This window comes from Bos indicus x Bos taurus, chromosome 11, assembly GCF_003369695.1.
Source record: "Bos indicus x Bos taurus breed Angus x Brahman F1 hybrid chromosome 11, Bos_hybrid_MaternalHap_v2.0, whole genome shotgun sequence".
NCBI classification, from domain to species: domain Eukaryota; kingdom Metazoa; phylum Chordata; class Mammalia; order Artiodactyla; family Bovidae; genus Bos; species Bos indicus x Bos taurus.
This window is the reverse complement of record NC_040086.1, coordinates 103275736-103335308: the sequence shown is the minus strand read 5'-3', so window position 1 is coordinate 103335308 and position 59573 is coordinate 103275736. Positions and strand designations below refer to the sequence as shown.

Sequence of the window (59573 nt, the reverse complement as noted above, 5' to 3'; positions counted from 1 at the left end):
CTGAAGCCTGGTTTGGAGAATTTTGAGCATTACTTTACTAGCATGTGAGATAAGTGCAATTGTGCAGTAGTTTGAGCATTCTTTGGCATTGCCTTTCTTTGGGATTGGAATGAAAACTGACCTTTTCCAGTCCTGTGGCCACTGCTGAATTTTCCAAATTTGCTGGCATATTGAGTGCAGCACTTTCACAGCATCACCTTTCAGGATTTGAAGTAGCTCCACTGGAATTCCATCACCTCCACTAGCTTTGTTCGTAGTGATGCTTTCTAAGGCCCACTTGACTTCACATTCCAGGATGTCTGGCTCTAGGTCAGTGATCACACCATCGTGATTATCTGGGTTGTGAAGATCTTTTTTGTTCAGTTCTTCTGTGTATTCTTGCCATCTCTTCTTAATATCTTCTGCTTCTGTTAGGTCCATACCATTTCTGTCCTTTATCGAGCCCATCTTTGCATGAAATGTTCCTTTGGTATCTCTGATTTTCTTGAAGAGATCCCTAGTCTTTCCCATTCTGTTGTTTTCCTCTATTTCTTTGCATTGATCGATGAAAAAGGCTTTCTTATCTCTTCTTGCTATTCTTTGGAACTTTGCATTCAGATGTTTATATCTTTCCTTTTCTCCTTTGCTTTTCACTTCTCTTCTTTTCACAGCTATTTGTAAGGCCTCGCCAGACAGCCATTTTGCTTTTTTGCATTTCTTTTCCATGGGGATGGTCTTGATTCCTGTCTCCTGTACAATGTCACGAACCTCATTCCATAGTTCATCAGGCACTCTATCTATCAGATCTAGGCCCTTAAATCTATTTCTCACTTCCACTGTATAATCATTAGGGATTTGATTTAGGTCATACCTGAATGGTCTAGTGGTTTTCCCTACTTTCTTCAATTTCAGTCTGAATTTGGCAATAAGGAGTTCATGGTCTGAGCCACAGTCAGCTTCTGGTCTTGTTTTTGCTGACTGTATAGAGCTTCTCCATCTTTGGCTGCAAAGAATATAACCAATCTGATTTCAATATTGACCATCTGGTGATGTCCATGTGTAGAGTCTTCTCTTGTGTTGTTGGGAGAGGATGTTTGTTATGACCAGTGCATTTTCTTGGCAAAACTCTATTAGTCTTTGCCCTGCTTCATTCCATATTCCAAGGCCAAATTTGCCTGTTACCCCAGGTGTTTCTTGACTTCCTACTTTTGCATTCCAGTCCCCTATAATGAAAAGGACATCTTTTTTGGGTGTTAGTTCTAAAAGGTCTCGTAGGTCTTCATAGAACTGTTCAGCTTCTTTAGCATTACTGGTTGGGGCATAGAATTGGATTACTGTGATATTGAATGGTTTGCCTTGGAAACGAACAGAGATCATTCTGTCGTTTTTGAGATTGCACCCAAGTACTGCATTTCGGACTCTTTTGTTGACCATGATGGCTACTCCATTTCTTCTGAGGGATTCCTGCCCGCAGTAGTAGATATAATGGTCATCTGAGTTAAATCCACCCATTCCAGTCCATTTCAGTTCTCTGATTCCTAGAATGTCGACATTCACTCTTGCCATCTCTTGTTTGAGCGCTTCCAATTTGCCTTGATTCATGGACCTGACATTCCAGGTTCCTATGCAATATTGCTCTTTACAGCATCGGACCTTGCTTCTATCACCAGTCACATCCACAGCTGGGTATTCTTTTTGCTTTGGCTCCATCCCTTCATTCTTTCTGGAGTTATTTCTCCACTGATCCCCAGTAGCATATTGGGCACCTACTGACCTTGGGGAGTTGTTCTTTCAGTATCCTATCATTTTGCTTTTCATACTGTTCATGGGGTTCTCAAGGCAAGAATACTGAAGTGGTTTGCCAGTCCCTTCTCCAGTGGACCACATTCTGTCAACAGAAAACCAGATTAAAGATTTACTGAGCATGGCCCGGCCCATTAGAACAAGACCCAGTTTCCCCCTCAGTCAGTCTCTCCCATCAGGAAGCTTCCATAAGCCTCTTATCCTTCTCCATCAGAGGGCAGACAGACTGAAAACCACAATCACAGAAAACTAACCAAACTGATCACATGAACCACAGCCTTGTGATTTCATTGAAACTGGGCCATGCCGTGTAGGGCCACCCAAGACAGACGGGTCACAGTGGAGAATTCTGACAAAATATGGTCCATTGGAGAAGGGAATGGCAAACCACTCCACTATTCTTGCCTTGAGAACCCCATGAACAGTATGAAAAGGCGAAAAGACAGGACACTGAAAGATAAACTCGTCACATCGGGAGGTGCCCAATATGCTCCTGGAGATCAGTGGAGAAATAACTCCAGAAAGAATGAAGAGACAGAGCCAAAGCAAAAACAACACCCAGCTGTGGATGTGACTTGATGGAAGTAAAGTCTGATGCTGTAAAGAGCAATATTGCATAGGAACCTGGAATGTTAGATCCATGAATCAAGATAAATTGGAAGTGGTCAAACAAGAGATGGCAAGAGTGAATATCGACATTCTAGGAATCAGCAAACTAAAATGGACTGGAATGGGTGAATTTAACTCAAATGATCATTATATCTACTACTGTGGGCAAGAATCCCTTACAAGAAATGGAGTAGCCATCATAGTCAACAAAAGAGTCCAAAATGCAGTACTTGGATGCAATCTCAAAAACGACAGAATGATCTCTGTTCATTTCCAAGGCAAACCATTCAATATCACAGTAATCCAAGTCTGTGCCCTGACCAGTAATGCTGAAGAAGCTGAAGTCGAACAGTTCTATGAAGACCTACAAGACCTTCTAGAACTAACACCCCCCAAAAAATGTCCTTTTCATTATGGGGGACTGGAATGCAAAAGTAGGAAGTCAAGAGATACCTGGAGTAACAGGCAAATTTGACCTTGGAGTACAAAATGAAGCAGGGCAAAGGCTAACAGAGTTTTGCCAAGGAACGCACTGGTCATAGCAAACACCCTCTTCCAACAACACAAGAGAAGACTCTACACATGGACATCACCAGATGGTCAATATTGAAATCAGATTGATTATATTCTTTGCAGCCAAAGATGGAGAAGCTCTGTACAGTCAGCAAAAACAAGACCGAGAGCTGACTGTGGCTCAAATCATGAACCCCTTATTGACAAATTCAGACTTAAATTGAAGAAAGTAGGGAAAACCACCAGACCATTCAGGTATGATCTAAATCAAATCCCTTATGATTGTACAGTGGAAGTGACAAATAGATTCAAGGGATTACATCTGATAGTGCCTGAAGAACTATGGCCGGAGGTTTGTGACACTATACAGGAGGCAGTGATCAAGACCATCCCCAAGAAAAAGAAATGCAAAAAGGCAAAATGCTTGTCTGATGAGGCCTTACAAATAGCTGAGAAAAGAAGAGAAGCAAAGGCAAAGGAGAAAAGGAAAGATATAACCATCTGAATGCAGAGTTCCAAAGAAGAGCAAGGAGAGATAAGAAAGCGTTCCTCAGTGATCAGTGCAAAGATAATAGAGAAAAAAAATAGAATGGGAAAGACTAAAGATCTCTTCAAGAAAATTAAAGATACCAAGGGAACATTTCATGCATAGATGGGCATAATTAAGGACAGAAACGGTATGGACCCAACAGAAGCAGAAGATAGTAAGAAAAGGTGGCAAGAATACACAGAAGAACTATACAAAAAAAAGATCCAGATAACCACAATGGTGTGTGTGATCACTCACCTAGAGCCACACATCCTGGAGTGAGAAGTCAAGTGGGCCTTAGGAAGCATCACTACGAACAAAGCTAGTGGAGGTGATGGAATTCCAGTTGAGCTATTTCAAATCCTAAAAGATGATGCTGTGAAAGTGCTGCACTCAATATGCCAGCAAATTTGAAAAACAGCAGTGGCCACAGGACTGGAAAAGGTCAGTTTTCATTCCAATCCCAAAGAAAGGCAATGCCAAAGAATACTCAAACTACCACACAATTGCACTCATCTCACACGCTAGCAAAGTAATGCTCAAAATTCTCCAAGCCAGGCTTCAGCAGTACATAAACTGACAAGTCACAGATGTTCAAGCTGGATTTAGAAAAGGCAGAGGAACCAGAGATCAAATTGACAACATGGATCATAGAAAAAGCAAGAGAATTTCAGAAAAACATATACTTCTGCTTCATTGACTATACTAAAGTCTTTAACTGTGTGGATCACAACAAACTGTGGAAAATTCTGAAAGAGATGGGAATATCAGACCACCTGACCTGCCTTCTGAGAAATCTGTATGCACGTCAAGAAGCCACAATTAGAACTGGACATGGAACAACAGACTGGTTCCAAACTGGGAAAGGAGTTCAGCAAGGCTGCATATTGTCACCCTGCTTATTTAACTTCTATGCAGAGTACATCATGAGAAATGCTGGGCTGGATGAAGCACAAGCTGGAATCAAGATTGCTGGGAGAAATATCAATAACCTCAGATATGCAGATGACATCACCCTTATGGCAGAAAGAGAAGAGGAACTAAAGACCCTCCTGATGGAAGTCTATCCTAAAGGAAATCAGTCCTGAATATTCGTTGGAAGGACTGATGCTGAAACTGAAACTCCAATACTTTGGACCCCTGATGCGAAGAACTGACTCACTAGAAAAGACCCTGATGCTGGGAAAGATTGAAGGCAGAGGATTGATGGTTGGATGGCATCACAGACTTGATGCACATGAGTTTGAGTAAACCTCTGGAGTTGGTGATGGACAGGGCGGCCTGGCGTGCTGCAGTCCATGGGGTCACAAAGAGTCGGACACGACCGAGCGACTGCCGGAACTGATGCTGTAACTAGACTCATGGCGATCACTTTGAAACTCATAGAGATTCCAAAGCACTGTGTTGTGTAATAGGAACTAACTGCGCTGGACGTCGGTTATATGTCAAAAACAAAGAAGCTAATAGAAGGAGAGATCAGACTTGGGTTTGCCGAAGGAAGAGGATGGAGGGCGGCGGGGAAGTGGAGGAAGGCATTGAAAAGGTACAGAGTTCCAGTTCTAAGATAAATACTGGAGATCTGATGCACAACATAATAAATACAATTAACACGGCTGTACGTTATATATGAAAATTGTTACGAGTAAACCCTAATCGTTCTCATCACAAGGAACAATTTTTTCTACTTCTTTAATATTGTATTTATATAAGATGATGGACGTTCATGAAACTTACTGTAATGATCAGGTCATTATGCTGCACACCTTGGAGTTACACAGTGCTGTGTGTCGATTATATCTCCATTAAACTGGAAGAGAAAATAAAAAAACACCCCAAAATAGATTCATAAAGAAATACGTAGATGCAAGTTATTAAAATATGGATGCAAATTCCAGAAAAATCAGGAACAACATGGAAATGGCCTCTGGGGGGTGGGGGGCTTGGGGGTGGAGAACTTTGGAGCAGAATCTGACTATTATTGCTTCTTAACACCGTGAACCTGTTTCAGGCATTTCCCTTATTTAAAAAACATCGAGCAGATCACTAGGTGCAGGGGCGCACGGCGGAGAGCTTGTGTCCAGCCAAGGGAGGGGAGGGAGCGAGGCTCGGGCGGGACGTGGGCGGCAAGAGCGGGGGGCAGCGGAGCAGAGGGTGGGGGTCACTGGCTGGAGTGGAGGAGACAAGACAGGGAGTCATGGTGAGCCTGGGGTGCACCAGGAGAAGGGATCGTCCGCTGGGCACAAAGAGAGCGGCACAGATGAAGGCAGCTGGGGAGGGAGGCAGGGACAGGGACAGGCCTGTGAGCAGGCCCTGAGGCTCCTCGGAGGGCGGACGCCTGTGCTGAGGCCCCATGGTCCAAGCGGGTGATTCCACGTGCCCACAGCGCTCCTGGAGGCAGGGACGGAGGAGGCAGACATCTGGGGGGACCTAGCTTATGGTGGGGGGAACGGGTCGAGGCCACAACGCCGGGTGGAGGCTGCGGTGCTGGGGAGAGAGAGGGGTGGGGGTCCTTACCCTCCTTTCTCCACCAGGCCTCCGAACCTCCTCCCTCCAACAGCACCTGCCGTGCAGCCAGCTGCAACCCCAGTCGGCTACTACGTGAACCTTTATGCGACATCTTGTGGACACGGCGACAGAATGTGTGCCAGCCTGCCCTCAGGCTCGCATTCTGCAGGGGACACGAAGCGCTTCAGTGGTGTGGGCAGGCCTTCCATGGAGCAGTGCCCGATGCCCGCAGGCCTGGGGAGTCAGGGAGAACCCCGGGGGAGCTGTTCCTAAGGGTGGCCTGGAGGCCAGTCAGAGGGGAGGGGTGCCGGGGCAGGTGTGGAGGTAGGGGAGAGATGAAGGGTTTCTGGGGGGCCACAGGGAGTTTTCTCTGGTGGGCTTCAGGCAGCAGGGGAGCCAAGGTGGGTGAGTGGGGCACGTGGGCGGCACGCCGGATCTGTGGGCCTGTGTTCAAAGCCTTTTCCTCTAAGGTGACCTGGCCGCGTAGGTGCTGGGTGGCTGAGGGGTGTGGAGAGAAAGGAGCGAATGCTGTTTATTCGGCTGAGAAGGAAATGGTCCTGGGTATCGAGACTCTGGAAATAAGGTGCCAGGAGCCCTGGCCAGGGGAGATTGGATTGACCAGACCAGCTTGGGACAAGGCTGGGGCCAACCCCGGGGAGCACGGCCACAGAGCCCAGGGGCAGGGGCCCGGCAGGCCGGGCACAGAGGCAGAGAAGACCCGCAGGATGCCCCCTTTGGTAAGGCAAGGGCGGAAGAAAGTTTGAGGAAAGAGCCAGAGCTGTAGGGAGGTTGTAGCCTGTCTGGATGGGCTCCTTGCCAGCCGGGCTTGAGCAACATCAGCTTTATTTTTCCTTAATTTCCATTGAGTTAGGCTCTGCCCTAACTGCCCTAACCTGTGTGTTAGCATTTGGAACTTCGACCCAATTTGAGTCATTGCCCCATGAGCGTGCCTCGTTCCTATCTCTCCTGGCTGCGTGGTGACCACTGCTCCTTCAGCCACATGGTCGTCCTCGGCCCTGACCTCAGGCTGGGCCTCTGGGGTCCCACGCTCTGTTCCCCAGGCCTCGATCTCAGTGTCCAGCCCCACGGGTACTCTTGCACATGCCCCCAGCAGATGTCCAGCCATCCCAGGCTTGGCGAGCACTGGAGACCCTCCCTCTGCCTCTCCCCACATCCCCCGCCAGACCCATCAAAGCCCAAACTTCTCCTGGTAAGAAAAACCCAGTCCCAGGAACTGGGAGACGTGGTTTCTGGGAAAGCAAATATCCTTATTTATTCATCACGAGCCTGTGGTAGAAAATACAACACAGTCGATTTTTTTAAAAATGTTAAGAGGAAGTTCACATACAACATTAAAAATTTTAAAGTATGCAATTGAGTGGCGCCTAGTCGATTCACAATCCTATGGAGCCATCGTCTGAATTTTGTCCAGAACATTTTCATCGTGCCCTAAAAAGATCCAGGACCCAGCGAACAGTCACTCCCCGTTCCCTCCTAGTCCTCGCCCACCAACCACCAGTCTGGGTTCATCTCTACAGACTCCCCTCTTCTGAGTACTTCTTATAAGTGGAATTACGTGATTGATCTGGGCCCTTGTGTCTCCTTTCTTTAACTGATCACATTGTTTTTTGGGGTCCATCCACGAGGTGGCATGTATCAGTACTTCCTTCTTCTTTATGGCTGAATGACACTCCGTGGTGAGAGTAGACCATTCTGTGTTAACCGTTTATCTGTTGATGGACACTGGGGTTCTTTCTACCTTTTGGCTACTGTGAGCAGCGTTGCTGTGAACGTTTGGGTGCATGTACTGGTCTGTTTTCAATTCCTCTGGGTCTATACCGAGGAGTGGAGTTGCTGGGTCATAGGATAATCCCGCGTTTACATTTTGGGGGAACTGCCAAACTGTTTACCACGGCAACTGCACCACTTTCCATTCCCAGGCAAAGCGTGAGGGTTCTGATGTCTCCACACCTTCACATCACTTGTCATTTTCCTTTTTTTTTTTTTTTTGGATTTGGTGTGAAGGGTTGTCTGATTGTTGCTTTGATGTGTGTGCGTGTCCTTGATGGCTGGGGGGCTGAGCATCTCTTCACGTGCTTATTGGCGATGTGCATTTTGAGAATCGTCCATTCTGAAATTGAGTGGTGTTTGCTGCGTTCTAAAGGTTCCTATTTCTGCTTTATTGACTATGCCAAAGCCTTTGACTGTGTGGATCACAATAAACTGTGGAAAATTCTGAAAGAGATGGGAATACCAGACCACCTGATCTGCCTCTTGAGAAATGTGTATGCAGGTCAGGAAGCAACAGTTAGAACTGGACATGGAACAACAGCCTGGTTCCAAATAGGAAAAGGAGTACATCAAGGCTGTATATTGTCACCCTGTTTATTTAACTTATATGCAGAGTACATCATGAGAAACACTGGACTGGAAGAAACACAAGCTGGAATCAAGATTGCCGGGAGAAATATCAATAACCTCAGATATGCAGATGACACCACCCTTATGGCAGAGAGTGAAGAAGAACTCACAAGCCTCTTGATGAAAGTGAAAGTGGAGAGTGAAAAAGTTGGCTTAAAGCTCAACATTCAGAAAACGAAGATCATGGCATCCGGTCCCATCACTTCATGGGAAATAGATGGGGAAACAGTGGAAACAGTGTCAGACTTTATTTTTCTGGGCTCCAAAATCACTGCAGATGGTGACTGCAGCCATGAAATTAAAAGACGCTTACTCCTTGGCAGGAAAGTTATGACCAACCTAGATAGCATATTGAAAAGCAGAGACATTACTTTGCCAACAAAGGTCTGTCTAGTCAAGGCTATGGTTTTTCCTGTGGTCATGTATGGATGTGAGAGTTGGACTGTGAAGAAGGCTGAGCACCAAAGAATGGATGCTTTTGAAGTGTGGTGTTGGAGAAGACTCTTGAGAGTCCCTTGGACTGCAAGGAGATCCAACCAGTGCATTCGGAAGGAGATCAGCCCTGGGATTTATTTGGAAGGAATGATGCTAAAGCTGAAACTCCAGTCCTTTGGCCACCTCATGCGAAGAGTTGACTCATTGGAAAAGACTCTGATGCTGGGAGGGATTGGGGGCAGGAGGGGAAGGGGATGACAGAGGATGAAATGGCTGGATGGCATCACTGACTCGATGGACGTGAGTCTCAGTGAACTCCGGGAGTTGGTGATGGACAGGGAGGCCTGGCGAGCTGCGATTCATGGGGTCGCAAAGAGTCGGACACGACTGAACGACTGATCTGATCTGATCTGATCTGAAAGGTCCCTTACACATTCTAGACACTGGATCCTTATCAGATTTACAGTTTGCAAATACCCCCCTTCACTGCGTTGCTTTCCCTCTCTCAGTAGTGTTCTCTGATGCACAAGAGTTTCAAACTCAGATGAAGGCCCGCTGCCTTTTTTCCTTTTGTTCTTATGCTTCTGGAGTCGTATCTAAGGGTCCATCACTGAATCCAAGTCAAGAAACCTCTGTTTTCCCCTAAGAGCTTTTATTTATAAGTTCCTATATTTAGGCTCACAAAAATTAACTAAAAAGGGATTTAACTTTTGTGTATATGGTATGAGGTAAAGGTGACAGATGATTTTCATTCAACTTTTTTAAAAAATATTTTATTGAAATATAGTTTATTTACAATGTGTTAGTTTCAGGTATACAGGAAAGATTCATATATGCAGCCTTTGTGATTCATATATATATATACACTGAATCTTTAGGATTCGTATGTGTATGTTAGATTCTTTTCTATCGTAGGTTACTATAAGATACTGAGTCGTTCCCTGTGATATACAGTAAGCCCTTGTTGGTTATCTCTTTTATATACAGTAGTGTGTGTATGTTAGCCTCAGACTCCTAATTTATCCCTCTCCCATCCTTTCCCCTTTGGGAACCATAAATTTGTTTTCTATGTCTGTGAGTTTATTTCTGCTTTGTAAAGAACTTCATCTGTATCACTTTTTCAGATTCCACATATAAGTGAGGTCATATGATATTTGTTCTTCTCTGACTTACTTCGCTTAGTGTGACCACCTCTGGGTCCATCCATTTGCTGCAAATAGCATGACTTCATTGTTTTCCTGTGGCTCCCGCAGCCCCAGCTCGGCAAAGGCTAGGACCTGCCCTTGGGATGCTGGTGCAAGGACCCTCTCCTCCTTCCCCAGTGGCCGGCACCCAGGGATGGAAGCTGGAGAGGAGACAGCGTCCAGGTTGTAGGATGAGCCTGCGAGCCGCTACTCAGGAGGCTGCTCCCCATCCAGCCTGGTTCCCTCGTCCCCCTCCCTCGGCCGGGCGGGCAGGCGGGCAGGCGGGCACCGGCACACAAAGCGTGAGCTGGGGGAGGGGGCAGAGAGAGGGCTGCCGTCTCCTCTGCCCCTCTCTGAGCTGGTGAGCTGGGCCGTGTTGGACTTTTGAATGAGGCCCACCGGCCTGGGGTTCCCGCTCCCCAGATGGACCTCCCCAGGAGACACAGGGACAACTTCACTGAAGCTCCCCTTTACCCCCGAATGCTGGGATTCTCTGGGGCCAGAAGCTTCCCTCCAGAGAGGATGACGGAGCCCAGCGAGTGTCCAGGGCCTCCGGGCTGTTCAGCGTCAGGCGGGTGAGACAACAGGTGTTTGAGAAAAGCAGTCCCCAGGGTGGAGAGACGGCGAAGGGGGCGGGGGGGGGGAGAGGCAAGCGGGGGTCCACCACTAGCACCCCTCGCTGGGCTTGAGGGCCAGAGCGCGGGGCAGGGCTTGGCCCTGCGAGCAGGGGGAGCGGCCCCCGGGGCCCCTCTGTGATCTGAGGTGTGGGCAAGTCACTGCCCCCGAGCTACGGGGGCAGCCAGCTTTGGGCATCCAGCCAACAAGTCTGGTTTCCGTCGTGGGACTGACCTGGCTGGCGGCCCTGGGAAGATCTGGGCAAACAGGTGAGCTGCTGAGGTTCCTCCCACCCCGAACGGACAGGCAGGATTGGCCCTGGGGAAGGGGCTGGACCTAAGTCCTCAGCTCTGGCTCTGAGCCTGAGGTCCAAGCTGCCTTCAGCTTCTACTGCGCTGACCGCAGCCTCCCATCCCCGGCCTCTATCTCCAAGCACCTGGCTTGCAGGTCCTCCCAGGAGCCATGGATCCCAGAGGTGAGTGGGGAGGGCCAAGGGCTCCAGGATCAGGGGTGGGCACCTCTCAAGGGATCTGACCATCTGGCCAAGCGTGCCCAGCGGGGTTAGAGCCGGCGGTCCTGAACCAGGAGATGGGTGCAGAGAAGGCTTTATGTGTGTGGTGGGTGGTCGCGGGCAGGAATGGTGATGGCTCTCAGGGAAGTAGGGCTTCTCTGCTGGCTCAGACAGGTAGAGAATCCACCTGCCATGCAGGAGACCGGGGTTCAGTCCCTGGGCAGGAAAGATCCCCTGGAGAAGGGACTGGCTACCCACTCCAGTATTCTTGCCTGGGGAATTCCACGGACAGAGGAGCCTGGACGTGCCCAGGGTGGTGGAGGGTGGAGGGCAGACCCTTGAGGGCAGCTGTCCTGATTCGACAGCCAGGTCTCCCCCAGGTAGAAGCACCCCCAACAGGCGCATCTCCGGAGCTCTCTCTTTCCTCCACTTTGTCTGGGCCCCAGAGGAGGGAGCAGATGGTCACCGAAGGACTTCCTTCTGCTGTGAAGACTGCCCGGTCAAAGGCCCTCCCGGGTCAAAGTCTCTCGAAGTCCCAGTGTGGGAAGTTGGAACCCAGGACATCTGGGGAGTGGGGGGTTGGTGGGGGCGGGGACAGAGCAGGAAGCAGGGAGGGAGTGAGGGAGGGAAGGAGGAGCTGGCCAAGGGGCAAGGAAGCTCTGAAGGCACAGACTGTTTCCTGGATGGCAGAGCCCAGCCCAGCCCCAACCCGAAGCAACGAGCCAGCGTCAACCAAGGCCACCTGTGAGTCTGGGGGTCGAGAGGCAGAGGGGAATGGACCAGAGCGGGCGAGGAGGAGGAAGGGGCCGCGTGCTGCTAGGGTGCTCTATGCCCCCGGGGTGGGGGTGGAGGCTCAGCCTGGCCCTCTCCTGCCCCGCCCTGTGGCTTCCTGGCAACCACTCCTCTCTCTTCTGGGAACCGCCTGCTCTCATCCCCACCCTCCTAAGCCCTGGGTGGGCCCGCCCAGCCCCTGTGACTGCTCATGCAAAACCCAGTCTCTACGGGCAAGGGGACTGCCGGGCACCTGGACTCCTCAGGAACCCCGCACGGGGCCATTCATGTGCCCCCTTCACAGAGCCCAGCTCAGTGAGCACCCACAGTGCGAGGCAGGATAGTGGGGCGCTGGTGTGCAACCCAAGCTCCAGCTGGGGGTGGGGGGCGGGGCACCCTGTAGCCGGGGGCCACTCCTGGGGGCAGGCCAGGACACTGGGACCTGACTCTTGTATGCGTGTGTCCCGGGCCGACCCAGGCACTGTTCATTCACCTCATCTGGGGCCGGTTGCAATGAACCTGCCAGAGCAGCGGTCCGAGGCATGAATGGGAAAACCCGCTCTGTGGGTCCCCTTCTCCCGGGGACTAACCAGGGCTGCGGTCAAACCCCAGCTCCTGGAGTCTCCCCTTACTTGACCGGTGGAGGAAGGTAGGGAGGGACCTGGGGGCTCTGGGCTTTCCAGACGCCTAGGAAGTCTCCCCTGCCCTCCCGGCCACCCGCCAACCCAGAGCAGGAGGAGGCGGCCCTGGTGGGAAGCTGGGAGGGTCGGAGAGGCGACCAGGACCAACCTGGATCCCTCTCTCTGCGCCCTCCTGGCTCCAGGGACCGGAGGTCGGGGGGACTGGCCGTAGGGGATGCCTGCCACCACATGCGAGGAGGAGACAGTGGAGGGAGGCGGGACTCCCGCCGTCCTTCAGGGGTCAGTGGGAGCAAGACCCAGTCCTCTGCCTGCTCACGGGAGCCCCTGGGTGCCTGGGGGTCACACTCTCTCGGAAGACCAGGGTGCACGGCCGCCTCTTTTTTCTGACAGTTGACACGGAAGTTCTCTTTCACTGATGGAAGGAGGCAGACTGACTTGGCTGAGGCTGGGTTGCCGGGTAGAGCTCCTGGAAGAAATCCTTTTCCCAAACAGACTGGGAAGGACGCACTGGGTGTTCCCGGCTCAAGTGGCTCGAGTTTGTACTGATTCCCTGAAGCCATGTGTCCTCAGTCTGCTCTTCACGACCCAAGCAGAGAGGCCCTTGTGAGGGTGGTGCGTGGGAGCCGCGGGAACCAGGGCTCTCGGCCTTTCCCAGTCAACAGAAATTGACCAGAGGCCGGACAGTAGAGATTGACCAGAGGCCAGAGAAGTTCAGGCAAGGTTTTACTGGGGGGTCTGCGGCAGCAGAGGGTAGTGAGAAGTAACAGATTCCCTTGCTTGCTTGCTTACTGGGGGTGTGGGGGGTGGGCAGGCTTGTTCCTTTTGTGGGCTGAGGGTAGGGGTGTGTCCAGGCGTGGGACTGCAGGGCTGGTTCGCCCACCCCTCAGGTGCTATTGTGAGCAGGGTGCATGCGGGCTACCCTGCTTTTGCTCCCAATCCCCTGCTTTTGTTCCCAATCCCCTGCTTTTGTTCCTGGCTTTTCTGAGGTGATAACTAAGGGTTGGTTTGTTTTTTTTTTTTTTTTTGTATCTTTTGTCCAGAATTTACCCCAACTGTGCGTGCATGAAGTTATTTTTAGTGCCATAGAAATTCTTTGTGTCTTGTTGCTGGAGGAGAGGTGTGTCCAGGGGCAAGTATTGCAGAAAAGGGTCCCGCGTCGTCTCCCGCGTCCCAGCCTGTCTCACTTCCCACTGAGAGACTCTACACCCTTATTCGTAAGGGGTTAGGGACCGGCGGTCTCTCCTTCTGAAACTTCTTCCTGCTGGTCTTCCCGGAGACCCTAGGTTTCCCGAGAGGTGTAGAAGTCCCTTGCTGACTGTGCCAAGGGCCTGCAGGGACTTGAACCACCCTCCACAGGAATGGGTTGAACTCCTTGAGTCATCATGAGCCTTACTTGAAACTTTGGAGCCTAGTAGACACAAACTTCACTTTCACTTCTCACTTTCATGCATTGGAGAAGGAAATGGCAACCCACTCAGGGGCCACGGGGGGGACTGATAAGGACCACCTGCCTTGCACAGTTCTAAGGTCTTGTACTATTCGACATTCCCCCATTGACTGAACAACGGGCAGAATTAGGATATTGCACGGGGCTTCCCTGGTGGCTCAGACAGTGAAGAATCTGGGTTGGGAAGATCCACCGGAGAAGGGAGTGGCTACCCACTCCAGCATTCTTGCCTGGAGAATTCCACAGACAGAGGAGCCTGGCGGGCTACGGTCCATGGAGTTGCAGAGTCAGACACAACTGAGAGACTAACACTTGTTCACTGTGGAGACTGATGGGGTACTAAGAGGCCATGTTTTAAGAATTTATCTGTGAGGGGTTGCAAACTTTTTTTTGCTCCCAACTTTATGTCTTATTAGGATAAGTGGCTTCTGGCTTAAGGTTAATTTTTACAGGTTGGATATTTATGGACTTCCCAAGGATTCTTTTGCCCCAAACATCAGGGAATAGGATCTTGCTCTTGCGAGTGATCTTTCTTATTCAGAGTCAAGAACAAGGGCTGCCTGGGGTCTCCTAATTGTCATATGGCTGAGAGGCAGCCATATTATGGTCTCTCCCCAGTAGTGGGGAGAACTTCCCTGGTGGCTCAGACAGTAAAGTGTCTGCCTACGATGTGGGAGACCCGGGTTCAACCCCTGGGTCGGGAAAATCCTCTGGAAAAGGAAATGGCACCCCACTCCAGTACTCTTGCCTGGAAAATCCCGTGGACGGAGGAGCCTGGTGGGCTACAGTCCACGGGGTCGCAGAGTCGGACACTGAGCGACTTCCCTCTCCAGTAGTGGGTAGGAAGCTCAGGCACAGCTACAGAGTGTGTGTTCGATTGGCAAGTGAGAGGCCCAGGGGAGCAACTGCTTCAAGGTTTTCCATCAACAGCAGTTACTGTGCAGGTTTTAGAGGGAAGAGGTCCAGAGGGAGAAGTCAGGACAGAGTAAGTGGCTCCGTATTGATTTAAAAAGTCAGTCTTCTTACCTGCCGCGTCAAGGACCACCCACGGCTTCTTGATGGAGACAGACAGCTTGTTGAGGGGCGTCACCAGAAGCCCCAAGCGGCCTTAGTCGTCCAGCACAGCTGTCTGGGGAGTGGGAGTCCCTCCCGCTTTGGGAGGGGATAGTCCCACCTCCGAGGACCGTGTACAGACTGGGCAGGGACCAGGGGGGTCTTTTTTTTTTGCACTTTTGGCCCAGTGGCCAGTTGACCGATATTTGAAGCATAACCCCTGCTGGTTTTACCTCCAGGAGGACGGTTGGACTTCCGTGGCCCCCTTGGGTTGTCCTGAGGCTGCATGGCTAACAGCGTGGCCGTCAGTTTAGCTCGGGCCCTGGCCAGCCTGTTTGCACGCCAGGTTCTCTCTTCCTCCTCGGTTTGATCTGGATTATTAAATAGCCCAGAGGTCTCTCTAGGAGCTGGGGCATCGGGGTTTGTGGGCCGAATTGTAACTTTTGGAGTCTCCGCCTGCTATCAGGGGCAGGATGGCTGATAAAATGTTGTCCCAGCAGGGACTGACCCCTCAGGAGTGGATGGATCGAGGTCAGTAGATTTTTTTTTAAAAACCACAGGCCATCCCTGAAAGAGGGCTGAATTTTCTTTTTCCTTCTTGGGTTGCTCCTTTAGCCTTTTCATAGTTAACTGACTTTTTGATGCACTTTCTCATTCTTCTGTACACACCGTAGCAAGTGTTCGCCGGCTTCTGTCCGTTCCCAGGAACTGCAATGCCCTCAGGATTCCCGACGTGAGACCGCGTCCCCACCCACATCAGAACGTTCGGGTCGGTCCTCGTCAGTGTGTCCCTGTCCCGGGGTCCAGCCCCGGTTGGATCCAGGGATATCCTCAGGAGGACGGCATTGGCGAAAGGATAGTTAAAAGGAGAAAGAGACAGAGGCTTGACCTGACTGGTTTATGTGGGAAACCAATAAAGTTCGTGACACCGAACTTGCTCTGACCACGGAGGCCGCAGGCACCCTCTTGAATAGCTGAAGGTGCCCCACCTTAGGCACCTTTTGGAGTGCGTCTTAGAAGCCCAGGCAGGTAAGTGGTCTCAGAGAGCCCCCACGCTCCGAATCAGCCATCCTGAAGGAAGAACAGAGGAGAAAAGGAGAGAAAAGGAAGCAAGAAAGAACAACGTGGGGAGACCAAGCTTCGGTGAGCAAGGCCCAGTAGCTTTATTTTCAAAGGGAGCTTATATACCTTAAGTTGTGCATAGAGGATAACAGGGGGTGTGAAATCGTGCAAAGTCAGCAGTCTTTGATCCTTATCGAGACCAGGCTTTCTTTTCTGCAAACTTATCGTATACAAATGCTTTAGGTGATTTACATCATCTTCTGGCCAGAAGGCCTATTAACATTTTAGGAGTCTTTGTCCTGATAAAGGTTAGTTAACCAGAAAACTTGTTTTTTCTAAGAGTAATTATTTTAAAGTTTGGCGCCATCCTTTGAAAGTGTTAGATAAAGTTGCATTCCTATAGGACAAAGGTGCAGTGAGCTCACAGCAAGGAAAGAATTTATTACCTTAAGGGTCTAAGGTTGTTAGCACCAAGGCCACTACTTACTTCTTCTATATACCAACTATATTAATTAATATACACAATATAGGGGATGTGGCAAGCATTGGCTCAACAATGAAATATTCTGCTAGTTCCATTCTAACAATTTCTCTATACTATTTGAATATCTTAAGCTTCCCGTCATTCCATCCAGGTAAACCTGTCAGGCAAGTTAGAGAGCCATCTGAGGGGTTTGGATTGAAATACTCTTAATATGCCCAGGAGGCTAATTAACTAGAGCTTTAAGTTGATTTTCTTCAAAGAAAAGGTGATCGGGGATAGCCCCCCGTTAATGTCAGAGGAGTTGGTGAAAGTCGTAAAATAGTTAAAAAAAAAAAAAAAAAGAAAGTCGTAAAATAGTAAAACAGACAGATTCTGGTTTTGGGGTAGACGCTCAGGCAGATCCGGGGGGCCCTCGAGTCCTGACTCGCCTTTGCATATCAGGCCTCTCCGCATGTCCTTTGTCATGGGTGGGAACTCCCATGCTGGCTCCCGGTACCCCTGGGCTGCCGCCCAGGCTCTCTGTTTTTCCTCAAGGGTACAGCAAGTAGATAAGACTATTTGGACACCCTTCCAAGTTACAGGCCAGAGTTAGGGCCTGAAACCTTTCAACAAACTTACTAGGTCTTCTGAAAACGGGCTCAGTCGCTGTTTACATGGGGTTAAGTCAAAGAGAAGGGTACATGTCCTCTGACTGGATGTCCTTTTGCCCTTTGCCACTTCCCTAAGTTAGTTCAGCTCAGTCGCTCAGTCGTGTCCGGCTCTTTGTGACCCCATGGACTGCGACACGCCAGGCCTCCCTGTCCTTCACCAACTTCCTGAAGAGGACATCCTATTCCCGACTCTGGCTTATAGGAAGTCCCATTATGAATCACCCCGAGGGACTAGTCTCTCCCTCCTGGGGTAATGGAGACTATAAAGGAACATAGGTGGGGTGAGGGGTTGGTCAGAGGGATCTGGGGAAGCAGGTGGCTCCGAAGAAGCAGGGGAAAGATTGGAGAGGGTTAGAAGGAGTTCACCTAACATGTTGGGAGTGCTTTCCGACTCCCCAGGCTTTTCACTACAGGAGACACACAGAGTGGGGTTTTGGTAAAGGACCATGAAGTCTTGGACATATAGAACCTCAGTTCATCTTCCCATCTTGCAACAGTAAAGATCCAATTGCAAGATAGTACTGTAATTTAGAGACCCATATTCAGGTCATTTTCCTCCATAGCCCCAATTTATCTAAATGCCAGGCAATCACAGTAGACTTCAAATTTTTTTTCCTTTTCTGCCCATCTATTTTTAAAATGTCCATTTTTTTAGGGATACATCCCAGAGATGTTTCTTCTGACTTAGAAGAGGATCCTTCTGTGTTGATTAACCTGCAACTAAAAACGCTTCTAGAAATGAAATCCATCCTGGAGACGTTTACCAGGAGGCTGTTATCAGAAGAGAGTCAGGGTGTCCTCTGAATTTCCTTCTTACCTATGAGATTGGGAGCATCGTCCACGCTCCCTTGGATTCCCTGGGGGCTCAGACAATAAAGAGTCTGCCCTCAATTCGGGAGGCCCGGGTTCGATCCCTGGGTCAGGAAGATCCCCTGGAGAAGGAAACGGCAACCCACTCCAGTATTCTTGCCTGGAGAATCCCACAGACAGAGGAGCCTGGCGGGCTAGAGTCCACGGGGTCCCAAAGAGTCGGACACAACAGAGTGACTGACACTTTTACTTTCTTTCACTCCTTGTTCAGACATTTAGTCTGAACAGGGACTCCACTGGCCTCATGCAAGCCAGGCAGACGGTCACCCTGGCCTGGATCTGAGCCCTGACATTGCCAGGAGTTCTACATGACTTTGGGCAAGGCTGTTCCTTCTATGGAAAGTTCCTCCCTGGCTGGAGCTCCTGTAATGAATTCTTGGGGGACGGTGATGCTCACACTGTCCTCTGCAAAGCCCTCTATTTCCTCCCCTCGCCTGAGCACTAAGAAAGGAGGAGCACTGTTTCCAAGGAGGAAGTTCAGGGTGGCCTAGGGGACACCTGAGGCCCTGTGAATTGCCGTCGTTGTTCAGTCAGCAAGTCAAGTCTGACTTTTTGATCCCATAGACGGCAGCCTGCCAGGCCTCCCTGTCCCTCACCACCTCCTGGAGCTTGCTCAAACTTACGTCCATCGAGTCAGTGATGCCATCCAGCCATGTCATCCTCTGTCGTCCCCTTCTCCTCCTGCCCTCAATCTTGCCTTAGCATCAAGGTCTTTTCCAACGAGTCGGCTCCAAAGTACTGGAAGCATCAGTCCTTCCAATGAATATTCAGGATTGCTTTCCTTTAGGATTGACTGGTTTGATCTTGCTTTGAATATTTGAAATTAAAAATCTCTGGCTTCCTTGGTTAGTGGTTGATAAAGTGTTCTTTGTTCATCTCACTTGACCTGTTGGCAGCAGCCCCGGGACACCTCTGGGTGTGGTTTGGCGGTGTCAGGGCACAGATTTCAAGAACCTGTCGGGGAAGTGCAGCCTTCGAGACCTCTTCCCTACTCCATCCCCACACCCTCTCCCTCCCTGGACGTGCGACTCAGGACAAACACCATGACAGCTTGCTTGTTGTCGTGCCCAAGTGCCATATCCAGTCCAACCCTGGGGCCTGGCGGCCCAGCTTCCAGGCTCCCTGGATCCTCCAACGCCAGGAGCCTTCCATGGTCTCTTCCATCATCCGGCCTCTCCTCCTCTCTCTGGTCCAGCTCACCTCACTGCACCCCACCTTCTGGGCTCACTTCCCCGTCCTGAGCTGGTAGCCCTATGCCTTTGTGGGAGCACAGGAGAGCTTCTTGCACTTTGCCTCAGAACAGTCATTTGAGGTTCACCTGTGCAGCCCGCTCTGTTTCAGAGGTGGGTGAGGAGTCGGGGGGCTCAGGAAGTCAGCTGGGAAGTGCCAGGAACCCAGACCAGCTTCCAGCTCCGAGCCACTGGGCAGCTGAACTGTACAAGGTGTGGGCCGAGAAGATTCCATCCAGATCTGTGTGCCAAACACCATTGAGAGAAGGGACGAGAAGAGAGTCAGAGCACGTGTCCCGACGCCCCCAGCCATCCTGCATGGGGCCGGGGGAGATGCCAACAGGGGAACCTCGAGGTCGGGATGTGGCTTTGCTGGACGGGACCCACCTTCAGCCCACCCTCCCGTCAGCTCGCCTGGGCCACTGAGCCCCATCAGCGGCAGGAAATGAGCCTCCAAGCCCACCCCATTTGTCGGCCCACTTTTTTTTTTTTTTAAGAATTATTGTGGTAATATATACATAACAAGAAACTTACCATCTAAACCACGTTTAAGTGTACATTCCTGTGACGTTAAGTACATTATGCAGCCATCACCACCACCGTCTCCAGAACGTCTCATCTTCCCAAGTGGAAACTCTATGCTCCATCCCAGCCCCGGCCCCTGACCCCTACCACCTACTTTCTGCCTCTAAGGATGTGACTCCTCTAGGGACCTCAGAGAAGTGGGAAACTACAGGATTTGCCCCTGGTGACTGGCTTGCTCCACTTGGCATGATGTCCCTGAAGTCCATCCACGTTGTATCTCATGAAAGGGATAGTGTTAGTCGATCAGTCGTGTCCGACTCTTTGCCACCCCATGGACTGTAGCCCATCAGGCTCCTCTGTCCATGGGATTTTCCAAGCAAGAATACTGGAGTGGGCTGCCATTTCTTTCTCCAGGGCATCTTCCCAACCCAGGGATCGAACCTGGGTCCCCTGCATTGCGGGCAGATTCTTTACCGTCTAAGCCACCAGAGAAGATCCTGTTGCATCTCACGACAAGCCTTTGTAAGGCTGGCTCGAATTCCACAGTACTGATGCCCCACGGTTTCTTTATCCATCGATGGATGTTGGGGTGTGTCTTCGTTTCGGCTCTTGTGAATAATTCTGCTGTGAACACCAGTGTCCAAATATCTGTCTGAGTCTCTGCTTTTACCTCTTTTGGGGTATATGCCCATGAGCAGGCTTGCTGGATGATAAAGAATTATATGTTTGATTTTTTTGAAGAACTGCCATACCTTTTCCCACATGACCAGGGATACATCTTGAAGTTGGAACTGACACGGTGAGACAGTGAACTGAATTCAGGAAAAGGAAGAGTTAAAGATGCCTCGGGTTTTTTTGTTTTGTTTTGTTTTATGGCCACCAACCAGGGCTCGGACTTGGGGCCAGCAGTGAAAGCTCCGAGTCTTAGCCACTGGATCGTTGGGGAATTCCCAGCCTCAGACTTTTCTTAACGTTTATTTATTTTTGGCTGTGTCGAGTCTTAGTTGTGACACACAGGGTCTTCCTCGTGGCACGCAGGGTCTTTCGTTGGGGTGCACGGGCTTCTCTCCAGTTGTGACTCGTGGGTTTAATTGCCCTGTGGCATGTGGGGCTCAGTGGTAAAGAATCTTCCTGCCAATGCAGGAGATGTGGGTGCAATCCCTAGATCGGGAAGACCCCTTGGAGAAGGAAATGGCAACCCACTCCAGTATTCTTGCCTGGGAAATCCCATGGACAGAGGAGCCTGGCGGGCTACAGTCCATGCGCTCGCAAAAGAGACAGATACTACTTAGCGACTAAACAGCAGTAATGACCTCTGGGACCTTAGTTCTCCAGCCATGGACTGAACCCCCGTCCCCCGCACTGGAAGGCGGATTCGTAACCCCTAGACCACCAGGGAGTCTCAGTCTTGGACCTTTATGTGCATGGTGATGCCCTATCCTCAGACAGGAAGAGTGCCCCTTGGAGGTGTGGTGATGGGGACCTGTACGTCCTGTTTGGCCATGATAAGGTTGATGTGCCCTCAGTGGGAATGGCCATTCCAGTTTCCTGGTCCGCAGGTCCACAGAGCGGTGAAGGCTGCAGATATGCAGGGTCATCAGCATAGGTATGATATTTAATGCTCTAGGAGCCCCTGGGTGGTGAGTGCGGGTGCAGGAGGGAGCCCAGGACCACGCCTGGAGCCTCCAGTTCTCATGCTACATGGCGAGGAAGAGCGAAGGGAAATAGCCCAAAGAGTTCAACTGCAGCTGATGCGTTAACTCAGACAAGGACGAAGACATCGGATTAGGGAGCTGAGACTCTTGGAGGCTTTGTGTAAGGAAGCTTCAGTGAGGTGCAGGGTGAAAGGCTGGCTAGTGAGGGTTAAGAAGACTCTGGAGAAGGGTTGGAGGGCTCAGGAATAGAGGATTTTCTTTTCCAAGATTTTCTCTAAAGAGATGCTCAGATGAAAAGGGAGGGGCACCAGAGGCAGACAAGTCAAAAGAAGAATGTAAGCAATGTACAGACGTCATATTCTGCCACACCCCTGCTCTGGTCACGGCCATTGTTCCTGCTCACCTGGTCCTGCACACACCTTATCACCAGGGCACAGCCAACACCCCATTGCTCACCCGGTGGGTGAGAACTGGAGTCTCAAACAATCTTTATCTGCCCACCCTTCCTATCATGAGGCTGAATGCCTTTCAACATGCATTGTCATCTCACACACTTTGCCCTTAAGAAAAATTCAACGATTGCTTATATTTATTAAGTCATAGGAGGTATTATTAAGGGAATTAGGATTTTTCTATGACATGAGTTGTAAACATTTTTTTCTCCATTTTGGTTTCTTTTGACTTTGTCTGTGGTTCTTTTTAACCATGCATAGCACTTCATTGGGTCATATTTATTTGCCTCCATTTAGGGCTATTAAGAAAATCTTTTGTCAAACTTGGGCTTTTCTCCTCTCCAGGATTTAAAAAGTGACATGTTATTCTGGTTTATTTACATGTTTATTTAATGTCATTATTGTATATTTGGAGAAGGAGATGGCAACCCACTCCAGTATTGTTGCCTGGATAATCTCATGGACAGAGAAGCCTGGCGAGCTGCAGTCCATGGGGTCACAGAGAGTCAGACATGGCTGAGCGACTAACACACTGTACATTACCTGGTTAAAAAATAACAATGATTCTTCAGACGATAAAGTACACATCACGTCCACCTGGCCACCGAGAATACTGCTCCCCTGCTCTTTATGCACAACATTTTGCATTTATTTCTTGCGCTGCCTTTTCAGTTCAGTCAGTTCAGTTCAGTCGCTCAGTCATGTCCGACTTTTTGTGACCCCATGAACCACAGCATGCCAGGCCTCCCTGTCCGTCACCAACTCCCGGAGTCCATCCAAACCCATGTCCATTGAGTTGGTTAGGCCATCCAGCCATCTCATCCTCTGTCATCCCCTTCTCCTTCCACCTTCAATCTTTCCCAGCATCAGGGTCTTTTCAAATGAGTCAGCTCTTCACATCAGGTGGCCAAAGTATTGGAGTTTGAGCTTCAGCATCAGTCCTTCCAGTGAACACCCAGGACTGATCCGCTTTAGGATGGACTGGTTGGATCTCCTTGCTGCTGCCTTTTAGGTTTTTTTTTTTAATGTAAATGTAAGTTAATATGATTACATGTCCTTTCCACCCTCTTTTCTTGCACAATGGGTAGAATATTACTTGCACTGTTCTGTACTTTGCTTGAAGCACGACTTATAAATTCCAACCGCATTTTTTTGACGGTTGTATAGTATGCTTTGTTGGACACACCAAAGCCAATTTAATCAGCACAGCCCCGCCCCCGAGGAACCCTTGGGTTGCTACCGGTCCTTTGCCCTCACATACCAAGCCTACCAGTCACTCTACTCGTGTGCAGCTTCCTCTGCCCTGTAGCTGCTCAGAACTGAATCTGCAAGGTCACTTGCTGAATCTGCCTCTGGGCAGGTACTGTCTCATCTGCCTTCGTTGTGGGTTCTACCCTCTCTACTCTCTACAGCGGTGTTTCTCGCTCGCCCCCCACCTACACACACACAGCTACGGCACTTTAATGGAAAATATTTTAGAAGATCTTATTGAGGAAATGGCACCCCACTCCAGTACTCTTGCCTGGAAAATCCCATGGACAGAAGAGCCTGGTAGGTTACAGTCCATGGGGTCGCAAAGAGTTGGACACAACTGAGCGACTTCACTATTGAGTCAGGTTAAGCTTTGGAAGGCCACACATCATTGATGTCCAAGGTTTTTTGCACCCCAAGGGTCAGTTTTCACCCTCTTAGGGGTGACATGCCTGCTCGCCCTTCTCCCGGCTCCTACCCTGCCTTGAGAAAGTGCCACACCAAGGTGAGAGCAGGTGCGGTCCACGCAGTCCACTCAGTCCCTCCCGCAGAGCGTCCATCATCGCTGGTCTTTTCTCCATCTGATGGTGAGAAGCGGGACCTCGCTGTGGCTTCATTGTTTTTATTTTTAAAACAGCTTCAGGAATAATCGACATATAATTGAGGGTTCCATCCCTGGGTCTGGGAGATCCCCTGGAGAAGGAAATGGCACCCCACTCCAGTTTTCTTGCCTGGAGAATTCTGTGGACAGAAGAGCCTGGTGGGCTACAGTCCACGGGGTCCCAAAGAGTCGGACATGACTTAGCGACTAAAACCCAGCAACAATAAGCTACACGTATTCAGAGTGTGCTGTTGGATAAACGTGTAACATCTGTGTACCTCCGTGAAGCTATCACCACAATTGGGGTAACAGATGAACCTGTCACCATTACAGTTTCCTCTTGCCCTTCTGTGCCCCGTTCCACCTTGCCCACCCCTGCCACACAAGCCACAGCCCCCTTTCTGTCCCTATAGACTACTGTGCATCTTCCAGAATTTCATATACAGGCAACTGTACAGTAATGATTCCTCCTCATCTGGCCTCTCATTATTTTGCAAATCCTCCACGCAGATCTGTGTATCCAGTTCATTCTTTCTGCTGTGGTGCAGGCACACATCGATTTGCATGTCCTTCCATCTGTTGATGGACATTTGAATTCTTCGCTGTGACAAATAAAGCTGCTGCATCAGTCTTTGTGCGCACACGCTTTCATTTCTGCTGGAAAGGCTGGGTCATCTGGGAGGAAATGCCTAACTTTTTCAGAGCAGTTGGGTAATACTACAACCCCCCCACACAAGCATATGAGAATTTCTTAGAAACATTTATTTATTTATTTATTTTTAATTGAAGGATAATTGCTTTACAATATTGTGTTGGTTTCTGCCACACATCAACGTGAATCAAGCATAGGTACACGCCTGTCCCCTCCCTCTTGAGCCTCTCTCCCATCTCTCACTCGTCTAGGTTATCACAGAGAGTTTCAGTTGCTTCATATCCTCACCATCATTTGGTATTATTGACCTTTTAAATTCTAGTAGATATATAACAGTATATTACTATGGTGTTATTTTATACTTGAAAATGATTTCCTTTTAATTTTAATTAATTCATTTTTCAGCCTCACCATGTGGATGGTGGGATCTTAGTTCCCCGACTAGGGATTGAACCAGCATCCTTGGCAGTAAAAGTGCAGCGTCCCAACCACTGGGCCGTCAGGAAATTTCTTTTACTGTGATTTTAACGTACATTTCTCTAATGACTAATGATGAACATTTTTCATAAACTTTTTTTTGACATCTCTATATCTTCTTTAATGAAGTCACGTGTGTTCAGATCATACATATATGTATTGGGTTGGCCAAAGGTTTTTCTGTAAGATTTTATTGAAAAACCTGAATGAACTTTTTGGCTAACCCTATGTATAGAATTGATGCCTTTAAACTGTGGTGCTGGAGAAGACTCCTGAGAGTCTCTTGGACTGCAAGGAGATCAAAACGGTCAATCTTAAGGGAAATCAACTCTGAATACTAGTTGGAAGGACTGATGCTGAAGTTGAAACTCCAGTATTTTGGTCATCTGATGTGAAAAGCTGACTCATTGGAAAACTCCCCAATGCTGGGTAAGATTGAGGGCAGAAGGAAGAGGGTGTCAGAGAATGAGACGGCTGGATGGCACCACCGATGCAATGGGCATGACCTTGGGCAAACCTTGGGAGATGGTGAGGGACAGGGAGGCCTGGTGTGCTGCAGTCCATGGGTCACAAAGAGTTGGACATGACTGGGGGACTAGACAGTTCAGTTCAGTTCAGTCGTGTTCAGTCGCTCGGTCGTGTCCGACTCTTTGTGACCCCATGAATTGGAGCACACCGGGCCTGCCCGTCCATCACAACAATAAAAATAATATGTGTGTGTTTTCATACAATTGGGTTTTAGATGCGGCTCCTTTATCAGATATGTGACTTGGAAATAATCTTTTCCTGGCTGATTTGTTTTTTTATTCTCCTGTGTTGTTGACAGAGCAGAAGTTACTCATTTTGATTAAATCCAATTTATGAATTTCTCTTTTCTGGTTATTGCTTTTGGTGTTGTATCTAAGAAATCTTTACCTCGTCCAAGGCCATAAAAGTTGTATTATTTTTTTCTAAATGTTTTATAGCTTCAGCTCTTATATCTTTGTCTATGATCCATTGCAGTTAATGTTTGTACATGGAACAAAGTTCATCATTTCTGTGTACAGATCGCCAATCTATACACAAGAAAATAAAGTCTGTCACCGCTTCCACTTTTCCCCTCCTATTTGCATGAGGTGGTGGGACCAGATGCCAAGACTTTAGTTTTTTGAATGTTGAGTTTCAAGCTAGCTTTCCACTCTCCTCTACCATCCTCATCAAGAGGCTCTTTAGTTTCTCTTTGCTTTCTGCTGTTAGAGTGGTATCATCTACATATCTGAGGTTGTTGATAATAACAATTGGTTTTTGTATGCTGACCTTGTATCCTGCCATTTTGCTAAACTCACCTGCTCACTTGTTAATTCTAATGGTTTTTTTAAAATAGATTCCATCAGATTTTCTACAGAGATGAACATGTAGTATGGGAATACAGACCGATCTGCTTTTTCCTTTCCAATCTGGATGCATTTCTTTTCTTTTTCTTTTTTTAAAAGCAGCTTTATAGAGGTAAAGTAGACATGTAACAAACTACACATTAATTTAGAAACTATAGAATCTAATAACTTTGACGTGTACACCTGCAATACCCATCATGACAATTATGAAAATTAATATAACTCTCACCCCCCAAAGAGTCCTGTGCTCATTTGCAACTTCTCTCTGCCATGCTCTGCCCACCGCCATCCCCAGGCAACCACTGTTCTGTTTTCTGGCACTACAGATCAATTTGCATTCCCTAGAATCATATATTGGAGAAGGCAATGGCACCCCACTCCAGTACTCTTGCCTGGAAAATCCCATGGACCGAGGAGCCTGGTAGGCTGAAGTCCATGGGGTCGCTAAGAGTCGGGCACGACTGAGCGACTTCACTTTCACTTTTCAGTTTCATGCATTGGAGAAGGAAATGGTAACCCACTCCAGTGTTCTTGCCTGGAGAGTCCCAGGGACGGGGGAGCCTGGTAGGCTGCCGTCTATGGGGTCACACAGAGTTGGACACGACTGAAGCGACTTAGCAGCAGTAGCAGCAGAATCATATATAAATGGAATCTTCCAGTAAGTACTTGCTCCTATCTGGATTTTTCCACACAGCATAATTTGTTTTAAACTATGATTGTAAGCTGGATTCATCTAATTCTCTCAGACACACAAGACGGAACAGAAGGCTCTCAAGTACAAAATCTCCCTATGCACTTGAAAATCTTCTCCATCCATTAAATCAAACCCAAACTGGGCATATCAAGTTCCCTTAAACATTGAAAATATGGGACACATAGAGTTTATACAGAATTATATAACACAGTGTTACCAAATTCATTGTAAACTTGTATAAGCTCAAGCTTTTGTTGTCTTTAATTTTTATTTTTTTAATTGAAGTATAGTTGATTTACAATATTGTGCTCATTTTAGGTGTACAGGAAAGTGATTCGGTATTTTATATATCAGATCAGATCAGATCAGTCACTCAGTCGTGTCCGACTCTTTACGACCCCATGAATCGCAGCACGCCAGGCCTCCCTGTCCATCACCAACTCCCGGAGTTCACTCAGACTCACGTCCATCGAGTCAGTGATGCCATCCAGCCATCTCATCCTCTGGCGTCCCCTTCTCCTCCTGCCCCCAATCCCTCCCAGCATCAGAGTCTTTGCCAATGAGTCAACTCTTCGCATGAGGTGGCCAAAGTACTGGAGTTTCAGCTTTAGCATCATTCCTTCTAAAGAAATCCCAGGGCTGATCTGCTTCAGAATGGACTGGTTGGATCTCCTTGCAGTCCAAGGGACTCTCAAGAGTCTTCTCCAACACCACACTTCAAACGCATCAATTCTTCAGTGCTCAGCCTTCTTCACAGTCCAACTCTCACATCCATACATGACCACAGGAAAAACCATAGCCTTGACTAGATGAACCTTTGTTGGCAAAGTAATGTCTCTGCTTTTCAATATGCTATCTAGGTTGGTCATAACTTTCCTGCCAAGGAGTAAGCGTCTTTTAATTTCATGGCTGCAGTCACCATCTGTAGTGATTTTAGAGCCCAGAAAAATAAAGTCTTATACTGTTTCCACAGTTTCCCCATCTATTTCCCATGAAGTGGTGGGACCGGATGCCATGATCTTCGTTTTCTGAATGTTGAGCTTTAAGCCAACTTTTTCACTCTCCACTTTCACTTTCATCAAGAGGCTTTTGAGTTCCTCTTCACTTTCTGCCATAAGGGTGGTGTCATCTGCATATCTGAGGTTATTGATATTTCTCCCGGCAATCTTGATTCCAGCTTGTGTTTCTTCCAGTCCAGCGTTTGTCATGATGTACTCTGCATATAAGTTAAATAAACAGGGTGACAATATACAGCCTTGACAAACTCCTTTTCCTATTTGGAACCAGTCTGTTGTTCCATGTCCAGTTCTAACTGTTGCTTCCTGACCTGCATACACATTTCTCGAGAGGCAGATCAGGTGGTCTGGTATTCCCATCTCTTTCAGAATTTTCCAGTTTATTGTGATCCACACAGTCAAAGGCTTTGGCATAGTCAATAAAGCAGAAATAGATGTTTTTCTGGAACTCCCTTGCTTTTTCTATGATCCAGCGGATGTTGGCAATTTGATCTCTGGTTCCTCTGCCTTTTCTAAAACCAGCTTGAACATCTGGAAGTTCACGGTTCACATATTGCTGAAGCCTGGCTTGGAGAATTTTGAGCATTACTTCACTAGTGTGTGAGATGAGTGCAATTGTGCGGTAGTTTGAGCATTCTTTGGAATTGCCTTTCTTTGGGATTGGAATGAAAACTGACCTTTTCCAGTCCTGTGGCCACTGCTGAATTTTCCAAATTTGCTGGCATATTGAGTGCAGCACTTTCACAGCATCATCTTTCAGGATTTGGAATAGTTCAACTGGAATTCCATCACCTCCACTAGCTTTGTTCATAGTGATGCTTTCTAAGGCCCACTTGACTTCACATTCCAGGATGTCTGGCTCTAGGTCAGTGATCACACCATTGTGATTATCTGGGTCATGAAGATCTTTTTTGTACAGTTCTTCTGTGTATTCTTGCCATCTCTTCTTAATATCTTCTGCTTCTGTTAGGTCCATACCATTTCTGTCCTTTATCGAGTTCATCTTTGCATGAAATGTTCCTTTGGTATCTCTGATTTTCTTGAAGAGATCCCTAGTCTTTCCCATTCTGTTGTTTTCCTCTATTTCTTTGCATTGATTGCTGAAGAAGGCTTTCTTATCTCTTCTTGCTCTTCTTCGGAACTTTGCATTCAGATGTTTATATCTTTCCTTTTCTCCTTTGCTTTTTGCTTCTCTTCTTTTCACAGCTATTTGTAAGGCCTCGCCAGACAGCCATTTTGCTTTTTTGCATTTCTTTTCTATGGGAATGGTCTTGATCCCTGTCTCCTGTACAATGTCACGAACCTCATTCCATAGTTCATCAGGCACTGTATCTATGAGATCTAGGCCCTTAAATCTATTTCTCACTTCCACTGTATAATCATAAGGGATTTGACTTAGGTCATACCTGAATGGTCTAGTGGTTTTCCCTACTTCCTTCAATTTCAGTCTGAATTTTATATATATACACACACACACACACATATAACATGTATATATATTCTTTTTCAGATTCCTTTTCCTTCTAGGTCATTATATAATATTGAGTAAATCTCTCTGTGCTATACAACCAGTCCTTTTTGGTTATCTATTTTATATATAATACTGTGTATATGTTAATCCCAAACTCCTAACTTATCCCTCTCCCCCCTTTTTCCTTTTGATAACCATCAGCTTGTTTTCTGTCTGTGGATCTATTCCTACTCATTTGGACCTTTTATAAGTGATACCATATATTTGCCTTTTTCCGTCTAGCTCACCTCACTTAGTGTGAAAACCTCTGGGTGCACCCGTGTTGCTGCAAGTGGCGTTATTTCGCTCCTTTTTATGGTTGAGTACCGTCCCATTGTACATATTCTTGTATACCTACCACATCTTCTTTCTCCATCCGTCTGTTGGTGGTCATTTAGGTTGCTTCCGTGCCTTGGCTATATATATGTGAATAGAAATCTCATCTTCATGGCATTTTCATCTTCACACCTAGTCAAAGGAAGCAGACGTGTCTGTCTTTGGCCAAACGCGGTTCTTTGGTAAATGTTTCTGGACTGCACCCGATGTACATACTTTTCTTAGTTCACACTTGGGAGCCCCTCAGGCTGCTGCAACATGAGACTTGGGCCTCTGAGACCCAGTGTGCTGGCCGCAGGTGGGGGCTTATTCAGGATGTTGATCAGTCACACAGTTGTGTCCGACTCCTTGCAACCCTGTGGACTGCAGCGCGCCAGCGTGGGGTTTGCTAAACGCACAACCTCCAGCCAAGACTGTATCAGCACATATGACACAGCTTCCTTCAAACATGCACGTTCCCTGGAGTGTAGCATCCTTGCAGGGTCTCCCGGGCCTGTTTCTGTTGTAGGTAACCCTGGTGGGAGCTCCTACAGCATTAGGGATTCAGGTATTTCGGAGGCTAGGAACCCCCTTGGCAGCTGGACTTGCGACCTTTGTCTCTCACAGTCCTGTGTCTCGTCACCCACCCTGCTGGTCAGCTCATGGCCATTGCACCTGCTTCTCTGGAGTGTCCACGTGGTCCTGGCCTCCAGGGGCCTGCTAATGAGCAGGAGTGCCCAGGCAGGTGCCCAGGGGCTGCAGGGCAAGGTTCAGTGGGATTACGGCTCCAGGAGAGGTTACAACCCACCTGCCCTGTGAGCGTAAAGGAGGGAGAGGCCGTCCCTGGCCAGTGCCTGATTTTGGCCTCGACAGGGTGACAGGCACCAGGTGACCCAGACTTCCTCTTCACAGATTTCTGGGGAAACCGCACCAAGTCCTGTCTGTGTCTGATCCTGCTCTTTGCCGTACTTCTGGGCTTCTACAGGTAAGGAGGATGGGACAGCCCGGGGCCCTGTGGAGGAGGGGACTCATGACCTAAGTGACCGGAGCAGGTGTGAATGGCGTCGTAATTCCCATCGTGCCGATCTCGTCGGGGCAAGGCTGAGGCGCCGGTTCCCCTCCAGCACCTTGCTCTGCTCCCAGGTGGTTTACAGGCGTGGCTGTAACTGCAGGTGATGGGCTCACCTGGGAGGTGGGTATAAATGTGACTGCGGGTGGGGAGGGCTCCGGAAGGCAGTGCTCATAGCTTTTTAGAAACACCAATTACATCAACAAAAGGGGCTCACAGGGCTTCCCAGGTGGCACTCATGGTACAGAACCTGCCTCCCAATGCAGGAGATGTAAGAGACGCAGTTTCGATCCCTGGGTTAGGAAGATGCCCTGGAGGAGGACACGGCAACCCACTCCAGGGTTCTTGCCTGGAGAATCTCCATGGACAGAGGAGCCTGGCGGGCTACCGTCCACATGTTCACAAAGAGTCGGACACGACTGAAGTGACTGAGCACACAGGCACGCATGGGGCTCACGTCGCACTTTACACAAATTTATGGAGAATAGATGACAGCTTTTCACTGCATTGGAATACACTATTTTATGTTTTAAAACAAACCTGGCAGCTGTAAAAGTGTATTCCCTTCAAAGAAGCTAGTCAATACTTTTTCAGTACTCTGGTTCTTATTCCACAAGAGGGTGAAATTACCCCCAGACTCAGTTGCGCAGTGAGTGCCGAATGTTTATTTACTGTTTCAGACTGCAGATTGCATATGTATTTAGTTGTTAGTTGTTAGAGCTATATACACTTTGTCACTGATGACTTTTGCAAAGAAATGTGTTAGAAAGAGCCTCCATTTATGGGGTGTTCATTCTGTGTGATGCCTTGAGGGGAATGCATGATGGGTCTTCCAGGCTCTCTCCACAACCTGTAAGATAGTCATTACTGTTGTGGTTTAGCCACTCAGTCATGTCCAACACTTTTGTGACCCTGTGGACTGTAGCCTACCAGGCTCCCCAGTCCATGGGATTTCCCAGGCAAGAACACTGGAGTGGGTTGCCATTCCCTTCTCCAGCGGACCTTCCTGACCCAGGGATCAAACCTGAGTCTCCTGCATTGGCAGGTAGACTCTTTACCACTGAGCCACCAGGAAAGCCCAAGACAGGCATTATTATTCCCATTTTATACCCCAGGAAAGGAGGCTCCAGAGGTTAAGGAATGAGACCAAGGTCATACAGTAGGAAGTGGCAAGGCCAGGGTGCCAGCCCCTCCACCAGACTCCAAACCCAGGTTGCCGGGTCCCTCAGGGAAAGTGTACCTTAGGATGAGCATCCAGTCTTAGGGCTGACGGCCTAGGCATTGCAGGCTTTGGAAAACAGAGTGCACGCGCAGCGGGACAGGCCTGACGCTCACCTCTGTGAGCGTTTACTGAGTGCCTGCTTTGAGCCTGGTGGTTTGGAGGGCACCAGGATGCCAGTGTCCATGGGACGGTCCTTGTTCTGAAGGATGTCAGGTCTGTTAGGAGAAGACAGGTGCCAGGCAGTTACAGGTGACTGGCTGTCACAGGAGTGGGTACAGGATGTCCTGGCACTCCTGGGAGGGAGACCACCCCTCCTTGGTCTGCCAGCATTGGACTTACTGGGGCTTCCTGGAGCGAGTCTTGTCTGAGCAACAAAGCGAGCTCATCACATACACATCTGGTGCAGGGTCGGGAAGGGTGGGACATGCCTTGCGTGGGGGCTGTTCGCTTGCACAGGGCCCCTCCTGAATTGCTGCGGCACTGCCCTGGGCGCCCATCTCCGTCTCAGAGCCGCCTCTGTCATGCTGTGGGTCTCGGGGCCACGCTGGTCCCGCAGAGTCACTGGCAGGTGGCCAAGCCTCCATCCGATCGTCCCCCAGCAGGAGCGCTCAGTTCTCTGCAAGCAGCCTGTCCCCATATCTGATTCTTAGAACAAGTGCTCAGTTCAGTCACTCAGTTGTGTCCGACTCTCTGTGACTCCACGAAGCACAGCACACCAGGCCTCCCTGTCCATCACCAACTCTCGGAATCCACCCAAACCCGTGTCCATTGAGTCGTGATGCCATCCAACCATCTCATCCTCTGTCATCCCCTTCTCCTGCCCTCAATCTTTCCCAGCATCAGGGTCTTTTCAAATGAGTCAGCTCTTCGCATCAGGTGGCCAAAGTATTGGAGTTTCAGCTTCAGCATCAGTCCTTCCAATGAATATTCAGGACTGATTTCCTTTAGGATGGACTGGTTGGATCTCCTTGCAGTCCAAGGGACTCTCAAGAGTCTTCTCCAACACCACAGTTCAAAAGCATCAATTCTTCGGCTCTCAGCTTTCTTCACAGTCCAACTCTCACATCCATACATGACTACTGGAAAAACCATAGCCTTGACTAGACGGACCTTTGTTGGCAAAGTAATGTCTCTGCTTTTGAATATGCTGTCTAGGTTGGTCATAACTTTCCTTCCAAGGAGTAAGCATCTTTTAATTTCATGGCTGCAGTCACCATCTCCAGTTATTTTGGAGCCCCCCAAAATAAAGTCAGCCACTGTTTCCACTGTTTCCCCATCTAGAACAAGTGCTGGAATTGCATAAAGATATTCTTCCTTATAACACAAGGACCCCAGGGAGCCCTGAGAGCCGTGTGGCACATTCTGGGTCGTGCCTTCAAGAGTCTGGAGACACCCGTGGCCATGTCTTGCAGCTTCCTGCTGTAACTCAGCTCTGAAACTGCTCATCCCCTCTGGACTCCCCCTATTTCCATAAAGTGCCCAGGTCTGGCAGCCTGTTGAGTCTGGGGTCTGACCTCTCTTCTTTTTTGTTGTTTTTGGCCAAACTGCACAGCACACAGGATCTTATTTCCCCGACAAGGGTTTGAACTCAAGTGCCTTTAGTGGAAGCTCCGAGTCCTAACCACTGGACTGCCAGAGAAGTCCCTGACTGCTCTTCTTTATCTAATGCAGCCTTTTTGGACTTTTCATCCAGCAGCCTCCTCTTCTATATTATTCGTGTTTGTGTTCAGTCGTGTTTGACCTTTGCGACTCCATGGACTGTAGAGTGCCCGGCTCCTCTGCCCATGGGATTTCCCAGGCAAGAGTACTGGAGTGGGTTGCCATTTCCTCCTCCAGGGGAGGGATCAAAGCCAAGTCTCCTGTGTCTCCTGCATTGCTGGCGGATTCTTGGCCTGCTGAGTCATCAGAGAAGCTCATCTTGTGTTTAGATTTCATTTCATCTTCTCCCCACCCCCTCATTTTTGTCACGCTTTATCTTGTCTTTTTTTAAAAAAAAAAAAAAAAAAAAAGAAAGAAAATTAATAAATATTGACATCCAAAAGAGTCATCTTGAACTGTGGTGTTGGAGAAGTCCCTTGGACCGCAAGGAGATCCAACCAGTCCATCCTAAAGGAGATCAGTCCTGAATATTCATTGGAAGGACTGATGCTGAAACTGAAACTCCAATACTTTGGCCACCTGATGCGAAGATCCGACTTACTAGAAAAGACCCTGATGCTGGGAAAGACTGAAGGCGGGAGGCGAAGGGGCCGACAGAGGATGAGATAAGTGGATGTTATCACTGACTCAATGGACATGAGTTTGAGTAAACTCCGAGAGCTGGTGATGGACAGGAAGGCCTGGCGTGCTGCAGTCCATGGGGTCGCAAAGAGTCAGACACGACTGAGTGACTGAACTGAACTGATTGACTGAAAAGAGTCGTCTGACTTCTGAGATAAGTTTTCTTCTAGAGCAAAGTTTTTAAAAGATTGGACTTTGCCTCAGAGATTCCTTTCATAATTTTTTATGGCTGTAGAATTTTTACATTTTTTGCTTGCATACAACTTAAAATTCAATCCTGGTTTGAATATGAACACTTTCCAGCAAGCTTCAAAAGCTCCCAGGGACGTCCCTGGCACTCCAGTGGTTAAGACTCCATTCTTCCAGTGCAAGGGGCACAGGTTCAAGCCCTGGTTAAGGAACTAAGGTCCCCACATCCTGTGTGGTGCTCTATGTGGCAGGGTTTCTGTAAAACAGAAAGGAGGCTGGTTCTCAACTACAGAGTGTACGCAGATCACTTAGGGAGCCTGTTAAAAGTGGAGATTGCTACACACACACATCCCCTCCACACACACACACACTCCCCTCCTAACTGCTCAGGTCTGGATTCAGGAAGTCTGGATTTGCCTCTAAAAACAATTCCCCAGATGATTCTGATGCTGGGGTCCCCTATCCACAGAGACCAAGGCCATGAGCAAGCTATTACAAGCTAATAATTACAAGCTATTCAGTTCAGTTCAGTCCAGTCACTCAGTCATGTCCAACTCTTTGCGACCCCATGGACTGCAGCACGCCAGTCTTCCCTGTCCATCACCAACTCCTGGAGCTTGCTCAAAATCAAGTCTGTTGAGTCGGTGATGCCATCCAACCATCTCATACTGTCATCCCCTTCTCCTCCCACCTTCAATCTTTCCCAGCATCAGGGTCTTTTCCAATGAGTCAGTTCTTTGCATCACGTGGCCAAAGTATTGGAGCTTCAGCTTCAGCATCATTCCTTCCAATGAATATTCAGGACTGATTTCCTTTAGGATGGACTGCTTTGGTCTCCTTCCAGTCCAAGGGACTCTCAAAATTCTTCTCCAACACCACAGTTCAAAAGCATCCATTCTTCAGCGCTTAGCTTTCTTTATGATCCAACTCTTAAATCCATACACGACTACTGGAAAAAACCATAGCTTTGACTAGATGGACCTCTGTTGGCAAAGTGATGTCTCTGCTTTTGAATATGGTGTCCAGGTTTGTCATAGCTTTTCTTCCAGGGAGCAAGGGTCTTTTAATTTCATGGCTGCAGTCGCCAACTGCAGTGATTTTGGAGCCCAAGAAAATAAAGTCTCTCACTATTTCCATTGTTTCCCCATCAACTTGCCATGAAGTGATGGGGCCGGATGCCATGATCTTTGTTTTATGAATGTTGAGTTTTAAGCCAGCTTTTTCACTCTTCTCTTTCACTTTCATCAAGAGGCTCTCTAGTTTTTCTTTCTGCCGTAAGGGTGGTGTCATCTGCATATCTGAGGTTCTTGATATTTCTCAAGTTATTAGTTAGGGTGATGACATGGGGTTAAAGTAGGGTGGAATGGGGGAAGAGGGGATTAGAGCACCGCCTGGGGGATCTGCCTGTGCACCCCATTCTCTCCTTCCACCCGCGTGAGATGTCCCACTGGCTCCACTTGGGCCCCACACCTATTTTCTCAGGAGCTGGAGACCAAATGATCAGAATGCTGTGTTGAAGTCTCAGCCTCAAAACTACAGCCTGTCCGCTCTTCTCTGTCTGGTGAGGACTCAACTCCACACTCTTTTTGTCCCCCCAGCAACGTGTTCAGCCTGATCCCCAGAAGACAGACAGAAAAGTCTCAAAGGTAATGGATGGGTCTTTGGAGTCAAGGTGGTTCCTTCTAGAAAGATCTAGAACAGAAATAAAAATAGAATATGCAATGAATTGGAGGTCCTTATAATGAAAGAGGCACTCAGTTCTCGACAGATTCCGAGTTCCTCTCTCTACCATGTTTTCTCAAACCTAAAAAACTACAAAGACAAAATCCTGTTTTCTGTTGGAGAGGACCCCTTAATGGCTGGCAGCAGCTCCAGGCCCAGGTGTGGGGACGAGTAGTGACCAGTGTTCAGTTCAGTCGCTCAGTCATGTCCGACTCTTGGCGACCCCATGAACCACAGCACGCCAGGCCTCCCTGTCCATCACTAACTGCTGGAATCTACCCAAACCCATGTCCATTGAGTCGGTGATGCCATCCAGCCATCTCATCCTCTGTCGTCCCCTTCTCCTCCTGCCCCCAATCCCTCCCAGCATCAGGGTCTTTTCAAATGAGTCAGTTCTTCACAATAGGTGGCCAAAGTATTGGAGCTTCAGCTTCAGCATCAGTCCTTCCAAAGAACACCCAGGACTGATTTCCTTTAGGATGGACTGGGTGGATCTCCTTGCAGTCCAAAGGACTCTCAAGAGTCTTCTCCAACACCACAGTTCAAAAGCATCAATTCTTCAGCACTCAGCTTTCTTTATAGTCCAGTGACCAGTGTTGATTCCATGTAAAGCCATCCCCAGTGGCCAGTCCGTGACAGGGCGCCCTCTGACCCTCTTAGCACCCAGATGGGGAAAGGCTCATTTTTCCTCCCAGAGCTAATTCTTCCGCGATCGTCAGTCTCTGGCTGACCGACAACAGATAAGGTGAGCGCTCCTGACCAGCCTCCTGCAAGACCCCGCAAGGCAGAACCTCGAAGTCAAGTCCGGCCCCGCTCCCTCCTCTGTTCAGGCCTTATGCTATGCTATGCTATGCTAAGTCACTTCAGTCGTGTCCGACTCTGTGCGACCCATAGACGGCAGCCCACCAGGCTCCCCCGTCCCTGGGATTCTCCAGCCTTGGGGCCCAGCAAATCCTTGCTGAGTAGAAGGGTGGATGAATGGGTTGAGCTGACCGGGCTTTTCTGTCTCAGCAGCCCTGAGGCCCACCACGTGCAGGGGCAACGGGAGAGCCTGACTTTAAGGTAATGACTTTCACCTCTTCCTTTTTATCCACACAAAAGTTGGCATTCCTGAGTCTTACCAGCAGCTGGAGACTTTGCTTGGTCTTCCGGACTGGGACGGCCGGGCCCCTCCGAGCTTCAACGGTGCGAAGGGGACAGGCCGGGTGGGAAGGGGCGGGGCTAGTGAGGAGGGCAGGGCTGGTAAGAAGGGGCGGGGCCGATGAGGGGATAGGCTGATGTAGAGGGGCGGGGTTTGTGGGGAGGGCGGAGCTGGCGGGGAGGGCGGGGCTGGCAAGAAGGGGCGGGGCTGGTGGAGAGAGGGGGAGAGCGGGGCTGGCAGGAAGGGGCGGGGCTGGTGGAGAGAGGGAGAGGGGCGGGGCCGGTGAGGAGGGCGGGGCTGGTTAGGAGGGATTGGTGTGAGGGGCGGGGCTGCTGAGGGCGGGGCTGGTGGAAAGGGTCGGGGCTGCTGGAGAGGGACTGGGCCGGTAGAGAGGGTGGGGTTTGTGGGGAGGGCGGGGCTGGTAGAAAGAGGCGGGGCTGGCAGGGAGGGCCGGGCTGTGGGAAGGGGACGCAATCCTAGCCTTTGTCTGGTTAGCCCCCTCCCCTCTTGAAGGGGCGCTTAGTTAGCAAGGCGCTCCTTTTTCCTGGTGACTGGGAGCCTGTTCCCTCTGCAGCCAGGATGAAAACGGCATGGTTCTGCAGCGGATGCTGCGGGAGAAGAAATCCAGGTGGGGCGGCAGCTGGGCTCCCAGGGCTGAGGGAGCCGTTGCCAGAGCTTCCCTTCGGATCGCAGGGCCGACCTGGGCGTCCATGGCTCTTCCCCTCCGGAGCGGGGTTCTCCCCAGGCTGGTTTGTCACCATCGGGCGTGGCATCGCTTCGGGCAGACTGGGCACCAGGCACCCAGGCACGGCCATCGTGTCCGAGGTGTCTTCGCCCTGTTTCCCGCCCCCGGTCCCCTCACCTGCCCACACGGCCGAGCTCTGCAGCCATGGGGAGCTCTCCTCAGTAGGGACTGCGACGTGATGGCCCTCGGGAGCCCTGGCCGGGCCGCACAGCAGTGCTTCTCCCAGCGCCATCAGCTCTGAGCGCTCTGTTTTCCTCCCTCAGTGAAGGTGACGGCCACCTGGACAGCTGCAGGATACCTGAGGTACCCAGGTACTGTAGACCGCGTCTTTGGGCGGTGTCTGGGCAAGTCGACTTGCTGTTTCCCCACTCCACTGTCCCCCTCATACCCGCCTTGAGTCTGATTGTGAGATTTATCAGGAGGGAAGGAGCAAGGGAAGCTGGGAGGAGGGTAACGAGGGGCAGAAGAGAATGGGAGCAGGGGGAGCAGGCGTCAGATGGTGGGGTCACAGGTGAGCCCGCCGTGACCTCGGCCTCTCGGCTGTCCCAGCTCAGCGGTCTTACCCGGGGTAGACTAGCTGTAGCTTCTAAGCCCTCAGCTCTGTTGAAAACTGACAGGGTTGCCAGGGAGGGCATGGAGGGTGAAGGAGCCAGCAGGAGAGCGGAGAGGGGCGGTGAGGTGGCTCCAGGTGGGATGCAGCTGGTGGACAGGTGGGAGAGGCCACCCCTGTGCTTCCCACTCCTGAATAAAGCAGGACACCAAGACCTTCCTCATAACGAGTTAGACCACAGGAAGCACTTCCGAAGCACAGGAGGGTCTCTAACCTCAGCTGAGCACGAGAGGGGGAAGAGCCTCCTAGCCCATTCTCACATTTCCACCCCATGACTTTCTCTGTCGGTTTATCCTTAGGGAAGCCCCTGACAGCCTTGGGCTGGGGAGGGGTGGGAGGTGGCTGGATGAAGGAAGATGGGAGGATGGAAGGAAGGAAGCCCCTGTGGCTGAGTGCCGCCTCCTGGCAGAGCTGCCCACTGAACCGGGAAGAGGCCCCTGGCAGCTCTGGCATTGGTGACGTGAGTGTCTGCTCACACGCATGTCTTGTCTGCAGGTTGCTTTACCCCAAGGCTCAGCTGCTCAAGCCCTCGTAAGTAGACGGAGTTTCTGCCGTGGCTGCGACCAGTGGGTTCCCTGCCACCACTACCTTATGGTTGCCTTCTCTCGCTTCACTGCCTGGTTTCAGCCTTTCTTTTGCCCTTTTCCTTTCCTTCCTGTCTGGGCTATGGGAGGCTGGGCTAGTTTTCAGTGGGTTTGGTACACACTGAAGGACCAATGGAAGGTGCCTCTAATTTGTGGTCACCAGGAGCTGTGCAGAGGTCCGCACCAGGCATGGAAGCTTCTCTTGTTTCTTCTCGGGGAAGGAAGCTGGGGTCTGGGCTGGGTTATCCCTGAGGCCTTTCCATGACCATCAGTGTCTGAGGGCTTATGGTTCCAGCTTGCCTTCACATGCAAGTGTCTGTCTCCTAATCCGGGCCTCCTTGCCTGTGCCCACACCTCCTGCTTCCACTGCCCGAGAGAGTGCTGGCAGCCTGTCACTGAGGCACTAGATCCCCGAGCTTCGGGACGGGAAGTCGCCCAGAGACCACTTTGATCAGCCCCGTTTTATGGGCAGGGAAACTGAGGCTCAGAGAAGTGAAGGAGGTTGCTTGAGGCCCCTCGGCTGGAGAAGGACAGGTCAGGACGCAAGCTGAGTGGCCTCTCTTACATCCTGCCACATCCCTGCCAGGGGACCTGGAGGTGCTCACTGTCATTTCTGGAAACCACATACACACCTCCTTGAACTTCCAGAGCCGCCAGCCACGTGTGGCCTTGAACGCTTGAAACAGGACTGCTCTAGGAGGAGCTGTGCTGTCCGCGTGGGGTGCACGGTGGACTCCACTTAGTACATGAAAAGTGTACCAGGAGCTTGGGATTAACATAGGCACACTGCTGTATATAAGACAGGTGAACAACAGGACCCACTGAATGGCCCAGGGACTCTACTCGATATCTTGTCATATCCTATATGGGAAAAGAACTTGAAAAAGAATATATATGTATAGAGGCACACCTGAACCACTTTGCTGTACATTTGAAACTAACACAGCATTGTCAATTAACTATATACTTCAATAAATGTATCAATTACGTACTGAAATGATATTTTGGATATGTTGGGTTGAACAAAGTCTATCATATTAACAGTCATTTTGCTTGGTTCCATTTACTTTTCTGTGACTCCCAGACAACTTTTAGTGGCATACATTTCCGGGGGTCGGCACACATCTGGAGGGGCAGGTGGGCATGAACTTTTTTGGTGGGTCCTGGCGGGGTGATGAACGAGTGAATGAACACTCGTGAAATAAGAGTCAGGGGAAGGTGAAAGGGGTCCATGCCGGCTGGAGAATGGAGAAGGGGCAGAGATCACAGGACACGAAGAGCCCCTGCGAGGGGAGGGGGCTTGAAACTCAGCTCTGCCTCTGAAAGAAAACCTTGTTCTGTCTGCTCACAGCAAGCATGTGGTTACCCACACCAGGTGATTCTGACACTCCCTGCAGTCAGCACAGACGCCGCAGGTGGACAGTCAGCCTCACAGCCTGCCCACACTCAGACCCTTGTCGCAAGTTCCATATTGTCATCTGAACTTCGACCAACGGGCTATAAATCATTGCTCACCACCCGCTCCTTGGGTTTGCTGGTTTGCTGGGATGCCCCCAGAACTCAAGAAGACTTTACTTACTAGATTCTTGGCTTGTTATAAAGGATGCAGCTCAGAGACAGTCAGACTAAGAGGTAAATAGGGCAGGAGGGGGAAGGGACGGGGCGCCCAAGCCCTCCCCAGAGCACCTCCCTCCCAGCACCTCCCTGTGTTCACCAACCTGGAAGCACTCTGAACTCCACAGCTAAGGGATATTTATGGAGGCTTCATCTCGCTGGCGTGATTGATTGTTAACTTGACCTCCAGTCCCTCTCCCTTCCCAGAAGGAAGGGATCATCAGTTCGGTTCAGTGCAGTCGCTCAGTTGTGTCCGACTCTTTGCGACCCCATGGACTGCAGCACGCCAGGCCTCCCTGTCCATCACCAACTCCCAGAGTTTACTCAAATTCATGTCCATTGAGTTGATGATGCCATCCAACCAACTCATCCTCTGTCCTCACCTTCTCTTCCTGCCTTGACTCTTTCCCAGCCTCAGGGTCTTTTCAAATGAGTCAGTTCTTTGCATCAGGTGGCCAAAGTATTGGAGTTTCAGCTTCAACATCAGTCCTTCCAATGAATATTCAGGGTTGATTTCCTTTAGGATAGACTAGTTGGACCTCCTTACAGTCCGAGGGACTCTCAAGAGTCTTCTCCAACACCACAGTTCAAAGGTATCAATTCTTTAGCACTCAGCTTTCTTTATAGTCCAACTCTCACATCCATGCATGACCACTGGAAAAACCATAGCCTTGACTAGATGGACCTCTGTTGGCAAAGTAATGTCTCTGCTTTTGAATATGCTATCTAGGTTGGTCATAACTTTCCTTCCAAGGAGTAAGCGTCTTTTAATTTCATGGCTGCAGTCATCATCTGCAGTGATTTTGGAGCCCCCCAAAAATAAAGTCTGTCACTGTTTCCACCGTTTCTCCATCTATTTGCCGTGAAGTGATGGGACCAGATGCCGTGATCTTTGTTTTCTGAATGTTGAGCTTAGGAAGGGATGTGAGGCAGAAAGTTCTAAGTTCCAAGTTTCTAATCCTGGCTTGGTCTTTCTGGTGACCAGCCCCTATCCTGAACTACCCCCAAGCCCACCTGGAGTCACCTCATCAGACCAAAAGATGCTCCTACAATCCAGGACCTCCCAAGGGTCCTAGAAGCCTAGTGCAGGTAAAGGGAGGGCTGTGGCAGAGACCAAATGTCTGTTTCTTGTTATGGCAAAGTTCTCACGTGCTGAGAGAGGGCTTAGTGCTTGCCCTCCCTCGAGACTGTGCTCCTCCTGGAAACAAGGGGCCTCACAAAAGGATGTTTCAGGGGTTCTAGCACATGGCTGGTACTCCGGAGATACTCTGAGTTACGGCAGTGAAGGGATGGAAGTGTTGAGTCCTCGGTGCTGAGCTTATGCTGCCAAAAGCACTGGGTTGGGAATCCAGAGTCCTGTCTGCTCCTAGCTCTGCAGCTCATGGACTGTGCAGCTTTGGACAAATCCTTCTCTATGGCCCACACCCCCATGACCTGCTCGCGTGTGCTGTGACTCATCTCCCCAGGAGAGTGGACGTGCTGGTCATGACCCCCTGGTTTGCTCCCGTCGTCTGGGAGGGGACCTTCGACTCTGCCCTCTTGGATGTGCAATTCAGAAACACCACCATTGGGCTGACCGTGTTCGCCATCAAAAAGTAAGTGACGGACGCTCACCCAGGGTGAGCCAGGGAGCCGGCCTGAGCTGCAGGGCAGCACTCCACTCTGTTTTCCAGGACAAGGTGCTCAGCTCACAGGGTGGGTGGGTGTGCGGAGGCACCAGTGACTTTGGGTGTGGGTGCGCGTGGGCTGGGTTGTGCAGGGGTCACTGGGCAGTCACACATATACATATGTGCGCCGTGATAGCACACAGCGATGTGTGTGCATGTGAGCTAACTCACTTCAGTTGTGTCCAGCTGTTTCTGACCCTCTGGATGGTAGCCCCCCAGGCTCCTCTGCCCATGGGATTCTCCAGGCAAGAACAGGGAGTGGGTTACCATTTCCTCCTCCAGGGGATCTTCCTGACCCACGGATCAAACCTCTGTCTCTTATTTCTCCTGTATCGGCAGGCAGGTTCTTTACCACTAGCATCATCTGGGAGCCCCTGCTCAAAATAGTCCCACAGCTGCGAGTCATCACCCCAGAGGTTACTGTCAACCTTTTAGAGACGGGCAGCTCACGTCACCATCTCCAGTACCAGCCACTGTGCCAGGGGGTCAACCCCACCACCGCCCCGACGCTGGTGCTCCGTTTCCCCAGCCTGTCACCCTGGGAGGCCAAGCGTTTGCTGCTGTCTTCTCCCCGCGTGTAGGTCACTTTTTCACTCTGCGGATCGTTCCTCTTGCGGTGCAGAAGCTTTTCAGTTTGATGTAGCGGAGCTCGTTTATTTTTTGCTGCTTGTGGTTTAGGTGTCGTGTCCAACAAGTCACTGCAAAGATCCACGCACACGAGCTCCCCACTGTTTTCAAATAAGTATCTTATGGTCTTACATGTCAGTCTTCGATCCATTTCAGGTTACTCTTGCTGAGTGTGAGACAGGGGTCTGTTTTCATTCTTCTCTGTGCCAATATTCAATTTTCCCACGTGCTGCGACTAAGACCCAGCACAGGTGGTGAATATCCTGAGTGCTGCGTCTAAGACCTCGAGCATCCATACACATACATATTTTAAAAAAGAAGATTGTGTGAGTGTCAGAAAAATATGTCAGATGGCAACATGAGCTCCAAAAAATAACTAAGTTTGGGCAAGGGGATAGAGAGTAATTTGTTTTCATGTTTATTTGCTCCTTTTTTTTTTTAATTTTATTTTTAAACTTTACATAATTGTATTAGTTTTGCCAAATATCAAAATGAATCCGCCACAGGTATACATGTGTTCCCCATCCTGAACCCTCCTCCCTCCTCCCTCCCCATACCATCCCTCTGGTTCGTCCCAGTGCACTAGCCCCAAGCATCCAGTATCGTGCATCGAACCTGGACTGGCATCTCGTTTCATACATGATATTTTACATGTTTCAATGCCATTCTCCCAAATCTTCCCACCCTCTCCCTCTCCCATAGAGTCCATAAGACTGTTCTATACATCAGTGTCTCTTTTGCTGTCTCGTACACAGGGTTATTGTTAGCATCTTTCTAAATTCCATATTAGTATACTGTATTGGTGTTTTTCCTTCTGGCTTACTTCACTCTGTATAATAGGCTCCAGTTTCATCCACCTCATTAGAACTGATTCAAATGTATTCTTTTTAATGGCTGAGTAATACTCCATTGTGTATATGTACCATAGCTTTCTTATCCATTCATCTGCTGATGGACGTCTAGGTTGCTTCAAAAATATGGAACGCTTCACGAATTTGCGTGTCATCCTTGCGCAGGGGCCATGCTAATCTTCTCTGTATCGTTCCAATTTTAGTATATGTGCTGCCGAAGCGCGCACTATTTGCTCCTTTTTATTTATTTTATTTTTATTTATTTTTTACTTGAAGGATAATTGCTTTACAGAATTTTGTTTTCTGTCAAACCTCAACATGAATCAGCCGTAGGAATACATCTCTCCCCTCCCTTTTGAACCTCCCTCCCATCTCCCTCCCATCCCACCCCTCTAGGTTGACACAGAGCCCCTGTTTGAGTTTCCTGAGACATAGAGCAAATTCCCGTTGGCTCTCTATTTTCCATATGGTAATGTAAGTTTTCATGTTACTCTCTCCATACATCTCACCCTTTCCCCGTGTCCATAAGTCTATTCTCTGTCTGTTTCTCCACTGCTGTCCTGTAAATAAATTCTTCAGTACCATTTTTCTAGATTCTGTATATGTGCGTTAGAACACAATATTAATCTTTCTCTTTCTGACTTGCTTCACTCTGTATAATAGGCTCTAGTTCCTCCACCTCATTAGGACTGACTCAAATGTGTTCCTTTTTGTGGCTGAGTAATATTCCATCCCTGCTCCTTTTGATTGAGCTGTACTTTGCACATGGTCAGATGGACACGTTCAAGTGCACAGCCTGCTGGAGTTTTACATCTGGTTGCACTGGTGTAAGTGCCAGCAGAACGAGCTCTGGGGCGTGTCCAGTCTGGGCATTAGTCAGAGGACGGAATGCCCCTCTAGGGTGAATACTGCAGGGGAAGGATTCCAGGCAGAAGAAGGTGCAGAGGCCTGGAGGAGGGTGGATGGCGTGTGTCAGGAATATCAAGGAGCTGGCCTGCCCTCCAGAGGACAGAGGAGAGAGAAGAAGACAAAGTCAGAGCAGATCTTGTAGGGCCTGGTAGACCACTGCAGGATCTTGAGTTGCCTTATTATTATTTTTTTAATACAAGAAACCATTTATTTTATTTATTTTTTGAAAGCCCAATGGTATTTTTTTTTAATACCTATTTGTTTGGCTGTCTCAGGTCTGAGTTGTGGCATGCAGGCTCCTTGCTTTGGTAGGTGGGCTCTAGAGTGCTCGGGCTGAGTGGCATGTGGAACCTTAGCTCCCCAAGCAGGGATCAAACCCGTGGGCCCTTCACTGGAAGGAGGATTTCTAACCACCGGACCACCAGGGAAGTCCCAGAAGCCACCGATTTTATACCTAGCAGTCCGTAGCTCTCAGCCCCACACCCCTGAGTTGCCCGCCCCTCCCCACTCCCCACGGTAAGCACCAGCTTGTTGTGTGTCTGCGAGTCTGTCTCTGTTATGTTAGATTCGTTTGTTTGCTTTATTTACATTGAACACCACAGGCAATGTTGTTGTTCAGGTGCTAAGTCTTGCCCGACTCTTTGTGACCCCATGGACTGCAGCACACCAGGCTTCCCTGTCCTTCACTGTCTCCTGGAGCTTGCTCAAACTCATGTCCATTGAGTCAGTGATGCCATCCAACCATCTCATCCTCTGTCACCCCCTTCTCCTCCTGCCTTCAGTCTTTCCCAGCACCAGGGTCTTCTCCAATGAGTCAGCTCTTCGTATCAGGTGTCCAAAATATTGGAGCTTCAGCGTCAGTCCTTCCAATGAATATTCAGAGTTGATTTCCTTTAGGATTGTTTGGTTTGATCTCCTTGCAGTCCAAGGGACTCTCAAGAATCTTCTCCAACACCACAGTTCAAAAGCATTAGTTCTTCTTCGGCACTGAGCCTTCTTTATGATACAATTTTATAGCCAATATTTTACAATACCTTTAAAAGGAGTATAATCTATATAAATTTGGAATGACTATTTTGTACTCCTGAAACTAATATAATATTGTAAATCAACTATACCTCAATTTAAAAAAAAAGACAAGAAGCCATTGGATGGTCCTGAGCTGGGAGACATCCATCATTTGGATACTATCAATCATTTGAATTTTTGCCAAACTTGTGGATTAATCAAATATCTTATGGTTGTGAATATTTGCTCAACACCAAATAATCTGAACCCCTCCTCTTACCAGCCACTCAGGGTCTTATCTGGTGGAAGGGCTATGGTTTTGTTTCAGAGTTTTAATTTTGGTAACATGCACACAGGGCTTTCCGGGCAATGCAGTGGTAGAGAATCCACTTATCAAAGCAGGAGCCTCAAGGGACTCAATCCCTGGACTGGGAAGATCCTTTGGAGGAGGAAATGGCAACCCACTCCAGTATTCTCACCTGGAAAATTCCATGCACAGAGAAGCCTGGCAGGCTACAGTCCACGGGGTCACAAAGAGTCGGACATGACTGAGCGCACACAACTCACAAAATGCACATAATAGAAAACTCACCATCTTAACTGTTTTTAAGTGTGCACTTCAGTACACATTTAGAGTACACACTGAAGACGTGATACCACCATCAGCACTGTCCCTCCCCAGAACGGTTCTCATCCTGCAAAACTAAAATTTCTGTGCCCATTAAACACTCGCTGCTGGTTCCCCGTCCATGGGGTCACTGAGGGTCAGACACGACTGACCAACTTCGCTTTCACTTTTCACTTTCATGCATTGGAGAAGGAAATGACAACCCACTCCAGTGTCCTTGCCTGGAGAATCCCAGGGACTGGGGAGCCTGATGGGCTGCCATCTATGGGGTCGCACGGAGTCGGACACGACTGAAGTGACTTAGCAGCAGCAGCAGCTGGTTCCCCATTCCCTCAGTGTCTGGCAACCACCATTCTATTTCTGTGTCTAAGACATTGCCTGTTCTGGGCACCTCATCTACGTGGAATCATATAGCTTTTTGACTTTTTGTGGTTGTCTTATTTCACTTAGCATAACGTCCTCAACGTATGGCTAAGGTTTCACAGACTGTTTTTGCCCAAGTGGATTCTTCTGGCGCTGTTTGATTCTGTTAACACCCACCGTCTCTTTCCTGTTGGATTTAGATACGTGGTCTTCCTGCGGCTCTTCCTGGAGACGGCGGAGAAGTACTTCATGGTGGGGCACAAGGTCATCTACTACGTCTTCACCGACCGGCCGGCGGACGTGCCCCAGATCGCCCTCCAGGACGGGAGGCAGGTGGTGGTCCTCCACGTCGGCAACTACAGACGCTGGCAGGACATCTCCATGCACCGGATGGAGATGATCAGCAACTTCTCGCGGCAGCGCTTCCTCCGCGAGGTAGACTACCTGGTGTGCCTGTACGTGGACATGAAGTTCAGCGACCACGTGGGCGTGGAGATCCTGGCGCCGCTCTTCGGGACCCTACACCCTGGCTTCTACGCCGCGGACCGCCAGTCCTTCACCTATGAGCGCCGGCCCTTGTCTCGAGCCTACATCCCGAGAGACGAGGGTGATTTCTACTACGCGGGAGGCTTTTTTGGGGGGTCGGTCCCTGAGGTTTACCGGCTCACCACGGCCTGCCACCAGGCCATGACGGCCGACCAGGCCCAGGGCATCGAGGCCGTGTGGCATGACGAGAGCCACCTGAACCGATACCTGCTGTCGCACAAGCCCAGCAAGGTGCTGTCCCCCGAGTACCTGTGGGACGAGCAGATGCTGCAGAGGCCGCCGTTACTCCGGAAACTGCGCTACGTGGCTGTGCCCATGAACCATACAGAGATTCGGAGCCGATGAGAACGTGCTTGCCAAGAAAGTCCGTGGGCATCAGACCGCAGCGCATGTCAGTGGTTCTACCCTCTTGATAAGGGATTGGCCAAAGGTTTGATGGAACCAATGAGAACGTACTTTCCAAGAAAGTCCGTGGGAATCCGGCCGCAGCGTATGTCAGTGGTTCTACCGTCTCGATAAGGGATTGGCTAAAGGCTTGATGATGCGGGTGAAGCCATCGGCTTACTTCCTCTTCTGGAGGGAACTCCACTCGGCAGACAAAGCCGGCCCTGCAGTCTTCATTCCCTCCGCATCCCGCTTCCTCTTTCAATGTGACTTGTCCTCCGAGAGCTTGACAAGGTCACCTTCCTAGGACGCTTTCTTTGGTTCTCTCTTTTTCCGGTCGTTGAAGGGAATTTCTCCCTCCTCTGAGAAAACAACAGAAAGAACTGTGTTTTCATAGAGCACTAAGGATAAACCTTTGGCTGCGTCTGCCTTTCTGCCTACCTTACCCATTGGTCTTGCCCATTATAATGTGAGATCCTGAGGGTGGAGATCAAGATGTCTTCATCTTTCTGTCCATCAGGACATACCTCAGTGCCTGAGGTTTGCATTTAAATTTCAGGAAGGGACTTCCCTGTTACCCGTCCAGTGGTTAAGAGGCTGTCTGCCAATGCTGCGGACACAAGTTGGATCCCTGATCCAGAAGCTAAGATCCCGAGTGCTATGGGGCCATGGCTACTGAGCTGGCGCTCTAGAGCCAGCAAGAGAGGCCATCCAAAGGAGCAGCCCCGACTTGCTGCAACTAGAGAAAGACCCAAAGACCACGTGCAGCAAGGAAGAGGCTGTGTGCTACAACGAAGACCCAGTGCAGTCAAAAATAAATCAATGAATTAGAAAAATAAAATAAATCAATTAAAAAATTAAATTAAAAGTAAATGCATACATTTAAGGAACTCTTTGTTTTGCAGTTTCTTTTTTTCCCCCCAGACTTTATTTAAATTTTGTATTTTGTCTTGGGGAATATTGTCAGGTGGAAAGGAAGGGACTCGGCAGTACCTACACATGTGTCCGTTCTCCCCCAGACCCTCCTCCCATCCAGGCTGCCACACAACACTGAGCAGAGCAACTTTTTTTTTTTTAACTAATTTTTTTGGGGGGACAGTGCTTTGCTGCTTGCAAAATCTTAGCTCCCCATCAGGGCTTGAAGCCAATTCCTCGGCAGTGAAAGTTTGGAGTCCTAACTTCTGGACCTAAACGTCGGGGACTCCTGAAAGCCTAGCTTACCACGCTGTGTGACAGCGGGGGAGGCCCAGCCTGGAAGCACCTACCGCTTTGGTTTGCTTGTGTTGGTAGCTTGTCGCTTTGGGTTGTCTGTCTTTTTCTTATTGATCTGTGGGTGTCTGTTAGTATTTTGGATGTTAGCACTTCTAGTAGACACATGTTAAAAATAGCTTCTTCCAGTTTTTAGGTTGCCATTTCAACTCTTTTAACGTAGGTGATTTTGAGGAATCATCGCCTGCTTTGAAATCACCCAAATAGCCTTCTAGTTATTTTCTGAAAGCTTTTATGTTCTTGCCTCATACTTAGGTCTTTGAAAGTGAAAGTCACTTAGTCGTGTCTGACTCTTTGCAACCCCACGATGGAATTCTTCAGGCCAGAATACTGGAGTGGGTAGCCTTTCCCTTCTCCAGGGGATCTTCCCAACCAAGGGATCGAACCCAGGTCTCCCGCATTGCAGGCAAACCCTTTACCAGCTGAGCCACCAGGAAAGACCTAAGATTAAAGACTTAGGTCCTAATCTACTGGAATTTACTTGTGTGTGATCTTAATGGGATTTCCCTGGTGGCTCAGACGGTAGAGCATCTGTCTACCATGCGGGAGACCCGGGTTCAATCCCTGGGTTGGGAAGATCCGTTGGAAAAGGAAATGGTAATCCACTCCAGTACTATTGCCTGGAAAATCTTAATGTAAGGGCCCATTTTGACTTTTCTTCCTCTGGGTAATCATTATCTGAACACCACTTACTGACAATGTGTTTGAAAACTTACTGAAAAGCTCTCTTCCCTACTGATTTGCAGTATCACTGGTCACATGATATCAAGTGTCCGCATGTGCCCGGGTGTTTGGGGGGCTCTCTAGTCTGTGTGCACTGGTCTGTTTGTCTGTCCTTATCATCTCAGCCACTCTAGGTTTATACGTAGATGTTGGGATCTGACTCGGCAAGTCTTTCCACCTGGTTTCTCAAGAATGTCTCAACTGCTCTCGACCTGTTGCATTTCCATCTAAAGTTTAAACTCTTTTGTCAAATTGTACAAAGGATCCTTCTGGGCTTTCTTGAAAATCAGAATTATGTTGAAGATATCTGGCATCTTTTCAATAATTGGGATATCCCAAAGTAAGAACAAATCTCTCCATTTATTTAGGTCTTCTTTAATATCTTTCGATAATTTCATAGGTTTCCCCATAAAGGTCTTCCAAATCTTTTTTTAAAGATTTAAAAATCTTTAAAGACTTCAAGGTTTTTAAAATCTGTTTTTTTCAACATTTTGAAAAATTTTAAGCATACAAAAAATTGTAAGAAATTGTACAGTGAATATTCACATCAGTTCAGTTCAGTCGCTCAGTCGTGTCCAACTCTTTGCGACCCCATGAATCGCAGCATGCCAGGCCTCCCTGTGCATCACCATCTCCCGGAGTTCACTCAAACTCATGTCCATCGAGTCGGTGATGCCATCCAGCCATCTCATCCTCTGTCATCCCCTTCTCCTCCTGCCCCCAATCCCTCCCAGCATCAGAGTCTTTTCCAATGAGTCAACTCTTTGCATGAGGTGGCCAAAGTACTGGAGTTTCAGCTTTAGCATCAGTCCTTCCAATGAACACCCAGGACTGATCTCCTTTAGGATGGACTAGTTGGATCTCCTTGCAGTCCAAGGGACTCTCAAGAGTCTGCTCCAACACCACAGTTCAAAAGCATCAATATTCACATACCTATCGCCTAAATACTACCATTAACGTTTTGCTGTGTACTGAGATTGTCCCACTCACGTGTGTCATCCATCTGTCTGTCCGTGCCTTCATCCACCCGTCCACTCAGGAAGATACATTTCCTGTTTCTTCATGTGTCTACTCATTCTTCATTGTCTCCTAGACATTGTGATCATTTATTGTGGAGTGAGTTTCTTTTAGAGTCTTCAGGAAAAGGTTAACTTTTTTGTTGTGGGAGGTAGGAACTTGGGTAGCTCCAAATTCCAGGCTCTCTCTCCTCTGTGGTGGGTGGGCCACAGCTCAATTCTTCAATTACTCTTCTAGAGTCAGCTTGGTGGCTTGACGTCTGCCCTACATGACTAGTTCACAGATCAGCCAAAGACTTGGGCTGAGGTTACACACAGAATTCAGGGCTCCTTCCCTTTGGCTCTCTCATTTCTGGTATTTTCCCTTGTAGTTTCCAGCTGCTGTGGTCACCCCAGACTTGTCTCCTTGTTCTTCAAACAAGTAAGATGTGAATTTTTTTCCTTATTGAGTTTTGGCTGCATGTTGCTGATGGGCTTGTGGCTTCAGACTAACAGCTGTAAGTAAAGGAATCTCTCTGACTGTTATCTCTTTTTCCCAGTGAAGATTTTCCTTCCAAATGTTCACTTTTCATCACTTTCTAAAGGCTTCAGGTAGTTTTGTAAAAAATGTGTATTTTGGCTAAAGTTTACAGTTATCATGTCCAAGAAGGTGCGTCGTCTATGAACCACTCATCCACTAATAAAAGCAGAACTTTGTAATTTTCCTTTATATACATTGCCCATGGTTAGTAAGTTTCATTTCTAGGCATTTAATGGTTTTTATGGCTATGGTGAATGGTTTCATTCCTATTACCAGGGTCAGCAAACTTTTTCTGTGAAGGGTCAGATAGTGAATGTTTTAGGGCTTATGGGTCATTCAGCCCCTGTCATAACTAATTTAAGTCTGCATTTAGTGCAAAAGCAGCCGTAAGTACATGAACAAATGAGTGGTTTTATTTCTGAAAACAGGCAGTGGGATAGATTTAGTCCACACGCCACAATTTGCTAGTCCCTGCCATCACATTTGCCAATTAGTTCTTACTGGTGTGCCGTGTATGAGAAAGCTACTTATGATTAACAGTGTCTGTATCACGCATCTGGTTATATTTTCAGAATCTTTTATGAGTCTTAGCAGGCTTTCTTCTGATTGATCCTCTTGAATTTTCTAGGCAGATCATCACATCAAAATTAAAAAGAATAATACTTTTATTTATTTCTTCTAGTAGTCCTGTTGACTTTCTCTTTTCATTCCCTTCTGATACCTGGCCAGCTCTCAGGGTCATGATAAACTGGAAGACCAGTCCACCCCATCCGGATCTCGGTGCTCCAAGACCAGCTCATTTAGGGCACGTGGCCAGTGAGCTGCTTCTTGCTCCCTGTTCTTGGTTTCCTCCATTTGGCAACAAGTTGGTAGAAATGTGTCCTCAGGTCGGCTGTTCCCCAGATGTCTTCTGACAGGAATGCTGGGATTTGTGCAGCCCCCAAACCACTCTTCCCTGGATTCCACACACGTCTCTGCACAGGACATCCACTCAGGTGGTCTGTACCATCTCTGGGTGGTCCCACGGTGTGGCCTCCACCAAGAGCTCCTTGGGCAGCAGCCCCTCCTGTGGGGTGACTATGTCATCACCTCACGGGAAAGGGCTTGGTGTCCTGGGCCACCTCCCAAAGCTCTTGTGTCCAGTGTTCACATCTCTGACCAGGCTGGTTTTATTTCTTCCTTTGACCCAAAGGTATTTCTCCCAATAGGAGAGGGGGTGTGGTTTGGTCTCACTGTGGTGCAGTCCTTCGCTTGCTCACGTCTGCATTTGCTGTATTTTAGTCAAGTGCTTGTTCAACAGCATTAGTCTTCTTACTGGTCGGTTTCCTTCCAGGTGTGGACACACCACAGTGTGTCTCTGAAATGAGAATCACGTAAGGAGCTATATGTTTACTGTGGTGACATCTCCTGCCGGCCAGTTGGTAATGAACAGATTGAGCTATTTATTCATTGTCCCTGACCTGTTGACTCTGGTGTGTGTGTGTGTCTGTGCATAAGCCTAGGTTTATCCCCACTAAGTCTACTTATCTCTAAGTTACATTGTGCTTGCTGTTGTCCTTTATTTTACTCCCCACGAGTCTCTCTTTTTCTTTTGCTCCTCCTTTTTCCTCTTCCCGGTTCTTGCAGGGTGTGCAGAGCAACACTGGACAGTGACGGTTAGAAGAAAGACTCCCCAGGGCTTCCCCGGGGGCTCAGTGGTAAAGAATCCGCCTGCCAGTGTGGGAGACTCGGGTTCTATCCCTGATCCGGGCAGATCCCACGTGCAGCAGAGCAGCTGAGACCGCGTGCCACAGCTCCTGAACCTGGGCTCTCGAGCCCGGGAACCACAGCTCCTGAGCCCACGTGCCTCAGCCATGAAACCCGCACGCACAGAGCCTGCGCGCCACAAGAGAGGTCACAGCGACGGGAGGCCCACCCACCGCAACTAGAGAGCAATCCCCAGTTGACACAAACAAAGAAAAGCCCACGCAACCACAGAGACCTGGCATAGCCGTAAATAGATAGACAGGTAAATTAAAACAAAGAAGACTCCCTATCCCTTCAAGTGTCCCTCTCTGCTTTGCTGTTGCTTAAACAACAGTGAGATTGTTTCATCATCTCGGGAAGCTAGACATCTGAGGTCCAGGTGTTGGTTGGTTGGGTTGGTTCCCTCTGAGGCCATCAAGCAGGTTCTGCCCCATTCCGCTCCCTGGCTTCTAGTGTCTTGCTGCTGATCTTTGGGGTTCCTTGGATTGCAGACGTTGAACCACCGCCCACCTCTGCCTTCATCCTCGAGTGTCCCTTCTCAAGCATGAAAGAATTCATGGACTATAGCACAGAAAAGTCTTTTATCAAAAATAGCTCCATGGGGGCTTCCCTGGTGGTCCAGTGGCTAAGACTCCATGAGCCCAATGCAGGGGTCCTGGGTTCGATCCCTGGTCAGGGAATTAGATCCTGCATGCAGCAGCGAAGATCAAAGACCCTTTGTGCCACTGCTAAAACCTAGGGCAGCCAAGTAAATTAGTTAATTTTAAAAATAGCTTGATGAACAAATCATCTCTCGAGATTAAAAAAAAAAATCTGAGTTTCACCATTTCCTTCGTTTTTAGTGTGGTTTCCTTTTCCCTCTTTCTTTCCATTATTCTGGTACCTTGAAGTGGGCTTCTTCGGTGGCACAAGGGTAAAGAATCCACCTGCCAATGTAGGAGACACGTGCTTGATCCCTGGGTCAAGAAGATCTCCAGGAGAAAGAAATGGCAACCCACTCTAGTATTCTTGCCTGGTAAATCCCATGGTCAGAGGAGCCTGGCAGGGTGCAGTCCACGGGGTCACAAACAAGTCAGACACAGCTTAGCAACTAAACGACATACCCTGAAGTACGTTGTCCCAAGGGTCTGTCATGCTCTGATGTGCAAAAATGTACATTCCCTTGGTCTTAAATAAAACTGTGATTCAAAACATCCTCCTCAGACTGCTTTCAACCAAACTGTCGCCCACAAGACTTTACCGTGGGGAAATTCTGGGACTTCCCTGCTGGGGTGCAGGTGGGGGGCACCCTTCTCATATTTCTTACTGTAGCTGCGGTGTTAGCGGTGATTCATCGTAGGAACCGGAGTTTGTTGTTGTTTCAAGATAACTTCTCTTTATTAAATTTAGAGTTCCTTAACTGTAGGTTCCCCTGCCCAACCTAGTCATGAATTTTGACTTTTGTCAAGTTGTTTTGTAATCTACTGTGATAGATAATTCCTCTCTTTCTCATATCATTAATATAAGTGAATTCCAAAGAGTATTTCTGAATTTATTTATCCTCACAAACCTGAAGTAAATTGTACTTGGCCATGGTATATTATTTCAGCATACTGATTATTATTTATACCATATTCACCAGCAAGATTGATTTGTGGTTCCCTTGTGGAATCTTCCCAGTAAAATTGTTACTGTGATCTATATAGTCTGAAATGAAAGTGTTAGTCGTTCAGTCGTGTCCGACTCTCTGTGACCCCATGGACTGTAGACTGCCAGGCTCCTCTGTCCATGGAATTCTCCAGGCAAGAAGACTGAAGTGGGTTGTCATTCCCTTCTCCAGGGGATATTCCTGACCCAGGAATCAAAGCCAGGTCTCCTGCATTGCAGGCAGATTCTTCATTGTCTGAGCCACCAGGGAAGCCCCAAGCAGTCTAGTAGACTGAATTGAGAACTCTTCATTATTTTTTTAGGCTCAGAGATATTTGAATAATCTTGGACTTTGTATTTGCTTGTATGATGTATGGTGGTAAATATTTGATGAGCTTTTCTATTTTCTTCAAGGTTACAATTCCTTCTGTTGTAATTTGTTCAAGTTTTCCACCTTGAGTCAATTTTGATCATTTATATTTTCTTGGAAAACTTTTCTGTGGTTTTGATTTTATGCTTATTTTTTCCTTTAACTTTACTTTTATTTTTTTTAGCACCCTTCTTGAGTAGGGTGCTTGGTTACCAGGGTCATTTATTTTGAATGATACTTGTTTCTAAGAAAAGCATATGGTTTCAACTTTCCATTTGAGGAGAACATAAATTCTGTCTCTGGGACCTTTACAGCGAGGGTCTTCATTGTCAGTCATTTCGAAAGAGAACATTTCATGCAAAAATGAGCACAATAAAGGACAGACACGGCAAGGACCTAAGAGGAGGAGGAGGGTAAGAAGGGGTGGCAAGAACACACAAAACTATAAAAAATAGGTGTTAGTGACCGGGAGAGCCATAATGGTGTGGTCCCTCACACAGAGCCAAACATCCTGAAGTGTGAAGTCAAGTGGGCCTTGGGAAGCATTGCTGCAAACACAGATAGATGAGGTGATGGAATTCTAGCTGAGCTATTTAAACTCCTAAAAGATGATGCTGTTAAAGTGCTGCATCAATATGCCAGCAAATTTGGAAAACTCAGCTGTGGCCACATGCCTTGAAAATGTCAGTTTTCATTCCAACCCCAAAGAAGGGCAATGCCAAAGAATGTTCAAAACACCACACACTTTGAAATAGTCTGATGTTTTTCCTTTGTAATTTAAAGTTATTTAAAAGACTCACTAACCATGTGTGAGTTGAAGTAGTGAGTCTTGCTTCTTGTCATCACTCCTTAGGTCTTTGTTTCTAGATATATTATTGCTGTTTACTCCTGTCCAACTCTTTGTGACCCCATGGACTGCAGCCCACCAGGCTCCTCTGTCCATGGGATTCTCCAGGCAAGAATACTGGAGTGGGTTGCCATTTCCTTCTCCAGGGGATCTTTCCGACCCAGGGATTGAACCCATGTCTCCTGCTTGGCAGGTGATTCCTCATCACTGAGGCGGTTGGGAATCCCTTCCAGATACATAGTTTTACAGTAAGAATGAAATGAGCAGCACAGGTCTAACTTCGCTGTACCGATGTGTCATTCACTTTTCGTGGGTAATGAAACCCAGAGTGGCTTTCCCTGCCCTTAGACATGGCACACCACACTGGTGACTGATATCAGACAGTGGCTGCCATGGAGAGAGGTGGCAGTGATTGCCTGGAAAATGGGCTGGAGAGACATATGGGAGAGTGATGGAAATATTCTCATCCTGTTACAGGCGATTAAAGGGTATATTGCAATTGCCAAACATATTTGGTGTGTTTAGTGTATGTAAATTATATTGCAATTAAAATACCGGAACAATCCCTGCTTGCCAGTTAGAGCATCCCACATATTTGGATTCCATTCGTTTCCCTGGACTTCATAACAAAGTGCTACCAACTGGGTGCCTTAAAGCAATGAAGAAGGAAATGGCAACCCACTCCAGTATTCTTGCCTGGGAAATTCCATGGACAGAGGAAGAGGACTCCATCACAAGAGTCGGACTCCACTTAGTGACTAAGCCACCACCAGAACAACAGAAATTTGTCCTCACAGTTCTGAAGGATAAAGTCCGGAGTCATGGAGTCAGCAGGACTGTGCAAATATAGACACTCACAGTCACGTACGCAGCATGAGCCAGGACCGGTGATCCCTGATCGCATCGTGTGTTCCCCACACTGTCCAGCACCATTAGGAGCCACCGGCCAACCTCACTATGCTTGTTAGTTTGACAGAAATGTCCCAGAGGATCAAATGCGTGATCATCCAGAGCCTGCCTCTTACACAGATATGACTGGGGCTGTTTTGTACATCCTGCTTGCCCATCACTGTCAGAACTTCTTCACTATTGGAAATGGAATCATCAGAGCATTTCCATTGAATCAGATCCAGGAACCTTACCTGAAATCCCAGAGCCAATCCGTAAACTCGCCCTTAAGATTCTCTTCCTCTAGAGTCATCCAAGCACAAAGTGTGTATTAACCTGGGTTCTCTAGACAAACAGACCCAGTAGGATATGCATATTTATGGACAGAGATTCATTCTTAGGAATTGAGCGATGTGATTTTGGAGGCTGGCAGTCCCAAATCTGCAGGTGGGCCAGCGGGCTGGAGGCCAACGAGAGCTGGCACTGCAGCTTGAGTCTGAAGGCATTGTGGGAGCACAGCTCCGGCCTCCTAGGGGGCCCTCTGTCTGCTTCCTCAACGGCCTTCAACCGACCGGGTGCAGCCCACCCCCATTCTGGAGGGTGGTCTTCACTGACGAAGCCTGGAACATGGCAGGGACGAGGTAACATGTGCTCAGTGAGGAAAGAGTGAGAGAATGGAACCACAGAGGCAGGAGTCTACTCGAAATGAGCCTCTACCGGGGGTGAGGACCGGCAAGGGGGGGCGGTCACAGCACCGGCCGTGGATGGTGGCATGGAGGCCTTCCAGCTGTCCCTCCAGCACTGAGCCTCCTTCACCTGCGCTGTGCTGACCTCCTGGACCTTCATATGATGCTGCCTGTTCCTGGGGGCAGGGCTGCAGGAGGGGCCCCTGAGGAGGGACGTCCTGGACCCTGGACCCTGCGGGACCACCGTGAGCTCACGCCTGACTCTGTGCGACCCCGTGGACTGTAGCCTGCCAGGTTCCTCCGCCCATGAGATTCTCCAGGCAAAAATACTGCAGTGGGTTGCCATTTCCTCCTCCAGGACGTCTTCCCCACCCAGGGACGGAGCCCGCCTCTCTTAGCGTTGCCTGCGTTGGCAGGCGGTTCTTGACCACTGGCGCCCCCTGCAGGTGGCTCTTACATTCCAGGCACCCAGCAAGAGACCCAACGAGTCATTTCTTGGGTGAGTCTCCCAACAACCATCAGGCTGGGCCAGTGATTTCCCCATTTCACAGACAGGGCAACTGAGGCTTAGAGCCTTGCCTGGGGCACCAGCTACGAAGAGGCTGAGCTGGAGTTAGGACCCCACCTCCCCGACTTGGATCATTCCTGACTGCTGTCCCACACTGGGGGCCTCCTGGCGCTCAGGGGTCCTGGCTTCCCTGGGGGCCACACCCTCCTGGCCTTGAGCTTCCTGTGAAATCTGGGGTCAGAGCCACGCCTCTGTCTGGGGCTGGCAGTGACGGTTGGGGAATGGCCACCAGCCCTGGGCACTGTGGGCTCTCCCAGTACCCAGACCAGCCTATCCCCACCAGAGGACGAGGTTCCCTCTCTGGGCACCAGGACCAATGACTCAGGGAACGTCAGAGCCCAGAGGTCCCTCCTGTAGCATCTGGATGCAGCATTAATGCCAGGTGGGCCCCGCGGGGTCTAACAGGCACTGGGTTCAAATCCCGCCTTGGTCATTCTGTAGGGCACAGAGGGGGCAAGTCTCTCTAAGCCTCAGTTTCCTCATCAGTGAAATGAAGGCATTAATCCCTCCTGGGCCGGGGCCAGTCCTGCCTCTCGCCGCCGCAGTGACCACAGGCCCATGAAGTCCTGGGTATGAGGATGCGTGAGTCCAGCCCAGCCTGGTCGCGGTCCCGGGTCTCCATCCTGCGTGACTGTAGCGGGACCCGCTCTGATGCGTGCGCGCCGCCGGCCTGCGGGGCTGCCGGGCCTCGTGTCCACGGCCGGGCGCTCACACCCGGCAGCGCGTGCACGTGACGCCGCCCGGCTACACCCGCACAACGCCAACGGCTCTCCGCGCAGTTGGTCCAGCCAACGGCTCTGCGATCCCCGCGTCTCCCGAGCCCTGGGATCACCCCGGCCCACAGGGCCAGCCGGCCGCAGGGTGCCGGCGCGGTGGGTTGCCATCCCGGGAGAAGAAAGTCGCCGAACAACCACCCCCACCCCTCTGTCCTGGCAGCCAGACTCCATCCCGGGGCCCAGCTCAGCGAGTGGCCAGCCCGGGGACCTGGAGCCACAGTGGACGTCTACTCCGGAGAGAAAGGACAGGCTGCCCCACCCCTCCTCGTCTACACCCTGTCCTGGCCCCCGGTCTTCCTGGAAGGACCCATGGAGGAGGGGGCCCACCACCCTTATGGGTGAGGGTTGAGAGGCAGTTCCTGCTATGAGGGGGCCTTCTGGGTGCTCAGTGATTTCACCCCACTTTGTAGATGAAGAGCGGCCCCATCGCTCAAGGTCATTCAGCTCTAAGTGACCAAGGCCGGCTGTGATGGGGGACTCGGAACCATTGCTCTTCACCTCCACCGAGCCCGTGCTGACCATTGCGGGCCTTGTCCTGTGTTGGACT

At 49.3% G+C, this 59573-nt stretch overlaps 1 protein-coding gene and 1 non-coding gene across 5 annotated transcripts; one reads left to right on the top strand and one right to left on the bottom strand.

Moving 5' to 3' along the window:
- Window positions 1-10959: 10959 nt before the first annotated feature.
- ABO (ABO, alpha 1-3-N-acetylgalactosaminyltransferase and alpha 1-3-galactosyltransferase) lies at window positions 10960-48878 on the top strand. 4 transcript variants are annotated; one of them, XM_027556793.1, is made up of 8 exons: window positions 10960-11068; window positions 30745-30817; window positions 36191-36238; window positions 37326-37376; window positions 38464-38511; window positions 39306-39341; window positions 42475-42603; window positions 47262-48878. In XM_027556793.1, exons 1-8 carry the CDS (start codon window positions 11056-11058, stop codon window positions 47950-47952), a joined length of 1089 nt encoding a protein of 362 aa, XP_027412594.1. In that variant the 5' UTR covers window positions 10960-11055; the 3' UTR covers window positions 47953-48878. The 4 variants fall into 4 exon arrangements, with proteins under 4 accessions (XP_027412594.1, XP_027412593.1, XP_027412592.1 ...); XM_027556792.1 differs by lacking the exon at window positions 10960-11068 and adding an exon at window positions 11745-11848 and having other exon boundaries at window positions 37329-37376; XM_027556791.1 differs by lacking the exon at window positions 10960-11068 and adding an exon at window positions 11745-11848.
- Window positions 44274-44380, bottom strand: LOC113901996. Its single transcript, XR_003513644.1, has one exon. It is a non-coding gene; the product is annotated as a U6 spliceosomal RNA (small nuclear RNA).
- Window positions 48879-59573: the final 10695 nt, after the last annotated feature.

Excerpts from the sequence above, each read along its gene's own strand:
- ABO (XM_027556791.1), top strand. The coding sequence starts at position 11,788 with ATGGCAGAGCCCAGCCCAGCCCCAACCCGAAGCAACGAGCCAGCGTCA. Across the intron at positions 38,512-39,305 it reads AGGATACCTGAGGTACCCAG|GTTGCTTTACCCCAAGGCTC; the intron begins GTACTGTAGACC and ends TCTTGTCTGCAG. Across the intron at positions 42,604-47,261 it reads ACCGTGTTCGCCATCAAAAA|ATACGTGGTCTTCCTGCGGC; the intron begins GTAAGTGACGGA and ends TGTTGGATTTAG.